Raw genomic sequence first — 64,814 nt, 5'->3', positions numbered from 1 at the left:
CCCCCCAACCCCACTCCTGTAGCCGTTTGGCAAGCCAAGGGCGGAGGAGGAGATGAATTGAGCATCTTAAAAGCAGCTGGAAATACTTCCCAGGGCGCTGCCCGAGCAGACCCACGGTGCTGCTGTACGGCCCCGCTCCTGAGCCTCCCTTCCTCCTCCTCCTCCTCGGATGTGTCCTCCTCCAGCCCCCCAAACCGAGGTGGCTTCACAGCGAAGTGGGGGGGACACGCACCAGTGCCAGGTTTGTGCCTGTCCCCACTGAGGGCAGGGGGCTGCAGGCAGCAGTGACACCACACAGCAAAGCGGCTCTGGGGGATGCTCCAGCTGCATCCACATCAGCCTGGGGAGCACCTCATTATTTAATGGGGGGGGACAGGATGGGCCGTTGGGTTTGAAGCCCTGTAGGGAGCTGGGGGTGAGGGGGGAGCCTGCTGGCTCCCTGCCCAAGCAGCCCACTGGCCCCAGAGCAGCGGATCGTGAGTGAGGGAGTGATTTATGGGGTGCAAGCGCCAGGTCCCGTGGTGTTCTGCTGGTGGGAAGAGGAAGCGGGTGGGAGAAGAGCTCCAGCATCTGCAACACCTCACGGTGAGGATGGAGCGCTGCTTCCTCCCACTTTTTTTTTTTTTAAAATAATCCCTGAGCAGGGATTTTTTTGCTGAAGCCATGGTGAGAAACGCTGCTGCTGCAGCAAAGCCCTTCCCGCTGGCAGAGCCGAGGCAAACCGCCCTCCAAGCAGGGACAGCAGCCAAAAAAAGGAACAGTCCTTCTGCTCCTGCCACCATCCGGCCTCTCTCCACCATGCGATGCTGTGATGGCACAGCAGTGACCAGCTTCTCCACTGCGGTGGCTGGACCTGTGACCCGAGGTGGTCACAGCCAGGCCACCCTCCTTCCCTGGCCACCAGAGCTGGTGAAGGCTGCTGGCAGACGTGCCGGGTGGTCACATCCCTCTGCACCCTCTGTTGACCCACGGAGCAGCTCCAGGATGGATTGCAAAGATGGGGTGCAGAGAAGCCCTGTTGAGCCCCCGACCTTCAGCTCAGCTGGACAGGCCCTGCACCAGCAGCATCATCTCTCCCCTTGCCCATCCTGTGGCTGCCTTCTCTTGCAAACCCTTCCAGCCGCCAAGAGCAGGACTTCAGCATCCCCGTGTGGTCAGACCGATCAGACTCTCCTTGTTCAAGCTTTTCTTTCAAGCTGATGGGCCAGCAGGCTCTCAGCTCTATCCCGGCCTCCCTCACCCTGTGAGGGGTGTCCGTGACCTTCTGAAAGCAGACTTGCTCCGTCAGAGTGGGATGGGGTGGTTCCTCAGGGAGAAGGATGCTTCAAAAGGGGTTAGAAGAGATGGAGATGTGATTTCAGCCACCTGCTGCCTTCCTCCAACACACGGGGAGGCAGAGCCCTGATGAGACCCTACTGAAGGACAGCTGTGACTCCAGATCTCAGGTGCATCCAATGGAAGAAGATGGGCAGATCCAGGCTTCAGCATCATCATCATCAGCTGCTGCTGTGTGCGCAGCTCAGCAGAAAGCATCCCCCGTGGCACGTGCCATTTCCCACCCCGAGAGGTGCCAGGAGATGGGGGCAGGCAGTCATTCACTGCATCCCAAGAGGTACCCCCCAGCCACCAGCTCTGCCTGCTGGTTTTTCCTCCCACCACCAGCTCCTGGAGGCAGTGCCCCTGTGAGCACAGCTCAGCACACCACAGCAACAAAAAAGTTTGAAAGCATCTCCCCGGGGCACTCCTCCCTGCCTTATCTCCCAGGCCAGAGATCTAAGGGACCACTAACTGCTGAAGGCTGATCAGAAGGCAAGCTTTATTCAAACACATACTTCACCCTTCCCTCTGGTTTCTCCCAGCTCCTGGTTGCTCAGGAGAGCCCTGCCCTGCTCCAGTTGGGATGGGGAGTGGTGCAGCAGGGTGAGAGAGGCTGGTGGCTGCTGGAAAGGACTGGGGAAGATCACTGGGCAGGTGGCCTTTGCATGTTCCCATCCCTGGTGGGAATCTGTAAACCTGGTAAAATATTTACGTGCTGACTCTGATGGGGGCTTTATTTTCCTTCGTGCCATCAGATTCCCTTGACTGCTCCCCCAGCCCTTTGCACCAGAACGGGTTTAATTGGCTCAGCTTGGGGTTGAAGATGGAAAATGTGGGTTCCTCCTTTAGCGGGGGAGGAGGAACAAAAGGGAGACAAATCTCCCAATTATTAGTGAAAGGAGGAAAACTGGTGTCTGTTGAGATTCACAGCTATGAGGGTGAAAGGCAGCAAAAAGCCCTCCGTGGTTCTGCACTGCCCTGATGGACTCGAGGGCGAGGGTGGGGGTTTCAGTCGTGTAAATACACACAGCACTTAAAAACCCCACACCAGTAACGGAGCCACATCCTTGCTCAGACCAGTCTGGCCTCCCAGGGAAGCAGTACCTCCACGGGGAGCGGGGCAGGAGGGGTGGCACCCAGGGGGAGGATGGCTGGGAGCCCAGCTCAGGTCACGGGGCTGCGGGATGCTGTCCCCTCCCAGTGCCCTTCAAACTGGCTCTGCCACGGAGTGGTGACATCCAGGGCTGGGGAGATCCAGGACCATCAGCTGGTCTTCACAGCATCACTGGGTAGTTTGGGAACTTCCTACTTTAACCCATGGTTGGATCAACTGATGGAGCTACCTGCTGTCACCAAACCTTGCCAAGGGGCTTTGCCACCCCACAATTGCTTCTTCTCATCCATAAAGCCCTCACTCCTGCATGAAGAGCTTCCTTCCTCCCCATCCCTCATCCTAGGGGTCAAGTTCAGGCAACGGGGCCTTTGGCTTTACTGCAGTTTGGGGGGGGGTTTCCCAAAGAGCCCCAGTGACAGGCTGAGATTGAGGGCAAGAACGGCACGGGATGGAGGAAGGAGACCGGTTCCTCCGTTTGATTGGCAGGATCAGGCAGAAAACAGACCAAGAGACTTGCAGGAAGGTGAAGGCTTTAGCTCACCGCTCGCTGGAGAGGCGGCAGCGCGGGCCTGTGATCAGAGAGCACTACAAAGGAAGAACTAAAAAGAATTAAAAAGAAACCCGCCGTAGCCCAGGGCAAAGCCGAGCCCGCGCCGAGCTGCAGCACCAGCCCCTCCGGCGCCGCGTGCCGTTACTGGAGGCACGTACCTACATCTCACTGCCTGCTGAAGAGGGATGCCTTCATGAGGGCTGTGTGTGCCCCTCCTCCCCCATATCATTTTTCCATACTTTTTGTACTTCTGCTGGTGAAAAAGAACCACCCGCGCTCACTGCTGCTCCAGAGCAGCGTCAGCCAAGCAGCAGAGGGGACTTTGGGATGTATCATGTGTTCCTGTCCAACCTGCCCCAGGTGACCCCCCCCTTGCTCTGGCAAGGGGTTGGACTAGATGATCTCCAAAGGTCCCTTCCAACTCCTACCACGCCATGGTTCTGTGATCCCATTCCATGCACTGTTTGGAGGGTGAACATCTCCATGGGCTGATGGACACCTCCCCCAGATGCTCCAGCACCTTCTGCAGCGGTGCTGGTGGCCCCAGAGGTCCCCAATACAAGGACGGCCCCACAGCCTGGCTCCGTGCCCCCATCCAGGCACCCCTCCCAGCCAAACCTCACCCGGGAGGGGCACGAGCCACCCCCTCTCTAAGGCAGGATGAGTGCAGCTTCTCCTGGAGGAAATGTCCACGTCGATCACTGTTCTTCAGAGGTTCTTTCGGGGCTGACCAATTTTAACAGTCCAGTCTTCCAATGGCTTTAGAAATCTCTACATCTGTGATTTCTAACAAGAGCCAGATGAGGCTGAGACCTGAAAATAAAGGAGAAAGCAGCCCTGCCAAAACCTGGGAGCATCCTTCGTCTCTCCCACCTGGGCTGACCCCAAAAATTTGATTTCTGTAGCGCAGGGCACTCGAGTTCCTATTCCTTTTATCCTCCACCATTAGACTTCATGGCTCTATTACCCAGTCTCACTTCACGGATCTACCACATCGTATGAAAGGTAATGAAAATTTAAGCAGATTTATGGAAAAAGAAACAAAAACCCCTCAAATAAACAACCTCTATTACCCAGTCTCACTTCACGGATCTACCACATCGTATGAAAGGTAATGAAAATTCAAGCAGATTTATGGAAAAGGAAACAAAAAAAACCAACCCCAAACAAACAAAAAAAAAGAAGAATCAATAAGTATGAACAGTGGTTTTAAATCGTTTATTTTTAAAACATGAAACCCAAGCTGAATAGAAACCACAGAAATTACATTTAGGTTTTTTGTTTAGTATTTGCAAACCAAAAAGTTACAGTAAAAAATAGCTACATTACAATCAATAGAACTACAGAATTAAAAGTAAAGATACAAAAATGGGCTCAATCCTCTTTAACCCTCACAATTTAAAAACATTTTGGGTAAGTGCAGGAACACTTGAAAGAAACTAGCAGGTCCAAAGTTTTAAAAAAAATTATATATATTTATATATTATATATGTATATAAAGTGGTATGATATACAACCATTATGGTTAAGAAGAAAAAACAGAAAAAAGTTACAAAAAGGCCAGGTACATGATCACCATTAGGTTTCTGTGCACAGTGTCCAAGAAAATAAACTTCCCTCTGAATGATGTGAATAAAACTCATGGGGCCTCCCATTACCAAGGGACCTGAGGCACGCGACGTGAGGGCTGGGCACCTGGACCCAATGCAGAGGACAATGAAAGGAATGAAGCTTTTCTGGGACTTCAGCGGCCTCCCTGGGTGGGAGGCCTCTGGAGAAGTCTTGGGGTGAGATTAGAGGAGGAAGAGGAAGGAAGGAGTTGGGAATTGCATAGTGAGGAGCAATGTGGTATTAAATATGCAGAGCACCTAAGAGCTTCATGCTACAGTTATCCTCTTTAGGAAAGGAGTATTTTGAACTTTCTGGTTGTACATCAATTTATGTTCCACTTTGTTCACGCATGCAGCCACAGGGGCTGGGCGAGCACCCGGGAGCTCCAGGCCACCAGTCACCCCATCCCTTCTCTCTCCCAGCTGGGCAACACGCTCACCATCACGGCTCAGCAGGAGATACTGCTCTCCTCCCCCCAAAAAAAAGCACAGATCACTCGCTACCAAAAACATCCACGCTTCTGCTGGGCCTCCTAGGGAAACCGTCCATAGCATGCACACAGAGAACTTCTGGAAAAGGGGAGTAGGCTGTGATGAAAGAAGCCACCTGGTTACAGGTACGGATTAAGTCTCGTTGGGTCTCTTCTCTCAAGGCATCAGATCTACCCCTTGGTATCTGCCCGGAGGGCTCTTCCCCTCCCACGCAGAGATCTTCACTCACTTACACCAGCAGCCTTGGAGAGCTGGGGAAGACCCTGGCTTCTCCTTGGTCCCTAGGTAGAAGGTACTTCAAAGACACCTCCCCTCCCTAGATGAAGGAAAACCCACCCACCTCATCCACCCCCCGCATCAGGTGGGGTGGCCAGGATCAACAAGCCAAGACACTTTTCTCTTCTTCAAAGGGCTCGGCGTGGTTATTTCAGTTGCTGCCAGAAGGAAGAGAAGGTGGGACCAGAAATGAAGCATGGGTTTATCCACACCGCTGCCAGTACCCCGCTCTGAGGGGTGTCCACCTGCTCCTGCCTGCTGTCACCCTGCAGCACCCACAGCTCTCAGGAGCGATGGCCAAGCAGCCCCCCCGAGACATGGGTTACTCTCAGAAAGGCCAAACTTTGCACGTATGTTCAGGGATGCTATGGAAAATCCTGACTCAGGATCACGTAAAACCCCACGCACTGTGTCCCCCTCAAAGCACTCAAATCCTTGCATCTTGGCTGAGATGACTGTACACGGAAAATTAACACCTATCATCAAATGGAGAAAACTTAAAAAAGGACAGGAGGGGGAGGGAGCACTCCATCCTTCACATTTGGATACATGGATGCACGCTAAAAATCTTAGCTTGAACCCTTTTATCAGCACATAAAATGAACTCAGTTTAATAATACACACAGGATACAAACACTACAGTTATATTCCCAAGACAGCACAAGAAATTCACAGCCAAGTCTTGATTCGGTTTCCTTTACAATTACAATGCAGTCTTGAACACTGGACACGAGAGTCCAACATGCTATTTACATTTCACATTGTGGAGATGTTTGTGTGCTTGGAAGAGTTCTCAGTTCCAAAAGAAAGTGTCATTCACACATGATGATGCAGTGGAAATAAAACCAAGCCAACCAGACAAGCCAATGACCACATTTGTGCTTCTGAAAAGGTAACATGAAGTGTCTTCACCAATGCAGTCGCCTTCAGCTGGACAAGCTGCCTTCTGTTTCGCAGTCAGCAAGGTGTCCAGAGGCCAACCTCATCTCCCTTGAATTCTGGACCCTTTTGCTAGCAACCAGTAACACCAGTAAGGTTGTTCCCGTAAGGTCAGCTGGGACACACCAAGTGATATGGCCTTGGCATTTCGTCACATTAAAAAACAGAGAGACACAATGGAAGAGAGAGAAGTCTCTACAGCTTTACCTCCTACAGCTTGAAGAGTTTGGACTCCCTCAACCATGAATGCCATCTAGAACAGATGAGTCTTCGCCAGATAGCACCTGCTGTTCACCCGAGAGGGAGGCACAGAGTCTGGGAGATCTTGGCTTTCCAAAGTCCACTCCTCAGACAAAATGTGACCATATGGATGAGGCTGATTACGTCGCAGCCGTAAGAGTAGGCAAAGGCCATCTGTTCTTCAGCAGATCCGTTCAGACCAGCCTGCAGAAATGCCACGCTGTCGCTCAAGGTTCCAGTGGAAAAAAAAAAAAAAAAAAGGGAAAAAAAAAAAAAAAAAAAAAAAAGTAAAAAAAAAAAAGAAAAAAAAAAGTAGTAATAATAATAAACCAAAAGAAACCCATTTGTCTGTGTTTCCTATCCAGCGCTCTGCACAGCATGCAGCGGGGCAGCAGAGTTCCAGGATGCTTTACAAAAGTGCAATATCCATGTCAAGTAAAGGAAGTGCTGGCTGGACAAAGGTACACAGCTCACACTGCAGTCACGTCACGCTGGCCCCAGAGAGCAAAACGTCGTCTTCGTAACAGTCTTTCCAGTTATGTTTTGAAGTCACAGAGCACGTGTCTCCCGCATCTGTGCCCTGCTGCAAGCCCCAAGCGTTGTCAGGAGTTGTTCTGGGTGTTACAAGTGGCTGTGCCAAACCTTGGAAGGAAGCAGGTCAAGGTGGCTGCTCCATCAGATGCTGCAAACAAAAAGGCATAGGCTCGCTCCCCCCCTCGTTAGCCCCGCTGGTGCAGACAATATCACTGTGCCAATTCAGATCCAACCCAAAGTGCAGCCACACGCGTGCTCAGGATGCATTCTGTATATCAGAAAAGTCAATATACAGAAGCACTTGTCTTCACAGGGTTCCCCACACCCTCCAGCCTCCAAAACACTTGCCTTCAATGAGTAGGACCAGAGATTTTAGGGCAGCTCCCCTAAAATTCATACCATAAGTAGCAATCCGAGCACATCCTCGCAAGGGGAGATGATGGCAGAACAACTCAGTCTTAATAAGGATTATATGGCTCTTGCTTCTTTCTTCAAAGCCAGGGGAAGGTCCAGTTCCCCCCAGAGAGCAGTGTGCTTTGGGTCCTGCAAGCTAACCATGCCACGTGCTCACACAGCTGGGTCTCCTGGTAGGCTCTGAGACAGGGTGGAGAACCTGGTGCTCATGAACCACAGCGTCCCTCCGTATCACCTGTGACTACGTCTCCCTGCCCTTCTTTTGTTGTTGGTTTGTTGTTTTTTTTTTTTGTTAACAGAGGTATGTTTCAGTGTGAAGCCCTTCAAACGTGTCTGAAAGGGCATACTCAGTCCTGAGCAAGAAAACCCTGCTTCCAGAGATTTATGGTGAAGTGTGAAGTTTTCTCCAAAACCTTTCCGTCCTGTCTGCGTGGTGGTGCCTCCTCCCTGTCTCCCTCACTCCTTTGAATGGTAAGAGCTGGCCTACAGCTTTTTTCCAGTCTAATTAGTGGTTTCTATCTTAAGAGGAGTCTCAAAGCTTGCTCTTTGAGGAGAGCTGGTACCATTTTACAGCAGATATCATCAGCCCAGCTAGCGACCTGCTCGGAGCAGTTCCTACCTCACTGCAAGAAGGCAACTGACTTGAGTAAAGGCAGATTGGTAGATTCTGTGCCCCGTTCAGCAAGCGTGGGGTAAACAGACATCGAGTCTGAACATCACTGAGGTGAAGACTAACTGCCTCTGCCAATGGCTCAACTCCAGCTCCAGAGACGCTTCCCCACTTCATTTACTCCGCCAGTTCTTTAATATAATGCTCAGCAGCTGCACTGAGATGCCCCTGCTCAGAGGTAAAAAGAGAAAAAAGGAACATCAGAGCCACCCTAGTGAGAGGGCAGTACTCGACAGTACCTCCCAAGAGGCAGGCTCCTCTTCCAGTAGGAAGCTGTCCGTGCCCTTTGGAGCACTGCTCTTCAGTGGAAGGTACAGCACCAGTGGAGGATGTTGCCCTCTGCAGGCTCCCAGCTGCCCCTTTGCAAGCCTTGTTCTGCCTCGTTGTCTAGAAAAATGCCTTACATGTGCCTCAATATGGTCAGGTAGTGGTTAGCAACATGCCTTGAAAAACAAAAGGAAATAAAACGGAATAAAAGAAAAGCCTGTTCTGACAGTCGCAATGTTCTCCAGATGTCATTTGGGTTTCTGATTCTGGAACACAGAAGAAGATACACTGACAATCTTGTGAGTTTGTTAGGACAGAGGCTCCAAAAACCTCCTTCAATGCCCGCTCAGCAACCCTGTGCTGCAAATCATGATTTAAAAAAAAAAAAAAGAAAAAAGTCCAGCAGAGTTCACAGGTCACTCCTGCAGGGAGAGCTTGTGTTTGCTCTAAATCCATTGGTGCTTCCAGTCTCTCTTGCTTTTGCAAGCTGCCTGTCCCATAAGATCTAGCATCAGAGAGCTGAAACTCTTTAGTGCAAAATTACCCCCATAAAGTCTTTTCCTGGAAAAATTTGGCACCAAGTGGGTGGGTGGTTCCCGTGTGATCTGTGTGTTGGCCTCGTTAAAGGCAGCACCCAGAATGTCATCTGCAAGTACCTGGGCTCCCCTGGTGGGGCAGAGAGGGCAGGTTCAGAGCAATTGACTGGTGTTGGGTCCCCCCTGCTCCTCCTCGAGAATTCACATGATGCTAGATATACTGGGAAAGAAAAAAGCATTTTCTTAATGGACTATTTTAAAAAACAAACAAACAAAAAGTTAACCAGTGGAATTACTTGCTCTAGAAGAGCTCCAGGCTCCCAAACTAGAGTGGATTAAGTGACACCGTGAGGCAGGGGTTTCCTTCCTCACACAGGGCACCAGACCAGAGGACTCCCAAAATGCTGCATGGACTCAGCATTCCCTCATTGCAGGCTGTCATCAGCACCGAGCCTCTGCTTCTTCAGCGTTTGACAGACTGCTGATCCCACTGCAGAACTGAAGAGCTACCACCATCTTTCACCGAGTCCCTCTGGGGAACAGAAGGGGGGGGAAAAAACGGGGCAGAAGGTATTCACCAACTTTTTCTGATAAGCTACTCTGATCGAGTTGACCCGAGGAAGGTGGACCCAGTTTCTTGCCTGGGGGCTCCCAGTTTCTTGCCTGCTCGTGCTTGCTCTCTCTCACACATCAGGTACAACAAGGTGAAGGCTTAAATTCAGAAGGGGCTTCTGCTCCAATGGGCAGGTACTGGGTTGGAGGGTGGTCTGGACTGGAGAAACAGAAGGAGCTGCACTGGATTTTGGGCAGAACAGCAGGGTTGTTCTACGAGGACAGCACAGGGGCACAGCAGTTGGCACATTGTTTAGTCTGACTGCACGTGTGGGTTTTGTTGTTTGTTTGTTGTGTTTTTTTTTTTTGCTTTTTCATTTTAATGCACACTGCCAGCATCTGGACGAGGTTGGTTGGTGGCGAGGTATTTGGCTCTCATGCTGGAGGTGTACTGGAGGGAGACAAGAGAAAAACAAAACAAAACAAAACAGAACAGAAAAGTAAGTCAGAATGACTAATGTAAACACAGATCCACAGATTACGACCACCTCCCAGCATAAACCAGTCTGTATTTACAGCAAGCGTAGCAAGGAGCTGCTCGGTCTGGTGAGGAAAGTTTCACAAGTCACTGCACAGTCTACTCCGAGTAACATACAGTCAGCTGGCTACAAGGATGCTGGCCAGATCAGGGCAGATGGGCTAATGATTTATTTATCCCAGCTCTCTACAGAGAAGGAAATCCAATAGTTGTTGAGTTGAAATACGCCATACTTCGCTTGGGAGAAGAGAGGAAAAGGGAAACGATGCAGAAACCCCCCACCTCACACCTTTACCCTCTCTTAGTCATGTTATTGCTTTCAACCGTGCCAGAAGAGGAGGCTGAAAAGAAAATGAATGTGCTCCGCATTTTTTACATTGCATTTTACAGCATCAGAAGACTGCGAGCTTCAGAGATGGGCAGTTTGAAAGAAAAGTGTGGAAAAATGAGCTTCTGAACAGTTTACGCCCAAGAAAGCACAGAGCCCGTCAGGCTGGAAACAGGTTGCCACCAAACAAGATGGTATTAGCTAAAAAGTTATCAGATGGGTAATAATCCACTGTGGCTTGGGATCCAACCTGCGTGCTGAGCAGCAGCAGACAAGACTCTAGTTTCAGAAGAGAAAGTCAGAAAGATAAGAGTTCGCTTTGCTTGAGGGGAAAGTTGTTACTCTAGTTTCAGAAGAGAAAGTCAGAAAGACGAGAGTTCGCTTTGCTTGAGGGGAAAGTTGGTTTTTTTTCTTATTTTCTTTTTTTATTCTAAGCAAGGTAATCCAAAACAGCTCCCAGGAGCTGCTGAGGTAACATATGCCATTCAGCTTTGAATAATGAGCTGAAAAGCATGTAAATAATGCCCAGCAGAAAGAATAAAAGGCTCTCCCTCTTTATGCCAATGTGTTCAATGCCTTCATCATGACCACATTGCTGCTTCTTGGATCCTGCTACCATGATACTAACAACTAAGCAATGAGGACAGACATTTTATTCCTCTTTTTATACCAGCTGGAGCTTGAATAATTCTGTAATGCTGACATCTTCCTTCCCAAGAGTGCTCTTCAGCATATAGACTTTTTATCACCTTTAAAAGTGAACCACATAAAAAAGCCAGTTAAACTGGCAAAGAGACAACTGAAAAGGCAGTTCCACACCAGGAGGTATGATTTATCTTGCCCACTGGGAAAGAACATTATGAGGCATCTTTAGGCTCTCAAAAGCTCAGCTGTCCAAAGGGGTTTTCAGAGAATTAACAGTATTTTATCAGTTTTCCTTCAAAGACTGACCCAGGCTGAGCCTTTGCACAATAGAAGAGAGAAACTGCTCCTCTGGCAGAGCGGACCCCATCGGCACAAGATGAAGACACCTGTGGCTCATTTGCACATTCATCTTTTACTGTCTTCCATAATTGGAAAACCTTCAGCTGAACATGGATCTTAATATAAAACTCTGGCCCAGAAATGGCATCTATATTTAGAGGACAAAGGGTACATCTGTTCTTTCTCTTTTTAAGATGTATTTTTTTGCCAGTGAGAAGAAAAAAGGTGGAAAATACCAAGCTGAGCCAGTTTCAGGACTACATTCTATACAGTTTATTAAATGGGATTACTGTTTCAGAAATAAAGTTTAGGGCATTATTAAAATGTATGACACTAACCCAACAGGCTCAGAGAGGCTTAGAAATCACAGAACATTCTCATGGAGGAAGCATGGCAGCAAAATGCTGAAATTACCAGACAAGCATCATGCTAAGAAGAGGGTCTTAGATGGAAAATTGCATTTGATTGCTCATTTTCCATTGGTGTTCTATATGTGATGTGATAGATGAGTATGAACAGAGAACTTCCAGGTGCTAAGGTTTTGTAAGAACTATTTAGAAAAAAAATATCTCAGATCATGGAAGGTTATTGTGCCTCTTTCTGCACAAGTCATATAGGTTCAGCACACAACATGTAACATCAACTTTCTCTAGAGCATTAAGATCAAGAAGGGCCACTTGATGAACTGCACTTCTAGGATGTACAATGTACAGCCACCACGGAGAGAGAAGTTGGAAAGTCCTCCACCAAGGAAACATCCCACAGTCGTTTAAGTGTCATTAAAATAAAGTAATCAGGAACATGAGATTTGGACAGTCAAGCAGAGGGCATTTTACATTCAAACCTACCTGCATCCACCACAAGGAACAAATCAAGACTCAGAGTAGTCAGAGTTAGGGCTGATGTTCTCTCCTTAACTCAAGTGTTTTTGTGCTTTTGTCGAGTTAGGGCTGATGTTCTCTCCTTAACTCAGTATTTTTGTGCCTTTGTACCTTTTCCCGTTACAGTTTGAACCAGTCACTCCTTCTGTTAAAGTGTATTTTTAATAACCATGGTAAGTTATTTCTGATTGAAACCTGGAAGGAGGGAGCTAACACTTCACCGTGCACCCCTCATCACCAGCACAGCTCTACCAGCGTGTGATGGATCTTCAGCCACCCCATCAGACCCCACGTAGGAATGCTTTGCTCCACAGCCTGTTGTCCCTCAGCCAAGTCCTGCAGCGCATCCTCTGCTGGGAGGCAGAGGGAAGATGCTGTGCAACACACAGATCCCAACATCTGGACAGGCCAGCAGATGAAGATGTATCAGCAGAAACTTGCCGGTCACACTGATACGAAACCAAACTATAGTATCCACAGTTAAAATAAGTCTTTAGCTGCTTTAAAAAGTAATTCTAAAGACTTAAAGCCCAAGTCAGAGCTAAGGAGGTCATGGACTCTGAGATAAAGTGCATACAGTGCCTGACACAGCTGTAAGGTACACACTTGCATTTAGTTTCCTTTAAAGAGGAGCTTTCATAGAAGGTTAAAGAACATGCACAATGCACTCATTCTTCCACTACTCTCTCTGGAAGTACCCACGTGCCTACACACCCTCATCTACCCTTTCAAAAACAGCACGGAGGACAAGTTTCAGCCCATACCTTCACCACACCACCAGCTACCCTGAAAAGAGTACTTAGAAGACTTCTTTTACCGATTTTCCTGGTGGCTTGTGCTATTCAACACAGTACACCTCTCAGTCACTTACCAGTCAGCTAGGACAAACACAGCTGATTGCACACAAGTTTATTTTTCTATTTCTCCAAAGGAAAAAAAAAAAAAGAAGATAAGACTTTCCTTCACATCCAGCCTTGTTGAGGGTATAAACTTTCATAGGTACAGTTTGCCAGCACGTGCTAGTTAGGTGCTTAACACGTAAAGCCTGTGTACAAAGGAATCATTGGTTGCAAAAAAAAAAGAAAAAAGTTTAAAAAAATAATGAGAATAATCAGTTAATTTTAGAGACCATAAATTCTACCAACTCCTGTGAACTGTGCAGACCACGAACTAACCGAGCTGTGCTAGGAGATCACTTACCATGTGAAACCATGACTCTGAGCATAAACCATTTACTATTTGTGGGTAAAAAAAACCTGTATGTATCTCTCTTTAGCTACCCTGACTTTGATTTCCTGCCAGAGCTATTCAGGTAAACCAATAAAGACCAAAGCTTCTGGATTCAAGTTCTTCAAGGTTGATCCGCCTCACAAATAGCTGGAGCACAGTAAACACACAGGATTTGGTATCAGTATGTACGGGAGGCACAAGGTGCAGGGAAACAGCCAATTCCAGCCACTGGGTTCTGAAATCAAAGCGACTTCAGCTTTCCAAGTCAAAAGAACAGAGCTTCTGTTTGTTTCGTTTGTTTTTAAAAGCCTTGAAAAGAATGCAGTGCCTTTTCCTTAGCCCTGCAGACAGCCCACATTAAACTCTGGGTGTGAGCTCAGGGAAGCAGAAGACAGGGCGGGCTGAGATCAGGCCGTGTTTCAGCCCAGAGGAGATTTCAAGTCCAGAATGAAGACACTAGAACTTCCCCCCTCCCACAAGCAATATTTTATTTCATGGAATAGTCCCACCCATCACTGCAATACCACCCACAGGAGCCAACAAGCAGAAAGCCCCCCAGAAGCTGACGCCCAAGAGCAGTCTTTGCAAGACTTAAGCCCGAAGAAAGTTGTGCCCCTTTCAAGGGTGCTAGCACCATGCTTCAAGACAAGTTGGTTTGTGTTCATGCACCATGGCAGAAGGCATCAAGACACCCGACTCAGACAGCACCCTTCCCAGCATGTCACACGGCAGGCAGACACACGGCAAGATGCAGCAGGAACACAGACCAAGCAGCGACACAACGGAAAGGAACCCAACGCAAGGCTGACAAAAGTCCCAGCAAGAACAGCAGAAAAGGAGGAGCAGCAGCTTTATGGACACATATTTTTGGGAACACAAAGTAAGATACGGGTCATCGACTCCATGAGTCAAAAGCAATGGACCCTCTCTTCCGGCTGGAACCAACTCCTTCCAGTGACTGCGTGGCTGGAGTTCCTTTGAAGGAACACACTGTCCTTCACACCAGATGAGTATGATGAGCCTAAGAGCAGTAATTTTACCCTATATTCAACCAAGCTAAAACCTACAAGGCCTAAAGCAGACCACCTACTCTTTCTGTAGGCACATGGCTTTGTCATGGACCACTGCAAAGGAACAAGCACTGGCTATCTATCTTGGAGGACATCAGCAGCTACAGCCCATGGGGAATTCAGACAGTGAAATGGTACTAGGAGGGCCCCGCTCACAGAGCCTGTGGGACATGGATGGGATGATTTGGAAACACACAGAACAAACAAAACAGTAAAAGGTTTTGAAACAGAATGAAATAGATCTTAGTGCTTGTGTCTGGACCTTCAGGGAAGTTTTTTTTTCAAAAAAACTTGCTCCTTTCTGATTTTAAATGCAAGGATAAAAAAAACTGAGAAGCTGCACACAAATCTAACAGGCAATGAAGGAACTCTTCAGGACAGGCCACCATTGCCAGGTAGGATCTTTCAACAAATTAAAAATCCTACTTAAGGAGCTTAAAGCATGTGGCAGAGGGCTATCAGTGGTTTTGAGCACATGCTGTTATGACCAGTCAAGACAAACAAAACAGCAGCAGTTCTCAAGGGAAGTCAAAAAGTTGAATTAAGACAACCAGTCCCAACTGAAAAGCTGCTAGGTTGGTTCTCGTTACTTCTAGAAACGGGCTTCTTGTGATGGGAGAACTTCTAAGTTGCATTTGAAGTGCAAGGTTAGTTCTACATTTGAGCAGCACTCAGTGTTCAAGCGGTTCTCGGGTGTGGACTCTGAGTTGGAGCTGCTGTGAGTTAACCTTTGTGAGCCATGGGCACCTATCACCCTCACGACGTGCACCAGAAGCCTTTGGAAGGTCGATATTGCTCCTTGAGTCTGCACCAGCGCAAAAAATGATTTTTAATTTTAACCCTTGGCAGGAGGGAATGGGGTGGGAGGTGCAGAGGGAAGGAATGTGAAGAAATAAAAGGCACTGGCCTGGGATAAACAGTGCAGGGATGAAGGGAGTGGTTGGGAGTGGAGAAGGGATTGAGCAAGAAGGACCTTTTTTCCAGTACCTGTTCCATTTGCGGGCGCTGTTACCAGTATGTCCGTGCACTGTCCGAGGGCTTAAGCTGCCAGCTCATATGGCTGCTACTGTCCATGGCAGCCAAATACAACTGTGATGACGCAAGAAAGAGAGAGAAAAAGAGAGTGCAGCCTCAACGTGCATGAAAAACACAGTGCAAGCAAGTGAAACGCCGTGGTGTGTGTCAGTGACAAGGTGGGCTCTACAACCCTAAGGGAATAGCCCTGTGGCAAGAAGGAGAAAACAGAAGGAATGAGAGAAGGAAAAAAAAACAAACAAACAAACAAAAAGCCAGGAAAAGTAACGGACAAACAATGCAGCAGGATCATCACATCGTAGTTTTCACCATTTGGTCACAGAAAGCTAAATGGAACACGTCAGCTCCGTCCACCCACTGGACACAACCTGTTTGGATGGTTATCCCCACCTCCTCCCTCCCCAGAAGAGGCAGGGACATGTGCATTGGTATTCCCTTTTCAGCCCTCTCCTCCCACAGATGAGTTGCTACAAAAAGCTGCAAGTTCTTCTGCCTCGGCAGGGTCTCAGCCACCTGCTATGGAGAGTCACAAACACAAAAATCCCAGAAAAGCCCCCCTTCTCTGCTGCCTGCCAGTATGAGAGAGGACAGCATTCTTCTTCTTTCCACTGCCCATCTACTATCAGTCTGATCCTCCAGAAAACACATTCATCCTGTGGCATGCTCCTTGCCTCATCTAGGGAGAAGCTCTCCTTGGCTATATGAGCAACAACACACTCTCCTCCTCCTCCTCCAGCTCCTGTGCTTTCCTATAGCCCATATTGATGGCTGCCAAGTCAAAAAAATCCCATCTTTATCTACTGTCAGAAACCAGCCTAAGGCACCAGGACTCGGATACCCCCTCAGGGTATCAACACAAACAACTACTGAAGAACCAGGGAACCTCTTGCCTAACTAAAGCCCCTGCAGAAAGGAGAGTGCTGTCTCTGAAGCAGAAGAGCTGTAGGGGAAGGGGAAGCAGGACCTTGGTCTACAAACACTGAATGAACAGAGGGACTGTGTCCTTTGTTCAACGGGAAACACCAGCGGTAAAGCATTTGCCACACTCTACTGATGTGTAACACGTCAGCTCTTCTTCTGAGGACCATCTTGTGGTGGAGAGCAGATAACGCCACCAAAGCTTGTGATCAGAGTACCACCAGGGATCAGGGAAAACTCTTTGTGAAGGCTGAAAGAGGTCTGGCCAAGTACAGAGACAAGGATCAACCCTCCACTTTTCTGCTTGCTCTACAGCAAGATGAACTGGTTATTTTGAAGTGAAAACGTGAATGTGATGTCCCCTTTTCCACCACAATTCCTAGTCTTTCATCCTCTTCCTCCCCTTCCCGTAAATTGGAACCATGCACCACGGAGTGTATTTTCTTTACCTAGACCCAAAGACTGGTTGATGATTAAGCATGCTACTACTCATCCTCTGCAGTCACACCACCGAGTTAGTGAGCACTGTGATGGCGTGTTCTCCAAGTTGTGGTGTAAGTTAAGGCTTACAGGATCCAGTGAAGGAGGGCAAGATTCATCTAGTTCTTACACATACGTGAAGGCAAGCCCATGTTTTATCCAGCGCACAGAAATGGCTGTCAGGCCACTCCAAATACCAAAACCTTCCATGAAAGTTTGTTGGTTTTTTGGTTTTTTTTTGGTTTTTCCTCCATAGGAAATTAAATACAAAAAAATAGGTTCTAAAGAAAGTAAAACAGTTGCGAAAGAAAGATTTTTAAAAAAAAAAATCTCAACAAAAATAAAAAAATACAGATTTCATCCTACTATCCCTTTAGGGCAGATTAAGGAGAGAGGTTCAGCAATAACTCTGAATTTACTGTTTTAACAAGTTTTGTTTTAAACTTGAGGAATCAATGCCACAGATAGCAAATACATCGCATGCAAGTGAATCATCCTGCTGAAGTCACCCACCAAGATACTCATGCACTTCAGTGGTGGCAGGACTGGGCCCATAGGATTAATAGTGTTAATAGATTGAGTTTGATTCTTTTCATGCGCAATGTCCAAAGTAGCACAGCAGGGTTTTGCTCCCCGCAGCGGGTGAGACATGGCTTGTCCATTCAAATTGCTGCCATTTATGGGCCAGATCCTGTGTTTGGCTGCACAACCAGCTCCCTTGAGAGTATACAGGAGTGGCAAACGTGTATTCCCCAAAGTTGCTGAAGCAGAGAGGAGCAGTAAAGAGAGACTTACTGAGGGAGGTGGGGACTCCCGGCCAATGAGCGGGGTATTCTCGCAACGGGGGTTCTGGAAATTTGCATTCTGGCTCCTAGGAAAGGAAGACACACATGGTAACAGGGGGTACGTGTCACACTTCTCTGGGGAAGGTCTCCGATGGTGACATGGGACAGACCATATGCACCCCCAGAACTACCGTATCAGGTCAGTCTCCCTCAAAGCTTTTCTTACGATGCCCCTTTTTCAGACAAGGGCCCCAAACTAGCATTATTTTCCTCAAATTAAGCACTATCTTTACACTCTTACTCAGAAAGGCCCACACTGAATCATGCCAAGTGGTTTAAAAATAGGTCTGTGTGAAAATCTGCCTCCCTGCAGCTTTAGAGCTGCCAAGCTGCAGGAACGGAGATAAAATGAGGACAAAGTCTAACGGGAAGAACAAAATGATGCACCGGCCCCAAAAAGATGGGCCCTGAGGGTAGTCCAAGTGCGATCAGGGTTAGGCACTTCTGGAGAAAGCTCTGAAGATCCCACCTGGACTAGGTAGCTCTGGTCAGAGCTGACCACAAATATTGTGGAAGGAGCCTGCAGGTTTTGTCTTGGCTCTCCGTCCCTCAGGAGACTTAAAATCTTCTGGCAAAACTGTCTGAAGAATTAAGTCTTCTGGGGATCAGAATCATTGTGTAATAAGGAGCCCAGACAATACTTTCCTACTTCTTTCCTCTGGAGAGATTTCTAAATCCTGCAGGACAAAGCTGTTTGTATGTTGGAGTGTGCTGTCTAACACAACAACTCCTTCTGCTGCAGCACATCTAAGCTATTCTATTCTCCCAGTAGATGCCAATCAGAAAACATGCCTTTGGACATTTGGGACAAAATCCTTCATCGTTTCTACTGCTTGGTTAGAAGTGCCAGCCTCGTGGCACATAGGAAGGACAGAAATCAGAGTGAAGCAACCTGGAGGAGCCACAACCCAGCCTTCTTGTTGGGATACTCACATGTACTCCGTGACGGGAGCATTGCTGACTGTGTGTGCTGCTGCTGGGATGCTGGTCTCACTCCCATAACTACTCCCACAGCTATAGAGGCTGGGCATGTGCACTCTGTAAAGATTATCGTGTGTTTGTCTACTCCCTTGAGCAGCTGATTCTTCTTCCCCATCATCATCTGAGCTTCTGCAAGAAGGAGAAAAAGTTCCTCCTAGAACCCTACAGTGACCCCACATGTGGGGTTTGCAGGAAACCATGGTAATCCTAGGAACCTCCCAACCATCTTCCACACCTCCACATTTCTACCCGTTTGGGATGCCTCAGGGCGGCAGTGTCAAACACAGCCCACAGCACCGTGACTCAGACCTCCCACAGACACCATCTGGACTTGCACACTGTGTGATCCCCTGCTGGCTCCCCACGGTCTTCTCTCAGGGCTTGGCAGACAGCACGGTTCTGCAACTGCCCGGTCAGCCAGCCAAAGGATGGACATACATCCTGAAATACACAGCACTTTAAAAAAAAGAAAAAGTAAAAGGGAGGCAGTGGGGGATGCGGTGCCACGCACCCCACAGAAAGCATCCTTCAAAACTCCAGCCTGTGTCTTTCCATCTCTTGTAGCCATGTCCAAAGAATTGTTAAGGATAATTCTCCATAGACTTCTCTCAGCGCCCATTCTGGTTACAAAGGGTCTGCTTCAGCTTCTAACAAAATCTCAGAAGCCTTTACAGAGACTAAGTTACAACATTTGTGGCTAGAGGCTCTCTCAGCTCATTAATGCTGGGATTTTAAATCCGTTTCAACGCAGAGCAGAGCCAGTTTGCCAGCTGGTTCCTTCTCACCATATTCTCTTGTCCCTCCTATGTAATATACACGACTATTTTATCTCCTTTATTACGGGATGAAGCGCCAAGATTTGAAATGTATTTTAGTGACACTTGACAAAGTTAGTAAAATGGTCTACACGGAACACTTTGTTGCTGAGGGGAGACAGCATGGCCAAGGCTAAAACATCCCAGACATCACCTGCAGGTTCTGTGCCACAAGGTGGCACTGAAGATTTATTCAGGGACTTGCAGCCTGCACGGTCTCTTAGAGGCAATAAAGTATGACATCTTCCACCTCCCGCGGGGAGGCAGAGGAAGAAATGGTGCTGGGGGGAATGCGAGAGGGAATCCTGCAGTTGACAGCAGCAGCCTGAGCCTGCTGGGGCTGGCAGGGCAGGCACAGCCCTCACGGAAGGCAGCACAAGAGATGTCACTGGGTACATCTTTTTCCTTCAAAATGGGGCAGAATATATTCTCTTCCTGCTATCGCCTCTGCAGCTGCGTGTGGAAGAGGTAAGGAAACCAGCCATTTTCTGAAGTGCTCTCCTGACGCATTTCCCAAGGCTTTCTCTGTGGTCACTGCAGCCCTGGAGGGCTCTGGCTTCCTCCTATTGTTCAGGATCTTCCATTTGACTTTGAACCTCGAGCCTGGGCTTAGATCACAAAAGTCACATTTGAGGACCACAGAAGAGAATTTGCTGCTCTTCTGCAAGAACACAAAAACTCCAAGCTATTTTAATAGCTGCATGTGGCACAGCAGCCAGGGAATCACAGAATCACAGCATGATGTGGGGTTGGAAGGGACCTCTGGAGATCATCTAGTCCAACCCCCCTGCCAAAGCAGGTCCACCTAGAGCAGGTTGCACAAGTACGTGTCCAGGTGGGGTTTGAATGTCTCCAGAGATGGAGAAGTGAAGGTCTGCTCAAGACTTACTGCTTAGCCTGGTTAGCATCACAAAAACTAGTTCCAAACAACTCTGCTGTTAGATGATTGCCACCAATTTGCAAGTATCTCATCTGCTGTTGCCAACAAGACAGTTCCTGGTTTCTATTAGCTACGCAAGTCAGTCATCCCAGTGTGAGCAAAGCCAAAAAGGCAAGTGTGAACTGCTTCTCGTTCCAATTCTCTTCCCCATACTAGAACAAACGCCTCATAGCAATGCAAGAAAATAGGTATTTTACAGAGATGGCACATAGTTTGAGCATTACTTCTCTCTACAGCTCTAATCATTCATCTCTGACTTGACTCATAGTCAGTCATAGAGTGCACTGAATACTCTGCATACATAGTATTCCAGTGCAATAAGGTTCAGATGTAAATATTAACCACAGCCAGAGCAAAAGCCAACAGTGACTTTTTTTTTTTCTTCTGTTGGACCTGTGCTTATAAAGCCTCATCCCTCACGCTCCTGGGATCATATGGGAAAGAGCTCCATATGCTCACGGGCACAAATCCAATAGCCAGTCTTCACTAGGAAAGAGTTCTACAACGTTACAGGATCTAAACCCTCTCTGTACCTCTTTTGCTGCCAAGTGTGTGGGACGCTGCACACAATGGAACTGAACATGAGGGCTGTGACAAAGGAGAAGAGAACCAAGTAGATGAGGCCTTCCACTCCATCATAGCAAAAGCCTGTCAGAGCCTGGACGTAGTCCTGGAGAGAGAAAGGAACAGTTTCCTGATCACTAGAGAGTTAACATTGAGCTCTAATTCAAAAGCCCTTCCCCTGGACAACGTTCTCTGAAACAACTTAAGAGATTGTAGTCCCCTTTCCAGAGCATATTTCCATTTTAATTTTAGGGACCCCAAATATTTTTCATAACTGATCTAACCCTTATTTCCCCTCACAAAGCCCAGCTCAGATTTAGATGTGGAAATATTTTCAAACCCACACAATAAGACTTTAGGAGAGAAGAAAAAAAAATAATAAAAAAAAAAAGAATAAAAAAGCCAAGGCAAGCTTATCCACCCAACTTAAGATACCACATTTTCATGAAGCCCCTCAGCTCCCTCACTACCTCCTATTGCCCAAGAACACAAGCATGGACTATCTGTTTCTCTGCCTTCAGAGAGGAAGCCAGGACAACAGTTAGGCCATGCCATACTGCAGCTATAAGGCATTCCAGTCCACGGAAAAGGCAAGAAGCTATGTGCATAGAAAAAAAAAACACCTTGAAGGACCCTGAAACCTTATGGCTGCAGCTTGTAGATGTATAAAGGCATGTTATCTAGTTTCCTATGTTGATCTTTTAAACAGAAAGCTAACATGAGCCAAATTCCCATTCTCCTTTCTGCTGGAGTCAATCAGTAAAAGCTGTTGTAAACTGTTTTGGCACACCAGAGATTTGAAACTCCAAAATAATCAGTAGGCTACAGGCTCTACACCCCCTTTGTTCTTTCTTAGCTCGAGCCCAGTTACCGAGCACTCACCAAATGCAGACTCCGACAGTCGACTAAAGCTGTCAGTTGCTGCAAGTTGATCTCTGTTGAATTTAAAACCTCCTGAATCCGAGTAAGATACTCCTGTAAGTAACAAGCCAGTGATTACAGCAAGGAAATGGCTTAACAGGAGCTGATCTTGGGCTTTATACCAGGGTTAGGGAAGCCACAAAGCACAGGGAGAGCAACTTGAGGAGAATTACCTTGGAGGTGGGATGCTCTCTGCTTGCTGACCTCATGAGTTCCATAACATCATCTTGCATTTCCACCAGAGCCTTGTGACTTCCTGACAGTTTCTGCTCAACACAAAACATGTAATGTTTCAGCAATTCAGGCCACATGAACCAACTGAACTCCAGGGAAAAGACTTAAATTCCACTTCCCAAATATCGAAGTACCATCTGTATGAATGGTACAAGGTAAGGATGTCTCAGCTGACATGGGTGCAGCTGCGACAGGGTTAAGTTTGACTTTTACCAACCTGGAAGAAGTACAGACAGAAAGAAAAGGGAAAGAGAGGAACCAAAAGAGAAAACCAAACACATACACACACAAAAACATCTGCGCAGCTGGGGCCAGCTCCAGGAGAGAGGAGAGAGAGAGAGAAAAACACAGTGCACTCAAGTTCTCACCACAGAGCACAGCTGGATTTTTCTATTAAATCAGATGGCTGAGAAAGACTTAATGTTAACACAAGAAGTTGTTTGTATTGGGGTGCAGCCTTCACATCCCATTAAAGCATCCATGGGAATTTCACATGCAATAGCATGTCAGAGGGTTCTGAGCAACCAGAAATGCAACAGATGGCAACGGTGCATCATACCACAGCTTGAAGAGTTCTTACCCCACCCTTTAAAACAGAGGAAGACAAGACTTAAAAAAAATCCTAAATATAAATGGTGAAGCAGCTGGTGTCTGCCAAACGGTGGGTGGTGTGGGTTCATTCTGGCCTCTGATACACACGACAAAGTTTGGGATGGGCCCAGGTGCTGTTCCTCAGCCCCCACACAAAAGAATAATGACTCACATTTTTACTTCAGGATACAAACCCTTCAACATCCAAGGGATTTAAGAGGCGTATGTGAGAATCACTCCCTCACCCACAGAAGTGGCTGCATGTTGGGAGTGGAGTGTTGCCACAGTTTAACCCAAAAGAACCTGCAAGAAGAGATTCAACCCAGGAGGTACGTAGTTTCCCACCCTGACATTAATTGTGGGTGCTCTGTCTCCGGGTTGATGCTCTTCTAGGAGTGCCATGTAAACAGAAGTGCCATGAACAAAGCCACAGTCCTCACCACATCACACGTGGGCCCTTCTAAGATGGAATCCTGGACCTGAAGCTATGCAGGTAGGGATGAAGTTGGAAAAAACTGCTCATTAAAACACAGTGCCACCTCTTGCACAGCTGGAAAGTAGCTAGCAAGGCTTTACCAAGAGGTGGAGTCCTCCCTAAAGCCAACACCTTGCAACTTGCTGGCAGCAAAAGCCTTTAACCAACACCCTGGAGGATGCTGAGAAGGGCTGAAGAGAGTTAGGATCCTTATACTCACCTGCTGGAAAGGGTTGGGATACCCAGCACTGCAGGTCATGTAATAGCGGAGAGTGTCTGCCAAGACAAAAGAAGAGAAAGTCACGCTAAATACAGTGTTCCAGCTTTGCAGTATTTTATGACTGCCACAAGGGAGGTGTTAAGTTCTGAAAGCAATAAGCAAAATGAAAATGCAATATAAATAAAATTACTTCTCTTCATGTAGGATTAGAGTGCATGGATGGCACTAGAGAAAGGGATGGAAGCTGCCTTTGGGGAGAAAAGAAAGATTTGTTTTCTCTTTTTTTTTTTTTACTTTTGGCAAAGGCAATGGGGCTGCCCCACTTTCATAGTTAGGTGACATCCAAAAAGTTTTATTCAAAAGTCAACAGTACCCACAATATAAACATAAGACAAGACCACAGTCTAGGATAAATCCAACTGGATGCTTAATTTCTGCAACTTTGAAGTGTCAGAATACCCTTCTACAGCCACTGAAAGCAACCCCGGACTGATGCCTGGGGCATATAACAAAGAGACAACTCAACCTTCAGCCAGTTCAGTTCACCAGCTGGGTCACTACACAGCCACAAAATATTAGCACAGAGAGGTAGCAGCAGTGATATAAATACAGGCTGCTATCAAACATACCTGTGGGACCTTGCTTCTGGGCCAAAGGAGCTGCACACACACATCCCCGTGCTACTACACAATGCTGAATATGCTGCGTACTAAATGTACAAGCTCAAGCATTTAAAAGAAAAAAGGGCAAAAAGACAGCTTCACAACTGGGGATTCTTCTGTCATGTTCAAGGGGAGACTGGTTTTAGACAGTGTTCTACAGAAGAATATAAGAAAGCTGGGTCACTACAGAGCCACAAAATATTAGCACAGAGAGGTAGTAGCAGTGATATAAATACAGGCTGCTATCAAACATACCTGTGGGACCTTGCTTCTGGGCCAAAGGAGCTGCACACACACATCCCCGTGCTACTACACAATGCTGAATATGCTGCGTACTAAATGTACAAGCTCAAGCATTTAAAAGAAAAAAGGGCAAAAAGACAGCTTCACAACTGGGGATTCTTCTGTCATGTTCAAGGAGAGACTGGTTTTAGACAGTGTTCTATAGAAGAACATAAGAAAGTCCTCCTAATTCAAGAAAATCATAACTTTCAGTAATATCACTTCCTAAAAATGAAAAGCAAGTGAGGAAATGGATGGAAGACAACAAGTTCTTGTCTTCCTGACACGTATTAGGGATGAACAAGTAAACAGTCTGTTTTATGATGGATGTCACTTGCATGCAATTAGATTTTAATAAGAAGGCTTTAATTATACTTCAACTAAAAAGAGTGCATGTTATTTGTTTTGCATCCTTCTTTTGACTTACGCAAAAAAGGTATTTTTGGTATTGAGTCAGTACTGCAGACTTGATCAGGAAAGAAAGCTCTTACCACGTATTAGGGTAACAGCAACATGTTTCCTGTTCAAGGGACCTCAGATCACTTGCTGGTAACATCCCCAAAGTTAGTCTTTTTGCTGGTAACATCCCCAAAGCTAGCCTCAGTCCTGAGTAGCTCTACCAGCAATCACGGGACAGAGAAGACGCACTGATAAACTTCCAGGTGAAGTGCTCAGCCAGCAGCATCCCTTATTTCTAGCCTTGAAGACACAGATTTATTTCTCCTCATTCAAATGTGTATGAAACCAGCCCGGTGCCCTCACGAGCCCTCCGTAACGCCACAACTGCTGGCATGCACAAGTTACAAATATCAGGCTTTCTCCTGCCATTCTCAATAACGCTGTTGTGGGATGGAGCTCTGAAGGACTTGATCATCCAAATACCTTTAGATTATTTCTCAAACATTTACAGTTCCTCTTCAGATGAACAGGAGAGTTTCAGCTCAGCAAAAGCAAGGGTGACATTTGCTTGGTAAGGATGACAAAAGCCCCAAAACACACATACACTCTGCAGTTCCCCCTGCCCGGCATCCTTTTCTCCATTCCTTTTCATCTTTTGCCTTGTGACTTTCAGTAACGCACATTCCAGGCTGCAAAGGTAATTCTATAATCAGTCCCAGCTCAGAAATCAGTAAAAAGGCACAACCACAAGCGAGGGGAGCTGGGAAGGGAGCAGACCTGACTCTATCCTGACTCCTCTGCGCTTCCCATAAATATTGAATGCACCTTTCGGCAAACCAACACGCTGGAGACCGGTACAACACAGCCTGTCAGCCCCTGCACACTGGCAATGCAACCTGACAGCTGTTATTTATAATTCATTAGCCTACTTTGGGGCAGCTTCTGCCAGCTGCTCCATCTTCCCCACCCCTGCCCCCCCCACCACAACTGACTCTTTCTCTGGGATGACTTACATCTCCCCAGCCAAGCCTCTAAACAGCAATTAGCAAAACCTGGGTAGAGAGGAGGGCAGTGAGGATTGCTTTGAGTGCCTCACCTCGGGCAGACCACACAAACGACTGTCCACAACTACTCAGCCAAGGAAAGGGCTGCTCCTCCCAAGCTCATAAATCACACTCAATGGCTATAGAAAAAAAAATAATGGACTGAAGCACACCTGCTCTGAGAGAAGGGCACAGCAGAAGCCATCCACAGCATCACCCCCAGGGACCTAAAGGAGCTGTGATCTTGTCACCTATTTATTTTAAAATCACCAAACCACTACAAGTTTCTTTTAGTCTCCCACAGGGCTATCAAGTTTACATCGCCTTTGTAGGTGCCTTAAGTGGTGTGACACGCCGCCCATAGAGAGCTCCAGAAACATCTCCTTAGGGCCTTCTGGATCATCCCTGGTGGGCAGATTACAGAGGAGAGCTCCCGATATCATCATAGTTTGCAGCTTGTAAGCCCAGGATAAAGATTTGCTGGTTATGAGCGAAGTGAAAAGCAGCAGAGTGAAAGAAGGGCTTCCCTTGCTTCACCCTGGAAGGCAGGATCAACGAGGCTTCGCTGCGGTAGCGCTGGCTTTGCAGCTGACGAGTGTGACACTCTGTACATAAAATGGGCTTTCCAAAATGGCAAAGCCAGCAGGAGCAGCTTTTTCCCTGCACTGAACCCAGCGTGCTAATAGCTGTGGTGCTTTAAAACTAAAGCTACTGAAGCTGCCTTAAAGCCATCCTGTGCTGCAAAGCCTGGAAATTAAAAGGAGGGTGACCCCTGCCTCCAGGCCACCAGGATGGGAAAGAGGAAAAGAGCAGGAGGCACCTTTACCAGTTTTAATGTGATGGAGACTCTCCTGTACAACACCAAACCTCCCATTTCTGTCCGGAGAACAGCTACACGAACCCATCGTTTGCACTCTGCTAACAGCTCCAGGCCATTTCTTTCTATAATTATCTTTCTGATGCATTTTCCTCTCACGGAAAATTCCTGAAGGTTGGATGTGATTTTTGAAGCCAGCCTTTTGGGCAACCCGGTTCACAGAAGGGTCAGGCAGGGTCACGTTTGCAGCCGTCTGTGCCTGCTGTCGCCAGCAGCCATCCTCCTGACCCACGCTCTTGGTGTGCAGGCAATGTGGGAGCAGAAGGCAAGGAAGGGAACTACCCAAAATGCTTTATTTTTGCAAAGGCTGCTCTTCCTAGAAAGGAAAGTAGAGCTGCCTGCTAAAGACAGCTTCAGCTGCTAGAACTGCTTATTCCTTCTGCAACCATGGAGACTTACTATTCACTTCAAAGCTCAGCTGAAATGCAAAAATGGCATCACGCACCCGCCAAAAGGCAGTGAGAAGGTCTGTGGGGTAAAAAGCAATCAGAAAAAGAGATCCTACTTTAAAAAAAAAGTATTAATCCCCACACCTAGCTTTTCCCCAGCCCTTCTTCATCTCTGCTCGAACATTCTCTAAGCAGCTGGCACTTTACATATTCACCCAGATGAGACTCTCTCTGTGGGTTCAATCATCAGAGAAAGCTGAAGCATATCACCTGGGATGTCAAAGGAAGAAGCCTCTTTTGGCCAGATTTTCTTGCCCAGGTAACATGTTCTCCACCCGGAGTTTTGTTTCCCTACGGCAACAGTCTGACAGCAAAGGGAGGTATCTGCATAACGCTTGTATTTCTCTCAGAGAACCTACTCTTGTACCGGTGAAATCAGCCATCGGGGGCCTTCAGCAAGGAGCTCATAGCCATCCCACATGCTCTCCACTCAAAGCTCTCTGCTAATCAGGAGTCCAATAAAACCATGGAGGAAAATACAGCTTCTCAACACTGACATCAGCTTATCAGGATTCTTGAAAGTGCTTATTTGGGCAAACTCTTTTCTGCAGTGCCCGCTGAGCTCAAGCAGTAACTGTGCAACCACCACACGCCCCACGTCGGGTTTTGTCCTGACCTTACTTCAAGAGAGGAAGGGGAGGTGGTGGCAGTGTCAGTCCTCGTGTCATTCAGCTCTGGGCTTAGAAGCAGATGAGAGTAAATCAGTGAGAAGCCAATTAGGAGGCTGCAAGCGACAAGAGCGCTGGCTGCTTGTATCTGAGTAGCAAAGTGTCAGCATCCAGCCTGACCAGCTTGGCTGGACTGGAGGCAAAAGGCTCCATTATCCGTCCCCTGAGGTTTGCAGTTCCTTCAGATGAAGCAAGTGTCTGTTCACCACGCAGATTTCCAGTAAGAGAATCTGGAGAAAGCTCTTCCTGTTGTTTCGACAGATTGTGCCTTTTTATTTAATTTTATGCAATAAGTCATCTGATAATAACATAATATCAATGAAAAAAAACAAGAATGAGACCAGAAGATGGCCTCCTGCTTCGAAAATAAACATCTTGGCTGCACCAAGTCCTTTTACGAGCAGCAGGAGCTGATTATACAGCCACCGTTCAACTCCATTGGCTTTATCTCAATTAATGAATACTGCACGAGTTAGGCACATATGTCAGCCTCTTCTGCAAAATGATTTAAGTCTTTCCTTCTCCAGGAAACCTGCATTAAGGCTCTGCTCCCACTCTTTCCCCTGGCTTTTTTTTTTTAAATGCAGCACATTTTATCTACAAAACAAGAACATCTCTCCAGCTAAAAACCTGACAACAATAATAATGCACTTAATCAGATTATTCTCAGCTCCATTAATTCTATTTAGATTTGCAAACAGCAATTAATACACAAACAGGAATATTAACATACTAGTTGCTCAGTATCCAACACGGTTATTTTTCTATGAAAACTCCTATAATCACCACCAGCAAAGAAGCATTGCGAATATGCAATATCAGACCTCAGAAAACTCCTATAATCACCACCAGCAAAGAAGCATTGCGAATATTCAGACCTCGATGACTCAATCCTAGTCTGAATGCCAGAGCATAGGGCTGGGAATATCACAACACAGTATATTTAAAAACAACAACTAAAAGTAGTGATTAAAGGGGGAAAATTGTCCCAGCATTAAAAATCTTCTTAAGATTACTTGGGTTCTTATATCCTTAAAAAGAGATGGAAGCACCTGTGTGCCATACCCCAGTACAGGCCAAATGCAGACATCTAAGCAAGACTGAAGCCCAACTTCAGCTCAAGTGATTCCCAAGGTAAAGGTGATGCCTACATAATATGGTAACTCCCAATGGATTCTTCTTCCATGGACTACCTGAGCCTCTCCACCCACTCACACCCTGTCTTACTCATTTCTTTTCTCAACTGAAATAACACTATTTCACCTTCCATAGGTGAAATAGCTGGAGCAACCTTAAAAGTGTTTTGGCATCATCTGTCAATCCAGCTGTCAATGTCAGAGAGCATCACCCCCAGAGCAGAGGCAACAAACCAGAGTGTGACAAGTCCTGTGCACTGGAACTGGGAGCCTTCAAACAGGGTGGCTTCCTCCAAGAGGATGGCATTGATGCTGGCTCTCAGCTGCCTGCCCAGTCTCCTTCAGCTCATCACCCTGCCTTGTATATATGGCTCAACTGATCTCAAAGCAGCTGCTACAATTTATAGTCAAGCATATTAAGGGATGCCAACACTTCTTTCAGACTTTTAAAGATGTTTCTAAGGAGCCATCACTGGGATCAGTGCCATTGAGCAGTGCCACACTGCAGTCCTCGTGGTGTGATCTTCCTTCCTGCTCAGGTGCTCAGGATGATCCAGACATCGGGGAACAAGTCCTATTGCTGTAGCCTCTAGACAGTAAACTATGACACAGCAGTGAAAATCCACATGGGAAGGCTCAACATTCAACCATCCCCAAACCAGCTGCCTGGTGCGATGGCAGGCTCAGAACTTAGACTACCGGTGAAATCAGCCATCGGGGGCCTTCAGCAAGGAGCTCATAGCCATCCCACATGCTCTCCACTCAAAGCTCTCTGCTAATCAGGAGTCCAATAAAACCATGGAGGAAAATACAGCTTCTCAACACTGACATCAGCTTATCAGGATTCTTGAAAGTGCTTATTTGGGCAAACTCTTTTCTGCAGTGCCCGCTGAGCTCAAGCAGTAACTGTGCAACCACCACACGCCCCACGTCGGGTTTTGTCCTGACCTTACTTCAAGAGAGGAAGGGGAGGTGGTGGCAGTGTCAGTCCTCGTGTCATTCAGCTCTGGGCTTAGAAGCAGATGAGAGTAAATCAGTGAGAAGCCAATTAGGAGGCTGCAAGCGACAAGAGCGCTGGCTGCTTGTATCTGAGTAGCAAAGTGTCAGCATCCAGCCTGACCAGCTTGGCTGGACTGGAGGCAAAAGGCTCCATTATCCGTCCCCTGAGGTTTGCAGTTCCTTCAGATGAAGCAAGTGTCTGTTCACCACGCAGATTTCCAGTAAGAGAATCTGGAGAAAGCTCTTCCTGTTGTTTCGACAGATTGTGCCTTTTTATTTAATTTTATGCAATAAGTCATCTGATAATAACATAATATCAATGAAAAAAAACAAGAATGAGACCAGAAGATGGCCTCCTGCTTCGAAAATAAACATCTTGGCTGCACCAAGTCCTTTTACGAGCAGCAGGAGCTGATTATACAGCCACCGTTCAACTCCATTGGCTTTATCTCAATTAATGAATACTGCACGAGTTAGGCACATATGTCAGCCTCTTCTGCAAAATGATTTAAGTCTTTCCTTCTCCAGGAAACCTGCATTAAGGCTCTGCTCCCACTCTTTCCCCTGGCTTTTTTTTTTTAAATGCAGCACATTTTATCTACAAAACAAGAACATCTCTCCAGCTAAAAACCTGACAACAATAATAATGCACTTAATCAGATTATTCTCAGCTCCATTAATTCTATTTAGATTTGCAAACAGCAATTAATACACAAACAGGAATATTAACATACTAGTTGCTCAGTATCCAACACGGTTATTTTTCTATGAAAACTCCTATAATCACCACCAGCAAAGAAGCATTGCGAATATGCAATATCAGACCTCAATGACTCAATCCTAGTCTGAATGCCAGAGCATAGGGCTGGGAATATCACAACACAGTATATTTAAAAACAACAACTAAAAGTAGTGATTAAAGGGGGAAAATTGTCCCAGCATTAAAAATCTTCTTAAGATTACTTGGGTTCTTATATCCTTAAAAAGAGATGGAAGCACCTGTGTGCCATACCCCAGTACAGGCCAAATGCAGACATCTAAGCAAGACTGAAGCCCAACTTCAGCTCAAGTGATTCCCAAGGTAAAGGTGATGCCTACATAATATGGTAACTCCCAATGGATTCTTCTTCCATGGACTACCTGAGCCTCTCCACCCACTCACACCCTGTCTTACTCATTTCTTTTCTCAACTGAAATAACACTATTTCACCTTCCATAGGTGAAATAGCTGGAGCAACCTTAAAAGTGTTTTGGCATCATCTGTCAATCCAGCTGTCAATGTCAGAGAGCATCACCCCCAGAGCAGAGGCAACAAACCAGAGTGTGACAAGTCCTGTGCACTGGAACTGGGAGCCTTCAAACAGGGTGGCTTCCTCCAAGAGGATGGCATTGATGCTGGCTCTCAGCTGCCTGCCCAGTCTCCTTCAGCTCATCACCCTGCCTTGTATATATGGCTCAACTGATCTCAAAGCAGCTGCTACAATTTATAGTCAAGCATATTAAGGGATGCCAACACTTCTTTCAGACTTTTAAAGATGTTTCTAAGGAGCCATCACTGGGATCAGTGCCACTGAGCAGTGCCACACTGCAGTCCTCGTGGTGTGATTTTCCTTCCTGCTCAGGTGCCCAGGACTCTTCTGACATCGGGGAACAAGACCTATTTCTGGAGCTTCCAGATATTAAACTATGACACAGCAGTGAAAATCCACATGGGAAGGCTCAACATTCAACCATCCCCAAACCAGCTGCCTGGTGCGATGGCAGGCTCAGAACTTAGACTGATTTCCTTCTGAAAAAAAAAAAAAAAAGGAGGAAAAAGCACTCACAACCGCTCACCGGCTGCCTAACAGCAGGGAGCTGACACACCAGCAGCCCACAGAAGGGGCCACCCTTCCAACTCAAGCCTGTGACAACACCTGCTCTTCCTCCTCTTCAGTGTTTCACTGAGCCCCATTCACTGTTATTTATGGAGCCTCAACAACTGTTGTAGCTGGCGGCGCTGCCAGAACAGAGCCTGATTTCACCCGGGGGAGGTGACTGTCCCTGCCAGGGGAAACAGGAGGGAGGACAGGAATGTCAGGCCTGCACTCACCGTTAGCCTCTAAACGAATGATACTGATTAACGAAAAACTGCAGGAGCCAAGCAGACGAGGACAACTGAAATGGAGAAGTAGCACGGAGGAGCATTTCTTCAGTTACCCAGGGTCAATTTAATTGTTACCAATCCAGAGCTGATTTGGGTTACCAAATTATTACAGCACACAGCTGGCATCAGCATCAGCTATGTCCCCCTCGGCCTCACTGACCCATGTGCCTCCTTGAAGAACCAGGAGGCCAGCTTGGTACCTGAAGACACGTCTTTGTCACCTTCACAGCCAACACAGGCTTTTCCTCTTGGGTGGTGTTCAACTTTCATTCTCTTCCCTTATTGCATTTCTTTGATACAGAGAGAGCCGTGTGGCTCTACCCTTTCCTTTCCAGGAAATCAATAAATAAAGCATTCCAAAAATAAGCTGTTGGGCAGTAACATCAGCTGTAGATACTCTCTTATACCATGTTCTGCCTCCAGATATAAACATTTCTTATTGCATCCAATCTCCACATCCTCAGCCACAGCTACACACCTCATCTCCTCTCAGTTGCACAGTAAGAGGCAGCATTTGGCTAAAGACATGGCTAAGCACACGGCCAAACACCAGACCTTCTGTAGACAAGGCAAAGATTCTCTGATTTCACTAAATAAGAGCCAGGAAAACCACAAGTGGCTCCTTTTGCAAATCAGTGTCACTGCTTATTTGTGTTTTATCATACACAGAGCCATATAGAGGAGTTATCAGGGGAGAGAAGGTAGGAGAAAATAAAAGTTAACTTTGTTAACTAAGCAGCAAACTCAGTTCTGAAAAATCATTTTCCTTTTTAGCACTTATGGCATCTCCACTGGCAGGTGCCCAACCACTTTTTTGTTACACCACGGTTCTGAAAGCCACTTTTGCCCTGCCTGAGGTCCCAGTTGGAGGCGCCCCTCATCTCATCAAGCACTTCAGTCTAAATTAGGAGTCACAAACCCCAAATCCATCAGTGCTTCAGCTGGATGCCACTGTGATGCAGGCATATTGCTTTAAATGGAACAGGATTAACAAAGCAGTCAAAATACTGCATTTATAATGGAAAGGGAAATTCATACTTCTCTGTGGCTGTTTCCATTCATTTACCCTCTAAATTAGCTTTAAAAAGACTCCTATTTATAGCCCCCATTAAGAGAAAAAAAATGATATGTATTTGTTGGTAACAGATACAAAAATAAGTATCCTAGATTCAGGAATACAGACCTAAGAGCAAGTTTTAAAAATGACAACTCAAACGGCACACTGCTATTGCCGCAGTTCTGTCACTCAGAGAGGAGAACAAGATTCAAAATAATCCAGGAGCTGCTGTTCCATCTTATCAGTTATTTCCACCTAAGGTCCAAGACAGAAGAAAGATTCTGAGGGCTCTTCTGACAAAGTAAAGTATCTATGTGCACTTCGGACCAGGGTATAAATGCTTCTTTGGGGAGAGCATTGGTTTTCCTGAGCTCCACACATATTTGTTTTTCCCACTGTGTGCCAGCTCCTCTGTTCCAAACAACACCTTAAATTCCTGGCCACTGCCATGCACCTGTGTGACACCTGGAGCCATTGTACCCCAAAGCCAGTCCCAGCACTTACCAGCACTAAGCACCGCATTTTCTTCAACCACTTTGGAGACATAAGCATCAGGGTTAATACAGAAGTCACTGGAGCCCTAGATAGATGCAAGACAAAAGAGAAAAGGAAGATCAAAGAACACCCATATCAAAGAGCAGTTGAGCCAGGTTAATGTCAGGGAACCCTCTGCTACAAGGGTGTTTCAGATGCTGAAGTGTCTCATCGTCAGCCCCACCAGCACTGGAGCACTGGCACCCCACCACAGAGGGAGGAGGAGCAGCTCTGGACTTTTTCATAGATGCAAAACTGCTAGGACTGCTACCTCGAACAAAATTAACTATAAAACAGGCACAGTGTAACATTAATGTCCCGTCAGATAAACCTGAAGCAAAGGGTTGACAGGACTTGGATGAGAGCCACTTACCACTACCCTCTGCTACAAGGGTGTTTCAGATGCTGAAGTGTCTCATCGTCAGCCCCACCAGCACTGGAGCACTGGCACCCCACCACAGAGGGAGGAGGAGCAGCTCTGGACTTTTTCATAGATGCAAAACTGCTAGGACTGCTACCTCGAACAAGATTAACTATAAAACAGGCACAGTGTAACATTAATGTCCCGTCAGATAAACCTGCAGCAAAGGGTTGATGGGACTTGGATGAGAGCCACTTACCACCGCGACAGCCAACTCCAGACCCAGGGATCCCCAGCTGACAATCAGGGCAAACACCCCGAGCAAGCACACCCTGTGGGAGACAGACAGATGGCAGATGTAGAAGCTCTGAGTTCAAGCAGATCCTGTCACAAGATGTATTATGTGGAGTCCAAAGCAATTACCAAACCCAAGAAATTACCAACAACCGTATCTTCAGATAAACCATTCCATTTTACATGTCATGGACAGCAGCAACCAGAGAAGTTTATGTCCAGTTCTTGGTTTCCACGTTACCTGGCCCTGGGGCCACAGGGGAAGGAAGAAGAGGGTGGAAGCAAAGTCTTACCCTGCTTCTAGCAGGGAAGCCAGAGACAGAGGGGTAGCCACGGGGAAGGCAGATTGGCAGATGGATGATGGCTTCAAGCTGGAGGGGAACAGATTTAGACTGGAGATTAGGAGAAGGTTCTTCACTGTGAGGGTGGTGGAGCACTGGAACAGGTTGCCCAGGGAGGTGGTTGAGGCCCCTTCCCTGGAGATATTCAAGGAGAGGCTCGATGAGGCCCTGGGCAACCTGGTCTAGTTGGGGGTGTCCCTGCTGACTGCGGGGGGGTCGGACTAGATGGCCTTTGGAGGTCCCTTCCGGCCTGGGCAATTCTATGATTCTATGATCCCATTGCTTCCACTATCCCCATGCCAGTCCAAAGATATTCAAATGAAAATACCTCATACGGCCTGGGCAATTCTATGATTCTATGATCCCACTATCCCCATGCCGGTCCAAAGATATTCAAATGAAAATATCTCATACAAAAAAAACTACAAAAACATACTGGCACAGAAATGGACAATTCCATCCTGTTTCTAGAATAAATGAGTTAAAGTGTGACACTGCAGGGCTACGGAGAGTGGGAGGGAGCACTCGGCCTGTGGTAGGACACCTGGCTTGGGTTCCAGGCTGTGTGTGCCCGGAAAAAACTACAAAAACATACTGGCACAGAACTGGACAATTCCATCCTGTTTCTAGAATAAATGAGTTAAAGTGTGACACTGCAGGGCTACGGAGAGTGGGAGGGAGCACTCGGCCTGTGGTAGGACACCTGGTTTGGGTTCCAGTGTGCCTGACCAGCACCCGAGCACCCCACAGAGCCCAGCAGAGAGACCGTCACCTGCGGGCAAACCGCTCACAGCAAAGGGCTCAGGTGCCCACCGCAGCTGTGCCAGCGCATCGCCGCACAGATTTAAAGGTTTCCTTCTGACAGCTGGACCTCATTACCCACAGAAATAGTGGGAAGTGTCTGCTATTGAGCAGAGAAGGCAGAGGGACGACAGAGCAGTGGTCTGGGTGACATTCAGCTAGCACACGTGGTGGAAAAGGCTCTTGCACTTCCCCAGCCAGCACATTAGCTCTTCACCTTTGCTGTCAGTACGAGCACTACAGGTACTTAGGCAAAAGTGCTCCTCTGCTCCCTCAGGTATGGGGATGCAGACTAATAAGCAGTTTCATTTCATGTGTCCCTGTCTTCAAAGTAAAGGGACACTGGCTCACTCTCTCAGGGATGCTTTTTCCTTCAGGCTTTGAAATACAGGAAAACAAAACAAAAACCTGTTCATAACCAAGCTATTCTTTATTCAAACCCAGCGCAAGCAGATCTGTGAGGATGGGCCATATCTCTTTTCTGCTACATTTGTCTCATTGAAGATCAAAGCTTTAAAAAAATATAAATCCATGGGTCTACATTTTAAAAGATTCATCCCTCAGTTTACAAACTTACTTTAATTCTGAGTAATCCCTATTCTGTGAATGGGATCTGTGAGTCATCTTGCAGAAATAATGGAGCTTCACCAGACTGACCCCTGCAAAGCTCTCTGGAACAAGATGGCTAAAGACTTCACTGTGCTTTTTCCAAAAGGATGCAAAAACCATCAGCCACGGATCCGCAAGGTTCTGTGGTTTTGTGACATAAGGACAACCCGGCTTGGTGCCTCCAGCTGAACACGGTAATCGATTCAATAAGACACATTTGTTATTTTGCTTTAAATGAAGATGACTGGGTCGGTAACTGATTGGTTGGCTACGGGATCGAAAACTGGCATTTCACCACCTTCCTTGGCTGTGACACACTTGCCATGTGCTCCCTTTGGGGAATGCCTTAATATGAACTTCTGGCTAACAGAGAATGAGATTCTAATTTAAACCCTGGGTTTACCATCTGTGCATTCACTTGGACTTTTGTCTGTATAACCTGCCAGGTATGAAGTCATCTGGCAAACAATAAATCTGAATATGCATTCCAATTATTAACGGCATCACCACGTACCAGGATAAACTCTTGGCCATGTCAGTTGTCAAACTGTCACCGTGTTTATGACACCAGCATCTTTGCCAACTATGCCAAGCTAAACCAAGCTACAAGATAGGGAGAGGAATATTTTTTTTTTCCTTATAATGGGGCTCGAGCATGGCAGCATTTGCAGTGCTCTTTAGAACTAGACACACATTAATACTGTGGTACCATGGCAACAAGACTCCTCTTCATAACTGTACAAACCATTGCTTGTTCTCAGTTAAACATTTCTTCAGGTGTGACAGCCGAAGGTAAACAAGAGCAGATCGTGACACAAAAGGCAGGCTACCAGGGTGTGTAGGTACATGCAATGCTTATTATCCATTAGCACATGCCTGCACACTGTAGAGAGCTAAAGGGAGGTTTTTTAAAGCCTGTAAATTTAAGGGAGGATGTTCACTACTGTCTCCCAGTAAAAAGGCTACCAATGCTACCCAGTGAAAGGCAGACTGCTCAGATGAGTTCCTTTGGTGTCCTTGAATGGAGACCAGCACCATCCCATTTTATAGGGCTTAAGAACCTTCCTGTGAACATCTCTCATGTGGCCTTAATCCCATCCACAGAGCTACACTCTACAAAGTCTCTCTACAGTGAGAGACAAACTTAACCTCAGTCTCAGAAGTACTTGAAACCAACTGACAATAGCCCAGAGGTTTAAACTAGCAAACACTTGCATTCAGCTGACCTTCTTTCAGGACTTACCCCATAAGAATGGCCCTGGAGTTTCTAATGAGCCCAAAGAGCACCAGCAAACATATCAGGACGTGGAACAAGAGCAGGCCCAGGTATCCCAGCCACCTGCAGCAAAACAAAAGCCACCCCAACACGTAGTCTGCAAAGGAAAACTTGTGTATAAAAGGCACAGATCAAGAAGCTACCGTGACTCGTGGGAAAAACATAGCCCTGAATATTTGCTGAGGCTGGAATCAAGGCAGGTAAAAGCATTTACACAACAGGCTCAGCATACACAGCTGTTGAGAACAAAACTGGATGCCATCAGGTGAAGAACAGGCGTTGCAGCTTCTTGAACTTCCTAGACATTTGTTAGAAAATGCCTCAGTTATTCCACATGTGTGGACAGAGATTTTCTTTTGTGGAATACATTGGATGCAATCTTTTATTGAAAAAGTTTTTATGTAAGGGTATGGTGTTAACATATGGAACTAGTTCAGTTTTCCACTCTATTTAGTTAATGTGTCAGACAACTACAATGCACTCATTAAGACACAAGAATAGCGCTCTCTGTGGCTCTTTTCTTCCCCAGTTAGAACACGAGCTACAGAATTCGTGCACTGAGAAGTTTCCCTGCAGCTGGTAACACACACACACAGTTAAGCAAAATGTTGTTTTCATGCATTTTGATTTAAACTGGATGCAATTTCGCTGTAAGAAACAAATCAGCTGGGTGGGCCCAGAGCACCTGCAGTGATTTATACAGTCTTTGGCTCAATGACCCAGAACACACACATTATTGCTGCAAAACTGACCAAAACAGATGCTACAATCACTAGGCTACAGCGTGATACACACCTGTACCAGTCATAGAGGTCAATCTGAATTGCCAGCTCCTCCAGAGACAGCTCGTCATTCTTCCAAAAGGGGATCTCAGTTGTTTGCCTGACCAGATCATCCAAGAGACCTTGCAGTTTCTGGATAACATGCAGGTAGTCTGTCTGCTTTGTGAACATCTCCTCCAGGATGAGCAAGTTTGGTTCCACTGTTTGATTCAGGGCCACTGCGGTATCTAGGACCTATAGTACGGGAAAGAAAAAGGGAAAAAAAAAAAAGAGATAAGAGAAAAATAATTGAAGGACAAGAAGTCAAGGAAATGAAAGAGGATTCATCCTTACTAACAAGTTACAGACAGCTTCCAGCTTACCAGTCCTGTCTTAAGAGGCTCAGACTGCTTACCCTTCAAAAGCAACTTATAAGCATCTATAGAGTAGATTTTTTGCAAGTAGTCCAATGATGGCAACTCAGCTGAGCCTTTAACACACATACACATTTTGCAGCCATCTCCAATGATGGCAACTCAGCTGAGCCTTTAAACACACGTACAGATTTTGCAGCCATTAGGGTTGCTGAACGATACCATGAAATTAGAGGTAGTACAGCAACAACCAATTCTACTAAAATGCTAGATTTTACTAAGAGACTTGTCTGCTTTGGCCTGCCTCCTCTTCCGGGTGTGGAAGAGAACTGATCAGAGGCTGTTTTTAGACCTAGCGAAGAGAAGACTTCATTTAACAAGCTGTGTTTGCTTTGATATTTTTAGAAGAGCTGAAGAAAGCACCAATTCCATTAGTGGAAGTTTTAGCACATCTCTAAGCCCGGAGACTAACAAAAAGGAAGAGGAGACACAGGCACAGCCGGATTGAAGAGAAGAGGTGCTGAGCAAGTCTGCTCATTCTCACACTCCCCATTTCCTTGCGTGTCTCCCCTGGTGCTTACCCGGTCCTGGACCCCCGCCACGGTGCGGTTGGCGTGGCGGAGCGAGTACGTCAGCCGGTGGATGCCATCGCTGGTCTCCCCATTCCCATAGAAGCCAACGGCAATTCCAGCACTGCAGAGAAAGCAAGCAAGAGAGGGGAGAGTTAAAGCTAAAAGGCAAGCTATATAACGCATGGTTTATTGCTACAGCACCCTTTGAAGTCACAAAGACAGCTGGGGTAGTCGTGCTCCTCAGCGACCACTAAAAAAATTCACCTGTAAACATTCACCCGTGTTTTCCACACAGCCACCAAGTCTCTGAATAGCATCCATATGACGGACAGTGGAACACCATCCTTTCTCAATGTATATGTTACATTTATGGTAAAATAATGAGAGTTCAGATCTAGCCATGTGCAACCAGAAATCCAGCCAGCCAAGCGGCTCTCCTGTGGCTCCTGCAAGAGCTACCGTTGCTCTATCAGGAGACACGTGCCCTCTCTAGACACAAAATACAGATCGTTTTGTGACATTTTTTAAAAGAAGTTCACAAAGAGCTTGTATTGACTGTTTCCCAATGGTGGTGGTTCCTCTAGACACATTATCCATGCCCTCTTCTCTACACTCTGAAATATCTATGAGCATCATCTATCTTGATTTATCTTCCCATTAGAAGCATTTGTGTCACACTGATTTAGAGTACTGGAAAGGAAGGCTTAATAACTTACTGGGACAAAAGGCTTATTTATTTTTAAAGCAAGTGAATTTCCAGCTTGCAGACACAATTCAACTCCAGCTGCTTAGCAAATTACCACCTATCAGCTGATTTGCCATAACTGTCCACACGTATCAGTCTGCCCCAATTATGAAGTACACCATATTAGCTTAAGCCTCACTTAAAGGAGGAAGATCCTGTAAATGAGTTGTGACCAGGAGATTATCTCATGCAAGTCAGCAATACTTCTGTAAATGAGTTGTGACCAGGAGATTATCTTGTGCAAGTCAGCAATACTTCTATTAAGACATCGCTGCAGGAACTCCCAGTTCCTCTTCCCGAGCCCATTTTTCCTAATAATAGAGGAGGAAAGAACTTGTGAAGGGGTCACACAACTAAACTCAGGGCATTACAGGCATAAACAAACATTACCAAGACCAAATTCTCGTGTCTTACTTAGCTTTAGAGCGCCCAGGATCTTTTCTGGGAAGTTTCTCAAGACACCAAGGTTGCGTTTGTGGTAGTAAAAAGGAAGGTGGTGGTGATTTCGGTGTAAATCTAAAGTTATTCTGGATGAAACATTTAGTTTCTCCAGAACGATTTCGTGCTTGGGTTATAGCATTCCCCTTCAGAGTTCATTTGAAGCAGGAATAAAAGAGGGAGGAACCAAGCCAAACAACAGCCTTCAGAACAAGTAAGCACAGTGCCTTTGTTTAATAGGAAGGGTCACTAAAGGACATTGGGCATTCTTCACCACCATCACCACCCGGCTTGGAAATGAACTCCAGAGTGGGCTTTGTCCAGATAAGAGACCCTCACTCAGATTTGCTCTGGCACACACATCAATCTGCAGTCTGAATGACTGATTCTGCTCCCGTGCCTCTCCTGCAGGACCAGCACCCATGTCACCTTTCCTGGGCTCATCCACTTCAGAACAAGCAAACTGAGCAATGTAGTTCATCTGGCTGCATTTCTATTTTCTCCTCATCCATACAAGAAACAGAAGCAAAGAACATGCACTGCAAGTGGATCCACTATGAAAATCTGTGTCAGCCTCATGCTTTTTCCAACAATTGAATCTCCATAAATTATAGAGAGCTTGGCCCATAAAAGCCTCTGCTGAAGGGTCTTCTAGGGACAGTAGTCAGCCTACATCATATACAGAAAGAGAGGCAGCAGGTTTCTAACTCTTGATATTTAGTGTTAATACAAAATATTAGCCTCTTTCTTCATGAACACCATTCCTCAAACATTTTCCTAATGCAAATGATGCTGATAAGTAAAGCCAGAAAAGCCCTCTGCATTCCTTCCTAGTTGCAGTTATTATCAGAGCTTGATAACGCATGCCTAGGATGAACGGGGGTGGAAGGGATAAAAAAACCAACAAAATCCCCCCCACATACCCCTCCCCTCGAACTACAGAGATTACAGATCCAGAGCTATGCCCAGGATAAGGCAACTCAGCATCCTCTGGTGGGGTGGAAGGGATAAAAAAACCAACAAAATCCCCCCCACATACCCCTCCCCTCGAACTACAGAGATTACAGATCCAGAGCTATGCCCAGGATAAGGCAACTCAGCATCCCATCATGGCAATTGCAAACCTCTGGCTTGAATTTCCCCTTGTTTTATCAGAGCAAAAAAAAATCCACACAGACCCTCTCACTCTCCTGAGCAGCAGAAAACTTTAACAGTTGTTGCTACTATGGACACCAAATAAATTCCAGAACATTCTTGACATTGAATATGCAGATCTGACCCCTTTAATTAGCGAGCGATTTTTATTCAGCCTGTTACAGCCACTAGAAGCCTATTCTTTCAGCAAAGGCTTGGTAAGTGCCCAAAACCTGCTGCTTGGCTCTCAGCAATCCCAGCACAGTAGCGCTGTTTTGGTGGAAAAAACTCAAGAAACAGCACTCTGAAGTAGCAGCAGTCATCACAGCCTTAAAGACACAGCACAGCTCAGTGTATTGGCCAGTTTACTCAAAGGTACCATTTATGAAGTGGTAGCAATTCCAGGCAAGTGACCCCAACCTCGTTACCCCATGCAGGGCAGAACCACCCCAGCAGCCATCCCCATAGGCTTCCCATCCAGCCAGTCACCCCTCGTGAATGAAAACATAAAAGTGACAGGAATTGAGATAAAAGCCACTTAATTCAAGTAACAAATACCTCTGGACACGCGTCTCACACATTTCACTGGAAATTACACATAAAGCATTAATTATTCCATTACTGCCCAGCAAAAGCCAGCTCTGTGTTCACACCTTGTGCCAGCAAGAGCCACTCACAGAGTCATTCCTTTTCCTAGGAGCAAGCTCTACAGTTTTATGGCAGTTCCCCTTTCTCCCATGCTAGAGAAGGAAGGAAACCATCCTTGAAGTCTCAAAATCCAGGCCACGGGCATCTGCCCGGACCCACACTGGGACTGAGGAGGAGGCAGAGCTGAGGGGCAGTGGGGGAAAAGGGGAGAACCACTGCTGTTTGATTTTCTGTTTGCATTTGGCTTCATCTAAATCCAACAGTTGTTTCAAATCCCTGCCTACACACGCTGGTAGAAGTTGCTATTGTTTAAAGCAGATTTAAGGATTTGCGCTAGTTTTTAACTACCTTTTATTTGATTAAAGGGAAACACAGGGGCTCCTTCTATTTAAGCGCTTCCTTTTAAAGTAAAAATAGATCAACTCATCTTAACCCAAGAGCATAAGTCCTGGAGGTCAGGAGAAATCACACAGCTTCTTGCACAAACCCTGAGAGGCTCTTGTAGCCTAAGATACAGCAGACCCATCTCCCAGTACAGGATGCCAAAAACATCACCCAATGGGGGAAGCCTTCATTTCTGTCACGCAGTGTGGATACAAGAACAGCATTCCTGAATGACACAGCTTTTTTTTCCACCCTAGCACCCTCTGGAAGATACTCCAACGCATTTTCAGCGCTTCTATAGGAAAGTCATCTCCACTTCTGCTCTTCTTGCTTCTGTCACACTCCCCTCCCCAGCGCACACACACCTCTCTCCTCCTAAATCCACCCCGTCCCATCCTCAGTTCTTCCTCCCAAACCTACCTTTGTCAGTCTCCTGTCGCTTCCACTACCTCCACCTCTCCTCGCCTTCATTCTCACTAGTATTTTTGAATAAACATCTTAAAAATCAATCTTCCAAGCTCTCCTGGGCCATTTTAAAACTTGCTCCTGCTGTCCAATACTGCATTTAAAAAGCCAGTTGGCTACTTGGTCATTTTCGTAAGTTTTAGGAAACTCACTTTGGTTAAATCAAGAAAACACTGCACTCCTGAGATTCACACTGTCGTCACTGACACACACCCCCACAGAAACAGGATGCTGTGCCAAGACTCAAGAAACTCAAATCCAGAGCATGATTTTCCTGTTATTTGTAGGCAAGACTCATGTGAGCTTAGGACACCCCTTGATAAAGAACCGGAAGAGAATAATCAGATGTAATTCCAAATTATCTTGTAACGTGACCTGCAAAAACCCCTACCTTTCCTGGATTACACAATGTATATGTGAACAGCAGTGTTAATCTGATAGAGAGAGCATATACATGCCTTCTGGTGAAGAGATCCTCCCGATGTAATACCCACACACACAGTGAAACCCCCCTGGGTACCCAGTTACCAGTCTGAAAAGATGAACACTAGCCATTCACATCACATCCTTAGAAATGAATAATCTAACTACACCAAGTCAGCTTTAATTACAGGAACTTCATAAGGAGAGCCCTTTTTAGACTTCATGTTCTCGGGAGAAATGTTAATTTGTCTGTCTAATTACCACCTTGCACTTTCACGCCAGGGGAAAGCGCTATTACTGACACTTGAGAAAGCAAGTTTTCACCATCTATTTGTACCCGTTTTTTTCAGGTACCTTTTCCATGAAGCTTCCTACCCACCTTTGGAGCTGAGCTCCCTTCTGGGAGAGTCAGGGTCACCTACCTGGCGGATGAGGTGATTCATAAGACAACTCCCCCTACACAGAAACCAATCAAAATTGGTAAGGACTAGAAACGAACTAAAAATTCAAGGAATAATCTAGGCAAATCATTCCTGCAGCTTTGTGGCTACAGCAACTGAGAAGACTGATTAGAGACATTTGGCTGGTCATGTTAACCAGTTATGCCTTCCTGCTGGCTCAGCATTCTCCTTTTGCTCAGCAGGAAATATCAAGTCATTAGGGAATTGTGATCCACAGCAGTCAGCAGGATTCACAGTACAAACAGCCCCTGGGACTAACTACTACCTAGATAAGCGTCTACGAGGGATGGCTGGACTTAACTAGAGCTAACTAGTTCCCAGCTAAGATGATGATAGTCCACTTTATGGTATTGAGACCAGTCGCTGTTTGGAACCTCTCACTGCTTTACCATCCAAGCTACTTCTCTCCCCTTATAAACTCCCTCCAGGTCAGCCTACACTCAGGCAGGCATTTGGAATAGCCTTACTCCCCACCACTCAAACACAACAGCATCTGCTGGCCTGGCACTTCAGTTCTGTGTAGCGCACAGCTAGGATAGGATATAGCCATTGGACTAATCTTTAACTAATGGTATCTAGCTGGGACTTCCTGCTAGCACAGATAAGATTCCTTGCGTGTCGGAAGCTGTACCTGCATTTCCAGCCAGACACAGATCACAGAGTGCCAAGGGGCACAGGTTCAAGTGCACTGCCACGTCCAGCTGCTCTCAGAGGGACAGAAAACCCACCTCGGCTTTGCAGGTGAGCAGCAGAACTTGGAGAGCAGCTCCACTCACCACAGATGGTACCAACCTGCTGTCGTTCAAGACAGCCAACCTCAGAGTGCAGATTTAAAACTTAATTAAGAAAGGTTCAAGACAAATACTCATCCAATATCACTGTAGATTCAGGTAGAATCTTAAGTTTTAAGGATGGTCCTGTATTTAACACTTGCAAGAACAAATGGTACGCTAGGGATGAAAACCAATGCTTTGCACTTCGAGGAATCTAAGCAGTTTTCCACCTTGCAAACTTGACTGGGAGTCGCATCAAGTTTCCCAGAATTTATATGTTGACCTTCCAACTTTAAATTGTCTCACACACGCTTCGGGAGATGTACAGAATACCTCTTCTCACCCTTCCTAGAATTAAAAACAAACAACTCCCGCACTCTGCAGCAGCTGTCCTGCACACACATGCTGTGTAACAATAGCTAAGGAGGACCTGTAGCAGCAGCACAAGTATAAATAGCATCAGCTAGAGCTTCTGTAAGAAAGGGTTAGGACCACAGCACCTCCAGTGGATTGGAATGGATGCAGCTGAAGCTCTTGAGAACACTAAAATGAAACGTGACTGATACTGAGATTTCTTATTTGCAAGTTGTTTTGTAGTTTCCCTTCTCATTCCAGGCACCTATTTGCACTCAGGAAAGAATGGACAAGCTCCCTGCAAAGACGGCAGTGTTTGCGAGCACAAGTACCTCTCCTTCTCAACACTGAGCCCCTGCTTCTACAGGCAAATCCATCCCCAGCTGCTAAACTCACAATATGATGTCTGCTCTGCAGTGTTTGTTCCAGTACTTCAGGGGTTTTCTATTCTCTTAAGTGAGTGCCTCCGAAGAACAAATACGCAAATGCATTAGCACAATTTAGCCCTTGAAGAGCTAAGCCTGGCCTTCAAGGAACACACTCTCCTCCAAAAACGATCACGTACCAGATCCACCACCTATCAGCAGGTTAATACAAAGAGTGAGCCATCAGACACCACAAAACACAATCGTCTCATCATCTCCTTTCTGATCCATCTCCTCCCAGACCTGCCAGCCCTGCGGAGGAGCAACTAAGACCACCTGGAGCCTTGGGGAAGAGTAGGATGATGTTTGGAATTGGTAAGAAATGCAGTGCACACATCCATAGAGCTCAGAGTATTCATTCCAGCCAAGTCAAAACAAACTATATCCAAGGCTCTTTCCAGAAGTTTGCAAACAGTACCTGCTTTCAGATGCCCCATCATTAACTTTTAGGAAATGGGGTACTTACCTGTGTTGACCAAAAGAAACCCAATCACAACACAAACAAAATGTAAATTCTCTCCTTTTAACGTCTTCTGCCCATGTTCTCCACTAATTATTTGATTATTCTTGCTTTCAGCAACCCTTCTTTTCACCTCACCTCCAAAAGCCTTCTACTGCTCAGTGACAACGTGAAATGTTGCTGAGACTAGCAGCATTACTAGCAACCCTTGGAGATGGCACGTTAGTACAGATAATGAAATGTAGCAGTCTTACACAGGCTGCAAAATCGGAACGTCCACTCCAGTCAAACACCAATACTTCCAAACCCAGAAGAACAGTATGTGCCTTTTTCTTCTTGATCTACTCTCCCACATTGTCATTCTTTTTGGACACCACATTCTAAGAAATCTCCGTCTAGACCTGATAAATATTTCAACTGTATCCATGCTATTGAAGCGATAAGCTTCTGAGGACACTGTGTCCTTGATTTACCACTTGGAAAGTATCAAGAGCAGGACGTTAGCTATTCCTTTCCACATTGCTCAAGCCATTAGGCAGTTCAGAAGTGGTAGAAAGGAAGAAAACACATTACATACATGTACCAAATGGAAACAGGGATTGCTGCCAACATTGATTAACTACAGACATAGCATAACAAGAGTGAAAATGCACACACAGGATGTACCACCCCAAGTGGGGACCCTAACCCAGAGAAAGTCCCTTCCAAGCACGGACCATACCTGCACACCAGGGTTGCGATGATGACACACCATGCCGTACAGCAGCAGTCAGCATTCAGATGTTCTTCGCTCTTCCGATGGCGGCAGCACAGCCAAAAGGAGTAGAAGAGGAGGAAGAGCAGGTCCAGCGCGAGGCAGGAAAGAGCGATGCCACCCAACAGCAACAGGGCCTGCGGACAGAGAGAGACGGGCGTCACGTCTGACCCTGACATGGCCAGAGCTGGGTTGGGAGTCAGGACCCAGATGTTTGAGGTCTCTGCAATAAGATAGCACGGAAGGCATTACCTTGAAAACAAGTTGTTTTGTGGGTTTTGTATAATTTTTTTATATATATAAACTGGAGGTTTTTAGCCCTGAAAACAAGTTGTTTTGTGGGTTTTGTATATTTTTTTTATTTATATATAAACTGGAGATTTTTAGCCCCGGTTTCTCCCCTCTCTGCATCCCACTCAATGACACCACAGTCTGTACCTAAGCAGGAAAGAGCTGAGCCATTTCGCCTGTCCCAGTCTGCAAACAGCCTAAGTGAATCCGGGAGGGTTTCCCCTTTACCCCTGATCATAGGTCAGCAGATTTAAAGAGGGAAAAAAAATTAAAAAAATAGTTCAGCCAGCTGCCATCTATCTGTACAGTTGTTTAATCCTCATGAATAAATATGCAGGCTTATTCATTAGAAATCCAAGTGCATGAGTGGGTTTGAAAGGGGGTGGAATTTATTATACATGCGTGAGATTGATTTAAAAAAAAATAATAAAAATGAATCCCCTGCAATGCTTCTGTTCAAGGTAGATCTAGAATAAATGCTAAATCCCTCCATATAGCATCCACACATATAGGTACAACAAACGCCGATGCTCCAGACGCACCGGCTTGAAGCCGTCACAGGCTGAATTATTGTGTTACACCTATTTCTAGTCAGATGTTCCTGGGAGGAAAGGGAAGCAGTTAAGTGTTTAATTCCATTCCAGTTTCATTTAACTCCATTCCAATTTCTTTTTATTTGGAAAATCCTGGGCGAAACCCAAAAACGCAAAACAACTTTGTGAAATAAAATAGTAATTAAAAAAATTCAAAATCTATTCCAACACCAAATCCAGCCACACATTCCCACATGAATGAATCGAGTAAAAAGGATGTTATTTCAGCCATAAGGTTTTTTTTTTTTGGATAAACCCTTGGTAGTAGCGACAAATGCCAACTTATTAGAAATGACTTAAATATCTGGAAAGGGCTTAAGTCACTTACTGCTGCCCCAATATCAGGAAGGCAGACACAGATCTGTATCAGCAAACCTAAAACAAAGGTTTGGGGTTTTTAAATCAGTATCTCCTTTCCTCCCCATGCAGAAAGTCCTTAAAGAACATTTATACACTTCCTCCTGATTGAAACAATAACTTCCCCCTGGTCAAAGAAATAAAACAAAAAATGCTGTGATTAAAGTACGATTCTCAACAAAAGTGGCGACTGTTTCTAGCAGGGTCTGGTGGTAACTTGCTCTTAGTAGGCTTTTCTTCCCCTTCTTCCCCCCCCCAGGTCTGCTCCACAGGTACTCCCCGCTGAGTTATTATCCTGGCAAACTTCATGAGACACACACAACGTAGTTCCAAGCCAAGCAAACGTCAGCCTGCACAGGCTGCAGGGCCCTTCGGCCACATAACGGGATTCACACTAATTAAACCCAACTGCTGCATCACCCATCCTCCACGCAGCCAGGCGCTCTTCACCACCCCAGCCTTACAAACCCACCCAGGGATGGGGGGAGCTTACAGATCCCCAAACTACCCAGCAGAAAGCTGCTCCCCAAAGTGAACTTTGGGGTCTTTAAGGGAGAAGAGTGGAGCTGGAAGGGAAAAAGCCCCGTCCCCCTTTCCCCGTGATTACACCAGATGGTGTGTGTGCCGTTCGAGATCCCGAGCAGAAAGGGGCCTTCGAGAGGGAAGCTGCACTCAGAGCCCCACATTCTCCCACTTCTGAAGGCCTGCCATGTACCAGCACTCAATACTAATTTAACTAACACATTTGGCATACCAAAGCTCCTCGGGGATATTCTTTATTTTTTAAAGACGTCAGGCTGCTGCAATGCAAAGCTTTCCTGCGCTGCTCGCCTGCACTTCTTTCTTCACACCCTCAACCCTCCTGCACATGCTAAAAGGCATTGCCTCTGGAAAGATGAACCCAGCTGAAAACGTCCTCCCAGCGACTCTTTATCTGCAAAAAATTCACACTGCAGCTCCAGACGTAGGGGAACAGCCCCCATTAAAAGGGAACAAAAAAGGAAATACTGAAAAGAGAAAAAAAATATATAATTAAAGACTGCCATGCAGCATCAACCTGAAGTTCTTGACACTTAATATATGCTTTTATTTATGCATCTGGCCAAAAGGACTTGGCTGGCCGCTACGCCACGATCTGTGTTTCATTTTCCAGAGAATATTTGTTTTCCATTAATGGATATGTGCCATGACAACAAGTGAAATCATCCAGCAGAGCATTAATCTTTCTGACTGATGAGTCAGTTTAGGACCCTGAGACTGGCTGGCAGTGAAAGCCTGGTCGCAACCAAAGACATGCCTGTGCCTGCTTGTCAGGATTAAATGGCAGTATTTAAAAAAAAAGGGGGGGTTGAGGCTGGATAAACCCTCAGACACCATCCTGCAACAGTAAATCTGGGACTCGGTTATCCAAGGCCACGTTATCCCCAGTAAATGTAAAATTACGCACTGGGCCTTTTGCCACAAAAGAGCATCAATTCGTCTTCGAACATTTGCTGAGCTATCAGAACCTTTAGAGCAAATGATGCATGAACTGCCCTTCCAGGAAAATGGAGACAACTTGGAGAAGCAACATTTTACCACTGTGCTGACACTAATGGCAGAAGTGGAGACAGAGCAGTCCCTGAAAATGAGTGTAAATCCAAGCGGTATCAGCCAGACTGGCAGGAGACGAAGCTCCAGCGTTAGGAAGCACTTTCAAAATAAAAGTGAAATAACCATACACAGGGAAGTAATCATGAGCAGCGTCACTAGGTTGGAAAAGCACCATGAAATCTGAATACACTCAGTTTTGGGCAGAGATGGTGCTTGACAGCCTGCTGCACTGCTAATAGCCTTTCTCAACTGCAGCACGGTTGCCAGGATTTATGGTATTTACTCCCTCAATGAAAGTAAGAAGCCAAAAAAGGAGCAGAAAGTACCTAGGATCCCATGCACAGAGCATGCCTGTGCCTGCTTGTCAGGATTAAATGGCAGTATTTAAAAAAAAAGGGGGGGTTGAGGCTGGATAAACCCTCAGACACCATCCTGCAACAGTAAATCTGGGACTCGGTTATCCAAGGCCACGTTATCCCCAGTAAATGTAAAATTACGCACTGGGCCTTTTGCCACAAAAGAGCATCAATTCGTCTTCGAACATTTGCTGAGCTATCAGAACCTTTAGAGCAAATGATGCATGAACTGCCCTTCCAGGAAAATGGAGACAACTTGGAGAAGCAACATTTTACCACTGTGCTGACACTAATGGCAGAAGTGGAGACAGAGCAGTCCCTGAAAATGAGTGTAAATCCAAGCGGTATCAGCCAGACTGGCAGGAGACGAAGCTCCAGCGTTAGGAAGCACTTTCAAAATAAAAGTGAAATAACCATACACAGGGAAGTAATCATGAGCAGCGTCACTAGGTTGGAAAAGCACCATGAAATCTGAATACACTCAGTTTTGGGCAGAGATGGTGCTTGACAGCCTGCTGCACTGCTAATAGCCTTTCTCAACTGCAGCACGGTTGCCAGGATTTATGGTATTTACTCCCTCAATGAAAGTAAGAAGCCAAAAAAGGAGCAGAAAGTACCTAGGATCCCATGCACAGAGAGGGACACCATCACAGGGTGCAGAAAAACTATCTCCTGCAAAAATACTCAGGGCTGGTTAGCGCTTCCACATGGCATAAGGGTATCCATAAGTGCTGATATTATACTTAAGAACATATAGGTAGATCAGCCTTCAGGTAACACAATCCTTGGTCTCCAAGACCATGCCTTATGTTACTGTGGATTGATTCAACCAGTCTACTTGTCTACTGGATGAAAAGTTTCCATACAAGACGGTTGGTTTCAGCTCTCAAAGCGCGAGTTCCAAACTGTGATCCACAGCATTTGTTACCTGAACATATCTCTCATCACTGTGGTCCTGGAAGGCTAATTTTAGCTGCTGAAACTGCCCCTAAGGGGATGTATACTCCATCCTGTCCTACATACGCAGTCACAAAAAGAAGTAAGTGATAGATAACATGAGAAAAGGACATAAAAAATACATTTGAGTATGTTTCCTTAGAAGGGAAAGCCTAAATAAAGCCACAAAGCACTGCAACACAGGAGGTAAGTGTTGGGTTGCATTCACCAAAGTGTCAAGGTTTAACACTGCTTTAAGTGCTGTTTGTTGGTCACTGACTGTATAGAGGAGTGTTCAAAGTGTCAAGGTTTAACACTGCTTTAAGTACTGTTTGTTGGTCACTTGACTGTATAGAGGCTTAGGGACAGATACCTCCTCACACCACCACCTCCCCTCTACCATGAAGGTTACTTGGCACAGGAAGTCCTGGCAGCAGAACAGGTTTAGGAAGTGAATTGTGAATACACATGGGCTCAAAATAATCCATGTGTTTATTGAATACAAGTTTTACCAATCTCAACCTATCCAGCTTCCAGCTGCCAAGTTCTTGAGACATTAACTGTACTACTAGCAGCATGGTATAGTGGGCAGCTCTTCACGTGATGGCTATTTCTGGATAGCACTACTGTTTTACTACTCGTTAGAAAGTCCACTATAACCTCATTAAGAAACTTGAGAGCAAAGCTGAAGCCTTCAGGTGGTTCCTGAAAAGCATGTAGTTTTGCTTTTAATCTTCCATCAATAATTGTAAAGTTTTTTCATCTTAAAACTTCGTAATTTCAACCCACAGGACAAAATAGCTACAGCTTTTGAGCATCTCAACAACACAGCTGTCTTAATCATTGCCAGATTGAGAACTGTTTATAGTTCTACCTTAAAGTTAGCTTTTGCCAAAAGAACGCTTTCCACTGAATCTGCAACTAATGTTCCTTCTGGATTTCCATGCAGCGACTTGAGATTGTGATAATAAAACAGAGAGAAGAGGTTAAAGGAGTGTGGGAAGAGAAAAACGTTCACCCAGAAGAACAAATGAAGCAAACTGGGCTGCTGCCAAAGGAGCACTCATCTCTATTTATTCCGTGAAGGACGGAAGTCTTCTTAGCAAGAAAAGAAACTGCTGTGGGATAGTGTCATGCCTACACTACTTCCTACACCAGTTTTTTTGCAGACTTCAGGACATCTCCAAGAAGCTTACGTACTCATAGATAAGTAACTATGTCCTACCAAAATGACTCTTTTGGCAACACGAGGAACACGCTCTGACCCCCTCATCAACTTGTTCAGAACATGCTGCGTGTTCAGAGACTCAATTTTCATTTCTGAAAAATGCTGTATGTGGTGTTTGTTGAGACACTTAAGTGTCTCAGGATGTCATTTATCCCACAGCCTCTACAGAAGGATGCAGGCTTTGGGTAGGGAATGCAGCCAACCACATATTGGCAAACGCAACGTGGGGGGAGGATGTGGAAACCACTGCTGATCTCAGCACTAAACCATCCATATCTCCTCTGCCCGGGGGACAGGCCTTCCCAGGCCAATTACTGTGCTCCACACAGCACAGGAGCAAGGCTGGGCAGGAAACGGGCTGTGGAAGAGGCATTTCCCACGGTACTGAGATGTGTTCTCCTTCGCGAGGGATCCCTCAGCAGCATGGAAGAGCACCATGGAAACAGAGGACAGGTTCCACTGTCTCATCTCCTTATACAGACATCTCCCAGAGAAAGCACACTGTAAGGGAATGCAGTGGATTGTATATAAATATATATATTTAGGGTGAGTCCACACTGGAGCAAGCAATATAGGCCAACAATTTGCCTTTAGCTTTTTTTTTTGACTATTGGCTTTCTTTTCTGGAAAAGACAAAATGCCAAGGAGGATTGTGTTATGCTTTTTTTTTAAAATCACTTTAAGAAAATATTGCATACACATTAGAATAAAACAGATCTACAGTTGAAACATCTCCTAGCGTGACTAGATCGTTCAAATCTATTTAACCAAGTTGGTTAAATAAATGGGCTACCTTCCTCAACGCTGAAGCCAGCTACACAGGCATGGACATTCCACAGTTAATTGGTATTAGAGCTGTGAACTAAAGCCACTTTAATTACAAATGAGTGTTCACACAGGGCTTTAATGTAGTTTAACTAGAATGGCCTTAATTCAGTGTAGTTTAATTCACTTTAGTGCATTTAAAGTGGTTTAACTAATCTGCTTTGAATTTATTCCTCCAGTTAATTCAGATTAATTTCTCAAGTGCCCTTGTGCAGGCAAGGACTGAGAACAAGGCTAGGTTGATTAAAGATTAATCATTATTTCCTCCATGCTTACATTCTGACCCCTTATTTCATAATTAAAGACTTTCAACGGTGTCTTTATATTTGATCCAATTTACAGAAGCCACCAGCGCAGAGGCCAAAAAGACCCAACCTTGCTGATACTTGGTTTATTGCAGTAACCGACAAGCAATACAAAATCATGGCCAGAGTGTTGAGAGCTGTGGCTAAACAATATCTAGGGCAGGTACCCCTGCACACTTCAATTTCCACAGGTTACACGGGGGCAGGTGCTAGAATTCATCAGAGTATCTCATATCGCCAACCAGAGATGGAAAGCATGGAGTAGAAAGGGTTAGCTTAGCAATTGGGTTGGATATTTTTTTCCTGCCCACAAATGCAGATCTAAGCCATGCTAATCAGTGGTGAACACTGGAGTCCTATTGGGTTGAAGTCAAATAACAATCCATTTATTCCCTTAGCTGTTACCAACTCAGCAATCTCCATCTTACACAGCAAGGAAACATTCCCAGAGGTAAGGGGGTCCTCTAAATTGGATGTTCTTATCCCTAGTTTCTCCATAATGCTGGCTGAAAGCCTCTGTGCACTACAGCGATGAAAAGAATGAGACACTCTCACCAAATTCAGTTTCCACTGACAGGTCCCCACAGACTAAATCTTTATTAAATGAGGCTTAGCTCAGAACTGGCAGCTTGTCAAATGAGCATTCTCGCTGAAAAGGCGGATTTCCTTTCTGGGGATTCTGCAAATTCCCTAGCAGGGCTCTAAAAAACACACCGTGGAGGCATCGGTGTTCATGCAGGTCTTTGCCCCAGATCCCAGACCAGCAAAATGTGTAAGGAATCCTTTTGGGAACAGGCCTTCAGCTTTAGAAGTTTGCTCCTTCCTGGCATTCCCAGTTGGAAAAAGTTAAAACCATGAGCTAACTTTGTTTAAAGGCAAGAATCAGATAAATATTTGGAATATTGAGGCAAAGGGCAGGGAAAGGATAGCTGGAAGAATTCAGTGGGTGTCCTGCACCGCCTGTGTCCATGTGGAGCTTCCCCGTAGCAGATCTGCCCCGTTTCACCAGACATTCCTTTCCCACGACAGATTAGCTCACACATTCCCATCTGACAGCAGCTCCTCTACTCGTGGTCTTTTAGAGGCAGCTTTATTTCCTTGGTTAGAAAAGCTCTATCATCCATTAAAGTCTTAAAACACAATCTTCTTCGCAAGGTAATTTTCCAGCAAACTGGATAATGGAAAGAAACCCCGCGCTACAAAGGAAGTATGAATTTAATGCTCCTACCACTCAGGAATAAGCAAGCACTGCCTGCGTTACCTGGCTGAAGCCCAAGGGCTGTGTAAATTCCCCATGCCAAGCCAATTCCCCATCCCCAGCTCTGCAGCGGGAGCTCAGCTAATGCTCCCTCTGGCCTGGAGCTCCCCGAAGGCAAGACGTGGCGCTGCCAAGCTGCCTGTTGCACGCAGGCAGGGACCAGGGCACACTTGCCCAGCCCGGCACGTGAGGTAGGCAGCACTGGTGTATTAAAAAAAAATAAAAAGGAAAAAAAAAAAAAAAAAGCAGCAGGAAATGCTTAGGCCTGAAGCCCAGTGACTTAATCCAATTTCCATCCTTTTTCCCTTCCCCCTCCTACAACGTGGGCTCTCGGAGACAATGCACTTCATTTAGAGGGGAAAAAAAACTCCCTCCTATGTGCCTATCCTTACACACTATCAGGCAAAGCACTGGGACACCCTTTTTTTTTTAAATCTATCTATGCTGACCATGCATGCTCCAGAGTGGATGCCAACCTGAAGGATTTTCTTTCAAGACTCCAGCTGTAGGAGCCTGTGCTTTACCGCAGGCTACCAGCTCTCTTTAGCTGTTGCTGTTTCTTATTAGATATGGTTTGAAACCCAAATGTTCATACTGCTCCCATGAATTTTGAGAGTTCTCCACAAAGCTAGGATCTTTCAGTATAAATTATTACAAGCATCATCTACAAGTCTCCTGTTTCTCTGCAGGACTGAAACCCTGTCCTTTCTGGGACTGGATAGGTAATGACATGACACTGGTTAGATTAAATGCTCTATTTAGGCTCTTCATCATCTCCTCTTAAACCAGCCAAACAAATCAGAAGAGATTGGCCACTACAGAGTTTGAAGACACTAAGCTCAAGGCTCAGCTCTGCTGTCCACAGCAGGGAGGTCACTGCAAGCTGCACCCACCATGCAGAACCACCGTAGCAGTTTGCTTTGAGAGAGGCTTTCACACGCCATTGTCTGTTTGGAAGAGGATAAACAAGGCATTGGAAAGGGAGGGGAAGGAAAATGGAAACAGGCAGAGCCACCCCTAAGTGGAACAGAAAACAGAAACTTATCCAAGTTATGGAAATTTTCCCCAAAGCAACATTAACCCATCAACATGTTTAGCCCATCCCATCATCAGGGTTGGCAGTGTTTCCATAAGCACGACCGCTGTAGACAACGTGGTTCTGCTCACTTCTGCCATTAGTTTTGCACTATTTTGAACTTGCTGGATTGTCTTCAGTGTTTCAATATCACGTCACAAGCGTTAGTTCAGAAGTTTTGCCAGGCAAAGAAGATTTGGTTCAAGTTTCTTAGCAGCACAGGACGCAGGCTCAGCCGCCCGGCACAAGCATTCTTCCTCTCACTATGCTCTTCTGGCATCTTCTCTCCACAGCTCGTGACTTGCAGACGTATCAAAGCAGCTGAGAGAAAAACAGTTCGAGTATGGCCACTTCTCCTCTACTCCAAGTGATAAAAAACCCACACTGAGTTTCCAAATTCGTCTCCAAAATTTCCACATGAAAGAAGTTCATTTTAAGAGAAGATATTTTTAACCACTACACTTGGACTGAAGTGATTCTGGAAAGCCAGGGCAGGCTGCCTTTCACGGGTTGCTGCTACAGGACCATGCACAGTGCCTCCTTTCCTTCACATCTTCTGTGACCTTCTACTGCCAAGTCATTTTGGTGGGAATAACCAGGATTTGGCAAGGTCACTGACCAGGCCCAAACAGGTTGGGAAGCTCATTCACTTTGGGGGGAAGTGCAACAACAGGACTAAGAGGAGCAGAAATTTTATGTCAGTTGCCAAACACTGTATCACAGGAACACAGAGTATGAAGAAACCCAAGAAAGATCAAAAAAGATGAAATTAAGACAAATGTAGAAAACGTAATCATTGCTTGACCAATGAGGTTGTGTCCTTGAATCATCTGCAGAACAATGTCTTGCCCAAAAAAATTCTAAATGGCAGCATCTCTGCAGGCACCATTTTAATCCCATTTTTGAGCCATGCATCTACTGCTGCACGCTGCAAACTCAAGCATAACATTTGCTGCATTGAACCACAAAAGTGATGGAGAATAATATGAGAGACGGGAATGGAAACTCCAACATCAAATTGTTACTAATGCCAGACTTGAAAGGTGCCTGCTAACATTTATAGAACTTGTTTTGTGTCCTCAGCACCATGAAGAGGTCTTTTTCTAAACAGCAGCTATTAGGAAAATGATTGAGCCACAGCAAGAAGCTCTAGCATACACTTGGGCATTTGGAGGTACCTGAGTTTAAAAAAAAAAAAATTAATTAGGAAGAAATTATCTTTCTGGCCAAGATAACAAATCCACCACAAATGGCTTCATGAACTGCTTCCATCAGCAGTGAATGGACAGGAAGGTAAGTTGCTGTAATTGGGCTTCTGCAATTATGTGTAACAGGAATGGGCCAGATCAGTAGGTGTCTAACGTGGAGATCCATGTCCAGCTTGTGCTCAGGTTGCCAGCTGAAGCCAATCTTCATTCAGAACCAAAAGCTCTAGCATACACTTGGGCATTTGGAGGCACCTGAGTTTAAAAAAAAAAAAAAAAAATTATGTGTAACAGGAATGGGCCAGATCAGTAGGTGTCTAACGTGGAGATCCATGTCCAGCTTGTGCTCAGGTTGCCACCTGAAGCCAATCTTCATTCATAATCAAAGGTGAGATGTTTGGAACAACAACAACAACAAAATAATTTCCATTATTTGCCTTGTTCAGCTTTAACAGCATTTGTCTATACAACTAAAGCAAGCAAAATGGCTATTTACAAAGCAAAAACTTGGTGTAGTTCATAATACACACTAAGCCTACTACAGGGTGAGAGAAATAGCACTTTCTGTTACATTAGCAAATTACACTGGTCTGGTTGCCCTGATGGATGACCTCTGGGAGGGGATAAGGAGCAAAATCAAAGGCAAACTGCCCTACATCTTTAAAAAGTCACAGCCCTTTGTGCTACAGCCAGCAGTCCATATGACATCTTCCTTAAAATAATTTGTATTGGAAGTCAGCTTTAATGCAGTATGTCAGTCATGTGGAGAGGCCATGAAGAAGTGGGAAGGGGCAATATCCCAGAGGGATACCTTCTGTAAGTTGGGGAAGGAGGAACACAGACCTCTGACCTCTCTATTGACTGGGGACCTGAAGTGACCTCCTTGCACAAACAATGCAACCGTGCCATTTAACTGCCAGAGACAAACAAGTGCCACGCTCCTCGCCATAAATTCACCCCAAACTTCCTCTTTGAAGACTCCTAAAGACTACTACAGTCAGGGTTAAAAAAAAACAACAATCCACCAAACTTGCCCTGATGGATGACCTCTGGGAGGGGATAAGGAGCAAAATCAAAGGCAAACTGCCCTACATCTTTAAAAAGTCACAGCCCTTTGTGCTACAGCCAGCAGTCCATATGACATCTTCCTTAAAATAATTTGTATTGGAAGTCAGCTTTAATGCAGTATGTCAGTCATGTGGAGAGGCCATGAAGAAGTGGGAAGGGGCAATATCCCAGAGGGATACCTTCTGTAAGTTGGGGAAGGAGGAACACAGACCTCTGACCTCTCTATTGACTGGGGACCTGAAGTGACCTCCTTGCACAAACAATGCAACCGTGCCATTTAACTGCCAGAGACAAACAAGTGCCACGCTCCTCGCCATAAATTCACCCCAAACTTCCTCTTTGAAGACTCCTAAATACTACTACAGTCAGGGTTAAAAAAAAAACAATCCACCAAACCACACAGGGAAAAAAAAAAAAGGAGGAGGAAATCTCTTCCTTCAGCTTAAGGCTGTACATTTCCCTCCCCCAAAAGAGGCTCATTCATGTGCAGGAAACATTTCCATATCAAGACTTCCTTGGTTTTATTTCAGGGTTTGATTTGGGCTTTTTTCCCCTCTTTTCTTTCTTTAAAGAGGAAAAAAAAAAAAGGTCTCAAAAAAAAAACCAACAAAACCCCTCAGGGACAAAGACAACCAATATTCACTATTGAGAACCTTCAAATCCAGGGAAAAAAAAAAACAAAAAACCAAACCATAGAGAGACTAACAGAGGAAGCAGATCAAAAAACTCCCCAAGCCAGCCAAGACCCACCACAGTCACAGCTGGAGCCCGTGTTTCTGCACCACTGACAAGGCTGGGAGCGTCATTAACCACTTCTGTGCTCAGCGCCGCAGCCGGCGCGAGGGAAGCCATGGAGCTGAGGAAGGCCTCACGCAGGCCCCTCGCCAAACGCCGCTGAGGAGGGATTAGGGCCTCCGGCAGCTCTACTGATGGGAAATGCAGTTTGAATAGAGATGCTTTCTTTACAGCTTTCTCCACTAAAGCAGCGCAGAGCTGCAGACGGGCCTCTCGGTGACCAGGGTAAAGTCAGATGCTGCCCCCCTCAAGAGCAGCGTCCTGGCCCCTTTTTTAATTCACCTTCTGAATGCCACGCATGAGAACAGGGCAACAGGCAACAGTAGGTGTGCATATAAATTATAAAACCTAGCATTTACAAGTCAAATATGGTGCCACGACATGTATTTACAGAGGGCATCCCGCTTTGCGGCTTTGGGTCCGAGCAGCTCTTCTCAGTTTCTCCATTTCCCCAGGGGGTTGGGGGAAGAGGGGAAACTGCCCCTTTTCAACCAAGCAAAGCTCTTCATCTCTCTTAGGGCTTGTCTGCCTGTGAAGCTGAAAGTTGTCATGGACCACTGGCCTAAAAAATGTAAAGTTCTGGGTTTACATCAGCTATTTAGCGACAAATACACCTTACCTTTAGCTTCCTTTACCACCAAGTTCTGGGACAGAATCACAGAATTATCTAGGCTGGAAGAGACCCTCGGGATCATCGAGTCCAACCATCTACCCTACTCTAAAGTTCTCCCCTACACCATATCCCCCAACACCACATCTAAACGGTTCTTAAACACAGCCAGGGATGGTGACTCAACCACCTCCCTGGTCCTATGGGACAACATAGGACATGGGGCTACTTTGCTGCAATAGCAGTTACATCAGCTAAAAGAAGCCGATGTTTGCCCCTCTGTGTCCTAACAGGATTTTTCATCAGCTGCTCTGCTTTCCCCGAGAGAGATGCATCATTTCCACTAGAAATCAATGCACTTCATAGGTAAACTAATACGCACACAGCCCTTCTTCAGAGATGCTTCTATCCTGCTGTGATATCAGTGCTGGGAGGGTTCCTCGAGCTCCTGCGCAGGCATCCACCCATCCACTCATTCATGCATTCGTCAATTCTTCTCAACTGCATCTTGAGATCGATTTTTCAGGAAATTTCCCAGAGCTCTCTTAGACGTTCTGCCTACACTGATGTCATGGCTATATTTAAAGAAGGAATCCCACTAAAGTGGTTTATAACGTGCTCTGGCAGGACACTGTAGACGGAGCTAAATCCTATTAAGCTACTTAGGTTGCTTTCCCCCTCTAAAGTCATCCATCAAACGCTGGCCCTACACATAGCAGCCAACTATCAAACTAGCTTATCAAGAGTCATGCTTAAAACCCCAAACAAAACAAAAAAATTCAATCATCACACACATGAGGAAAAGAAACTGGGGCAGTGTGCTGCTCCAGTAACCTCCTGGGATCCCAGAGGGTGGAGAAGGCTTGTGATTAGCTTTTCATTACAGTTAGACTGTAACTCACTTGCACACCACTGGACTTTATAATAAAGATAAAATAAGAATGACTGTTTCTTGACATGTTAGTCTTGACTATTTTGAAAGGACTAAGTGGAGAATGTGAATGTAAGACATACTTTTTAAACAGAGATCACACTAATGGGGTGTGGGTGGCTGGGAAAACAAAGCACCCTTCAGCCTTAACTCAGCACCCCACAAAGAATGGGGAAAGCAACATTCATAGTCACCTGGTCTCCTCTCCCAGTAACTTGAAAACTGGCAGAGTCCTGAAAGATTAATTCCCATAAGTGTTAGATGTCCACATTTAAACCAGCAGTTTGATAGCATTCATTCCACTAAGTCAATACGTTACTGCTATGAGATTTCAGAGACAAACCTCAGTTTCACAAGTTCCATAAAATAATAGAAAACAATAGGCTGGAAAAGACCTCTGGAGGTCACTGTAGTGCAGCCAGCTGCTCAAAGTAGGGCTAATTTAACAGATGGGGTTGCTCAGAGCCTTGCCCAGGCAAGTTTTGAGCGTCTCTAAGCCTTAGGTTTCCCAAGCTGCCCTCATCACTACAAAGAAAAACGTTCCAAAGTTGATTGCACCCAAGTGCCATTTCCCATTGCAACGTGAGGGTGTTGTTGCTTATCCCTTTGCTGGGCACCTCTGAGAAGGAGCCTGGTGCTGTCTTCTCCAAGTCCCTCCTTCAGGTATGCGAAGGCTGGTGTCCTTTTGCCTCCTCCTCTCCAGGCTGAAGTTCCCAAGCCTCCCAGCCTCTCTCCACAGGCCAGGCTCTAACCATCTCACCGGCCTTCTCCTCAGCATGCTCTCCTGCACTGGGGGCCCCAAATCATTAGGCAGTTTTACGGCATTTATGCTGGCACGCATAACTTGGAGGAGAGCCCGTGCACACGAAATGGCTGATGACCCCATTTTAGGGCTATTTTCAGCTCACTTAGAGGGTTAGGCAAAGCACCAGCCTGCAGAGCTCAGGTTTGCCTCCAGCTGCATGACCTACCCTACCTGATACGGTCACGAAGCGCCAAAGGGTGACAGCTCTGCCCCCACGCTGAACAGCAGGGACAGTCACGCTGTGGGCGTGAGAGATGCAGCAAAGCAGCATTTGAGCGAGAGACTCAACAGCGTGGATGTTATCCCTCAGAACAACAAAATGAGACAGCCAAGGGGGAAGGAGAGGAGGAGAGGTAGGGAAGTTGTCAGTGTATTAGAAAAGATATACCTGTATTCATACCTCTTAATTTTAGTATTTAACAGGAAAAACAAATCACTTGGAAACCAAAATATGCGTAATCTTAAGATCCAAAGCTCACAAACACAGAGAGATTAACTAGTATGACTTTAAATGGAAAAAATAATATATATTTAAAAATCAAGATGGAAGCTGTAAGCCAATACAAGGAAAAGTTTGGTAATTTTTTTGTATTTCCTTTTAAAAAAAAAAAAAAAAGCAGCAGCAATAGAGGAGTTACACGCTTCAGACTGAAAACAAGGCACCTCAGGAGTTATTGGGAGCCCAACTGCATGGATGCTCCTGCATCCCATTGGTTGCTGCCTGCCAGAGCTGCACAGCAACGAGCCCGGGAGGTGGGAGGCTGCCAACACGCATGAGAGCTCCCTGCTCAACTCCTCCTCCGCAGCCCGGCGAGCACCAGCGCTGCTCCAGCTCATCGCAACCATATCGATCCCTCTTCCCTTCACCAGAGGTCAACCGGGGAGAGGCAGCCAAAGGAGGCAGGACCTCGGTTAAAGGAACAACTTTGGGGGGATGCAGAGCAGCCACGCCAGGTAATTTCGACAAAAACAGGATAGGACAATCCTGTGTTCGACCTCGGTCCACAGCTCAGCTGTTCCTCTGCGAGTGGGAAGATGGTTGCTGCAGAAAGAAGGTTGGGGCAGAGAGGAAGGGGTATGATGTGCAGTTGTGCTTATCTGACACGGGTCAGAGAAGCGCTGACACCCAAAAGGTATTAATAGTCCTCAAAAGCAGCGCTGCAAAGCATCAGTGCTGCTCTTGTAGATGTTTCACACCATTAATTTAAGAAAGCAAGGGAGGAAACCATCACAACGGAGAAAGCTACCCAGGCTCAGCTTCCCTACAAAAGGGGCTCCAATTCCAGGGTCCACCAACATTTACAAAAGAAGATCTGAGCTTCTCACAGAAGGACAAGAAGGAGACAGTACAGAAAATGGCATAATGTGGAAAAGTAAGTGATCCAGATGCTGGGCTTACCACCAGCGCAGCCACGAAACAGATCGTGAAGTGTGCTATAGATGTGGAGGAGGAAAATTAGATGTAATGCCTGAGCACGACAGCTCACAGCAGGAGAGCTCGTTACAGCTTTCCTCTAGCACAACCACCTAACCAAAACAACATTAGATGTGAGCAAAAATTAATCTTCGAGACACATAACACACACAAAAAGGGTTGCCTTTGAACAAAGAGTTCAAACACAATGTTTTGCAGGCTCTAGCACAAGAAAGGTCTGGAATTCTTTCTGCCCAGGCCCAAAAATCTGAGAAGGACTCAGAGCCAAGCAAAGGACATTCTGAACTCCTCTGCCCCACTTCCCAGTACGCGAAGGAGAAGCTCATCTTCTGAGCAGTCACTACTGATCAGGTTTGGACACACAGTGCTGACTCTCTGCTCGGAAAAGCAGAACTAAAAGAAGGAAGAAGGCTGAAAACCCAACAGCAAAACTAACAGCCTAACTTCTACCATTTCTCAAAGAAAGCAAGGCAAAGATCTCTGTTGTTACATTCCTGAGTTGGACACTGAAAACAAAAACAAAGACCAAGACCGTGGCAAGGTCTTAGGGCAGTGGATATACAAAGAGTTGACAAGTTATTGCTGGCTACTACTGTGAGCCTGGACAAGATCCCAGGGAAGCTACAAGCGCGTGGCAGGGGAAAAGGACAATTTTGGGACAGGGAGAAGGTATTTTAGAACATATGCACATACAGCTCCTCTATTTTTTTTCCAGTGGTCGAGTTGCTACAAACCTCAGGAGTCCATCACACACAACACTGTCCCCTTCACCTCTTCACTGGCAGAGAAAAACGTGTTAGAGAGTGGAAAAGCACTGGCATCTCTCCCTTTTGCCATCACACAACTGTAATTACAGCAATTGTTTATGAGCCTATAACAACTACCTGCTTCCCACTATTTATAAACCAGAAGTCAAACCACTGCAGAAAAAACCCTGTGTTTTATGTCACTGCCTCTCCTAAATTGCCAGCCCCTCGGCTGACCCAACTGCACTGAGGCAGACGAGAAGCAAGAGCATGAAGTCAAATAGATAAGCTCGACTCCCGATGACCAAACTCTGCACTGAAATGGGAGGCCCTGAAGCAATCTGTGCTGCCAGCTCTGCTGGGGATAGAGCAGAGAGCAGATTTAATATCTTAAAGACAAAACCCCACAGATTCCCCCCACACACACATACACATGCCCATTTCTGCTACAATCATCTCAAACAGAGAAAAACCTCCAAGAAATACAGCACCTTCCCCATCCACGTTCTCGTCAGAGAAGTGGTAGATCCTGCCAGCATACCCCGTACAAACACATTTTTAAAGTTTTTGGGGACTAAGAGTACAAATTCATTTGAAAGTCTGTCACATCTTTTGTTAGTTTTCTTGAGTTACGTACAGCAAAACTAGTTGTAGAGACATTTGACAAGCAGACAGTTAATGATTAGATTTCTTCATTATTCGGCAGTAGCCAAAAAGGTTGGTAATCATTTATATGGGCATAGTTCTCAAGCTTGTAAATTACTGTTATTTCTGCATCAACTTGCTTTTACTTCAAAAAAAGAGGTAAAATAATAGTTTTAATAAGTGAGATCTCCCCAGTATCGACAAAGTACTACTTTCCCCATTAACAGCTGCTGCTGTTAATGAACGTGTCAGAGATGCTTTTTTTTCTTTCTCTTCTCCAGCATCGCCACTGAACGTCTAGCCACAGAAGAAAAACAAGAACACCAACATGAAAAGGTTGTGCCAACCTGAGGCTGGCTCTCATTGGACTCAAGTAATCACTCAACATGGCACTGGAGCGGTCTCCGAGCCACAGACAGAGCCACCCTTCTACTAAGGCAGAGCCAGGAGAAGAAGAAAAGAGCATCATGACAAGTTTTATAAGCAGCTATTTACCCCATCGACAGGGAGAAGATATCCAGGTTTTCCTCCATTTTGCTCTCATCTTACAAAAAGGCTATCCCTATATCCTCAAATGAGAGTCTGCCTTTGATATCCACTACACAAACATTAAGATGTGTTGTTTGAGTAAGCTACCCAGAGGTCATCATCTACCCGATCCGACCCGCTCGAGCAGCAAAGCACAGCTGACACATCTCCACCCTAACGAGCAAGGCTATTTTTGCTGCTGTGCTTGAGGATCAAAGCTTTTCCCTAAAAAGCTATGATCCCAGGGGCTAAAAACACGTTGGCAACAACTAAGATGGCAAGAAAACCCTCTACTTTCAGGATACTTAAGACTCAAGCCAACACCAAGTTCAAGGTAACAAGTAGCATGCAAGCTGTGTGTTAAACTAGTATCAGTGACAGCACAGCAGCAAGAATGCCCTATTAAAACCTGTAACTAAATCAAGGATTTCTAACAGTCATAACTGGACTTATAAGCACTACCCTCTGGGTACTAGAGAATTTCCCCTCAAAGACTGCTCACCTCACTGACAGTCACGTTGCTTTTCATAATCTTGTTCACAAATTCAATCAAGCTCCAGATA

At 45.9% G+C, this 64,814-nt stretch overlaps 1 protein-coding gene across 1 annotated transcript; it reads right to left on the bottom strand.

Moving 5' to 3' along the window:
* Nucleotides 1–4,184: 4,184 nt before the first annotated feature.
* TTYH3 (tweety family member 3) lies at nt 4,185–46,845 on the bottom strand. The gene is made up of 13 exons (XM_014946192.1): nt 46,634–46,845; nt 39,212–39,323; nt 38,291–38,511; nt 37,463–37,558; nt 34,434–34,506; nt 33,784–33,859; nt 23,562–23,617; nt 22,215–22,307; nt 22,003–22,095; nt 21,090–21,226; nt 18,754–18,930; nt 17,771–17,846; nt 4,185–9,962 (listed from the first exon to the last, which is right to left on the bottom strand). Exons 1-13 carry the CDS (start codon nt 46,843–46,845, stop codon nt 9,891–9,893), a joined length of 1,494 nt encoding a protein of 497 aa, XP_014801678.1. The 3' UTR covers nt 4,185–9,890.
* Nucleotides 46,846–64,814: the final 17,969 nt, after the last annotated feature.

The sequence above is a fragment of the Calidris pugnax genome, unplaced genomic scaffold (assembly GCF_001431845.1).
Source record: "Calidris pugnax isolate Ruff unplaced genomic scaffold, ASM143184v1 scaffold123, whole genome shotgun sequence".
NCBI lineage: Eukaryota > Metazoa > Chordata > Aves > Charadriiformes > Scolopacidae > Calidris > Calidris pugnax.
Note: the sequence above shows the minus strand (reverse complement) of the source record. Positions and strands in the feature narration are given on the sequence as shown.

Bases quoted from the DNA above. Each gene is read 5' to 3' on its own strand.
- TTYH3 (XM_014946192.1), bottom strand. From the start codon at position 46,845: ATGTCAGGGTCAGACGTGACGCCCGTCTCTCTCTGTCCGCAGGCCCTG. The intron at 23,618-33,783 runs GTAAGTGCTGGG...TTGTCTTGGCAG, and splicing joins AAATGCGGTGCTTAGTGCTG to ACACTCTCCGCTATTACATG. The intron at 18,931-21,089 runs GTACAGAGAGGG...TCCTTCTTGCAG, and splicing joins CACACTTGGCAGCAAAAGAG to AAGCTCAGATGATGATGGGG.